This window comes from Strongylocentrotus purpuratus, unplaced genomic scaffold (assembly GCF_000002235.5).
Source record: "Strongylocentrotus purpuratus isolate Spur 01 unplaced genomic scaffold, Spur_5.0 spur5_scaffold_1, whole genome shotgun sequence".
Lineage (NCBI taxonomy): Eukaryota > Metazoa > Echinodermata > Echinoidea > Camarodonta > Strongylocentrotidae > Strongylocentrotus > Strongylocentrotus purpuratus.
In genome coordinates, this window is record NW_022145594.1 from 45,744,506 (window position 1) to 45,816,594 (window position 72,089).

The 72,089-nt window shown below is 39.9% G+C and overlaps 2 protein-coding genes and 1 long non-coding RNA gene across 3 annotated transcripts; 2 read left to right on the forward strand and 1 right to left on the reverse strand.

Moving 5' to 3' along the window:
• Positions 1-17,321: 17,321 nt before the first annotated feature.
• Positions 17,322-18,399, reverse strand: LOC115921389. Its single transcript, XM_030978836.1, has 2 exons — positions 17,537-18,399; positions 17,322-17,334 (listed from the first exon to the last, which is right to left on the reverse strand). Exons 1-2 carry the CDS (start codon positions 18,397-18,399, stop codon positions 17,322-17,324), a joined length of 876 nt encoding a protein of 291 aa, XP_030834696.1.
• Positions 18,400-26,287: 7,888 nt separating this feature from the next.
• LOC115921508 lies at positions 26,288-29,724 on the forward strand. Its single transcript, XR_004062918.1, has 2 exons — positions 26,288-26,383; positions 29,423-29,724. It is a non-coding gene; the product is annotated as an uncharacterized LOC115921508 (long non-coding RNA).
• Positions 29,725-40,276: 10,552 nt separating this feature from the next.
• On the forward strand, positions 40,277-58,415 carry LOC115921159. Its single transcript, XM_030978334.1, has 3 exons — positions 40,277-40,436; positions 53,030-53,313; positions 56,583-58,415. Exons 1-3 carry the CDS (start codon positions 40,300-40,302, stop codon positions 58,343-58,345), a joined length of 2,184 nt encoding a protein of 727 aa, XP_030834194.1. The 5' UTR covers positions 40,277-40,299; the 3' UTR covers positions 58,346-58,415.
• Positions 58,416-72,089: the final 13,674 nt, after the last annotated feature.

Genomic DNA, 72,089 nt, shown 5'->3' on the forward strand with positions numbered 1-72,089 from the left:
AAGAGAGAGAGCTAGAGCAAGAAGGAACAGAAGTGAAGGGGAAAGAGGAGAGAAAGGAAAGAAAGAAGAGGAAAGAAAAGAGGGGGGGGGAAGAGATCAGCGGGGGGGGGGGGGGGCGACTAGAGGGCCTTGCCTCCGAGGCTGTTGCCCCCCTCCCCTCTCCCCCCAAAAAGAGAGAAGGAAGGAAAGGGAAATAAAAAAGAGAAGAGGAGTCAAAGGAAAGGGGGGGGGGGAAGGAATAAGAAAAGTAATGAAGGAGGATTATCAGTTACGATTTTCTCGCCAACAATTTGTTTATCCTCAGGGGGGGGGGGGGACAAAAAAAAGAGAGTAGGAAGGGAAAAGGACAGAGGAGAGCTAAAGGGAACAAAAAAAAGGAAAAAAGAAAAGAAACAGGTGAAAAGAAAAGGAGGGGGGTCAGATGCAATTAATCCAGCCAACAACATGTGGTTCGGGTAGGGGGTGAAAGGCCTTTGCCTCCCTCAGCAAACTTTAAAAAGAGAGAAGGAAGGGAAGGGGAAGGGAAAGAGATGAGAAAGGGAAAGAAAAAAAAAAGAGGAAGAAGAAAGGTAGGGGAGATCAGTTGCGATTTTTCCCGCCATCAAGGTGTGGATCGGGGGCGAAAGGCCCTTGTCTCCCCCTCCCCCCTCAGCAAGAAAGAGAGAGAGAGAAAGAGAGAGAGAGAGAAAGAAAGAAGGGAAGGAGGGAATGGGAAAGAGGAGAGAAAGGGAAAGAAAATAAAGAGTAAGAGGAAAAGAAAAGGGGGAAAAGATAATTATGGTTTCGCGCTCATCTCGCCTCCCCCAAACGAGACCAGGCGCCAGATACGCCACTAGACACCACTGGCGTACTAATTCGAAGGGGGGCAGACTCCCCCTAAAGTGGTTCATTTTTAATTCGATTTCAGTGATTTACAAATGTCGTAAAATGACATGATTTTTTAGTAAATTATACTGTTTTATGAGTTTGTTGGAAAATGACGAATTCCGAAAGTTACAGTCAGGCGAGAAATATGCTTATTTTGAGGTCTGCAAGTCAAGGCTCGCGGAACATAAATTGGTGTGGAGTCTAGGGGCGGAGCCCCCGGAAGTTCAGGGGCAATGGGCATTCATTACGTTCAGATGAGCATATTTTGATACCTTATTAATGACACGGGTAGGTCACTAATTGGCGTGGGGTCCAGGGGCTGAGCCCCCGAGGAAACTCAGGGGCTATCGGGGCATTCATTACGTTCAGATGAGCATATTTTGATACCCCGGAAACTCAGGGATTTTTAGGCATTTTATAACTGTCAGATAAGCATTCAGGGGCACGCCTTAGGGCCCTAGGTGGGGTCAAGAGGGTGAAGCCTCCGAAATTTCATTTAATTACGGTCAGTTGATCATATTTTAAGACTTCATTATTTTGTGACACTGGCAGGTCACAATTTATTTTTCTTACTTCTCCCCACTTCTCTTGAACTTTTTTTCAAAATAGATGGGGGACCCATGCCCCCGAGCCCCGCTGTGCCGCGAGCCTTTACATTTAGACCTCTAAATAAGCATACTTCTCGCCTGACAGTAACTTTGGGAATTCGTCATTTTCCAACAAACAGTAACTAGTAGTAACTAGGCTTGTAGTCCGGTCAGCTCCGTTTGGTATCCTGAGGTTTTGAGAATTCCAGTGTCATGGACAAACGAAAATCTTGAAAATTTTCATTGGCTAAAATTGTATAGTTTCTGGGTGCCTGGAGATGGTAGGTCCATAAGTTCTAATAAAAGCTTCGTTCACATATGCCTTCCGGTCACAAAACCTTATTATCTTATTTAGCTCAAAATCTTGGAAATCTAACTTCCTTACTTATTTGGAAAATAAATCGTGCAATATTGTATATTTACGAAAAGCTTGAATGTGGTATAACCTAAAGGGTAAATCCACTTCAAAATAATTCGCTTTCAATAGATGTAGAAAAACAGGAGGAGCAGAGCAGAAAAAATGAGTAAAATCGGATAACTAATAAGGAAGTTATGGTTTTTTTTTTAATATGAAAAACTATGGAACAATGGAAAGCACTACACAAATTGCCAATTTGGTTATCAGTTTGTGACGCCATTGCCTCACTATTTATCAATTGCTTTATATATTTTTATCCCATTAATTTCCCTCTTTTGACTTGATTTCCCCATGCCTTTGCCCAGGTTATATGATTTGTATCGTTTTGCGGGCATGACATTTCACAAGATTTTTTATAAACTTTGAAAAATTGAAACTATTTTCAGAATATTGTATATTCATAATTATTGACTTTTATATAAATAAATTTTCAGAATTCTCATTTTTCATGATTTAACTGAAAACAATTACTCTACATTAGATTATTAGTGCATCCACACAAAAAACATATTATTGTCAATATGACTTGGATGCTGGTGTTAGGAGATGAGATTCTCAGGGGGAAAGTGAGAAATGTATATTACCAATAGAAAGAAAACAATAAGAGGATAACGAGGCAATGACGTCAGGAGCGGATCCAGGGGGGTCAAGCGGTCCTTGCCCCCCCCCCCCCCCTGCAGAGAGAGAGAGAGAGAGAAGGAAAAGAAGGGAAAGAGGAGAGAAAAGGAAAGAAAGAAGAGGAAGAAGAAGAAAAGAGGGAAACGGGGGCAAAGGGCTTTTGCCTCGTCCCCCCGCCCCCCGCCAAAAAATAAATAAGAGAGAGAGAGAGAAGGAAAGGGAAAGAGAAGAAAGAAAGAGAAAAACGAAAAAGAGGGAGAATAGGAAAGAAAGGAAAAGAAAGAAAAGAAAGGAGGCAAGAGCCCTTCGCCCCTGTTTCCCTCTTTTCTTATTCCTTTTCCTCTTCTTTCTTTCCTTTTATATTTTCTTTCCCTCTCCCTTCTCTTTCCCTTTATGGCGGGAGGGGGGAGGGGGAGGTAAGAGCCCTTCGCCCTTCCCCTGTTTCCCTCTTATTCCTCTTCTTTCTTTCCCTTTCCCTTCTCTCTCTCTCTCTCTCTTATTTATTTTTTTGGCGGGGGGGGGGGGGGGAGGTAAGAGCCTTTCGCCATTCCCCCGTTTCCCTCTTTCCTTCTTCCTCTTCTTTCTTTCCTTTTATATTTTCTTTCCCTTTCCCTTTCCCTTCTCTCTCTCCTTATTTATTTTTTGGCGGGGGGGGGGGGGGGGGAGTGAGGAGGAGGCAAGAGCCCTTTCCCCCCCTCCCGGTTTCCCTCTTTTCTTCTTCTTATTCTTTCTTTCCTTTTATCTTCTCTTTCCCTTTCCCTTTTTTCCTTCTCTCTGTCTCCCCCAGCTAGGGCTGGTTTTGTTTACGAAGCGCCCGTCAGGAGAGTACACGATAGAGTACACGATAGAGTACACGATAAAATTGACGATATCGTGAACTTTATATCGTGAACTTTTCACGATAAAATTCACGATATCGTCAATTTCATCGTGAAAAGTTCACGATAAAGTTCACGATATCGTCAATTTCGTGAATTTCTTCGTGAAAAATATGCGATAAAATTGACGATATCGTGAATTTTATCGCATATTTTTCACGATTTAGTCTATTCGCGATGTCCCTTCAGGGCCACCATATATATCACCTAATTTGCAATTAAAGTAGGTTCTGAATGATAGACTGTAAATTTGGAAACTACCATTCATGATATTAGACTTACCTTTTCTTTATCAACCCTAGACTAGCTTTATAGTATTTAGAAACTCCAATACTAGGTGGAGGATAAACGTTAATCATATAGCAGTTCGGTACCTCGTTTATAATTTGACATACTATTCTTTGCATCAGAAGGTTCCAACCTCATTGGAAGAACTCTTACAATTTATACTTCTTTTCTGACATAGAAATCAAAGTCAATACTTTTAAGAACGGTAAGAGTACCAAGTGCGTCGATCACCACGTGCAAGGCACATTTTTGCTTGTCTGCGCTGCATGCACTCACCGTACACACACATTAAACTCTATATTAAACAAGATATCTGATTGGTCAATCAATTCCAGACGCATGAGCAGTAAACAGCATCCGTCTGGAAAAAGGCACACGTGTGCTAATAAAGTAACAGGCGTGTGCTATCGCACCTTGCACGCGCCTGCTAAATAACAGGCGGTGATTGGTCAATTTAGCAGACGTGTGCCGCGTTCCATACGTCTGGGGCACGTGAATAAAGTCACCAACGGCTTTCCATACGTTGAAAAGTCAAATTGGTCGAGAAGAGCTATTCAACTGCAGATCAATTTGCCTATACAATTTGCGTGTTAAAATATGAATCGCACCGCATGAAAATTATACACAAATACACGTAGAGCGTATGGGAGAGTCGAGTGTATTGGTAGGAAAGACGCTCACTAATTTGTTTTGGTGTTCACCAACTCTCACAGCAATATGAGTAAGGCAGTCTAAAGTCTAGTCTAGACCCCCTGATTTAGATCTAACAGTGGATGACCACCGTTGGCTTTAGATACTTTTCTGCCAAACATCTTCGAAGAGCTAGGCCCAAGGTCCATGAAGTTAGCAGTCGCTAGTCGGACGGCAACGGGGCCCGGCCCCTCCACTCAGGTTTCAAAATGACCGCATGCGTGTTGCCAAAATGTCCTTTTCGTAACAAAAGAAAAAGGTCGAGCCGTATTGACTTTACACACCGGACTTTTGCTGAAAAGGGGGGGGGGGGGTGCGGAAAAAGGCTCGTATACAAAAGAAAAAGGTCGAGCCGTATTGACTTTACACACCGGACTTTTGCTGAAAAGGGGGGGTCGGTTGGAACACGCATATGCGTACCCTAAATAACACTGAGTGGGGGGGGGGGGGGCCGGGCAACGGGGACGGCAAACGCTAGCATAGCACCGTACCACATCGTCATGCCTAGCCTAGGATCTAGCCTAAACTAAATAAAATGGCTCAATTGAGCACTCAGACTAATGATATGAACAATTTGGTCTCACCTTACATTATGCCAATGACACATCAGTCCCTGTTTCCATATTTTAATTCCAAGGATTAAGAGATGCTTTCTTTGTAACAGCTAAGTCATAATTAATACAAATAGTGCTACGTTGTGTAGCCTGTAGGCATAGCCCATGCTAATAACAACTAGAATTTAAATCGTCACGAGGACGATTAAGGTGGTCTGTCTTCAAGTCTTATGATAGATTATAATACTTACTATACTGAGAAAGGGAGAAGTTATATAGACATGTAAACAATGATGATCATCATGATGATCATGATGATGATGATCCTGATAGTAATGGTGATGACGATGTTGATGATGATGATGATCATCATGATGATGTTGATGATGATCATCAACAGACCATGATGACATCTGATTGAAAAAAATGAGGGAACATTTAGATAGCATATAGTCTCAGCTACAACATACTCCAAAATCAACAAAAACCAAACGGAAATAACGGCGATATTGCTCGCAAAAGACAGGAATGTAGAATCCAGATTTGAGAAAAAGTCATCTCCCATAGGGACTACACTCAAAAAGTAATGGATCAAGTGATAATAGGGGAATAATAAAGTAAACATGGTTGTTTATAACATTATTTGTGATTCTACGTGTTTTAATAAGCAAAGGAAAAGGTACAGTGAAAGGTCAAAAAGAAAAAAAAAGTGAAGAAAAAAATTGTTGGAGACGCCCGGACTCGAACCAGGGACTTCGAGGTCGGAAGTCAAGTGCGTTACCGATGTACCAAAATATTTCCCATAGAGATTACACGTAAACGGAAAATGGAATTATCAAATCCCACTTTGTAAGTGAAATATGAGCATGATCCCGGCATCTGATCGAAAATTAAAGGGCACACTTACGATAGCATATTGACTCAGCTACAACATACTCAAAGCTCAGCGTAAACGAAGATAAAACGACGGAGATATTGCTCGCGAAAGACAAGAATGTAGAAACCAGTTTTGAGAAAAAGTCATGTCCCATAGAGAATACACGCAAAATGTGAAAAATTGACATGCCTCCTTTAATCGCAAAAATACGCCATGATGCCATTGTTCAAATGAAATATCGTGTGAAATACATTCGTAGAAAATATTCTCAGCTAAAACATATCAAAATTTGAAAGAAAATTGATCAACATTTACAGAGATACAATCAATTTTCCAAAAATCTGCTAACGTCATAATATGCAAATTGAAATTTTAAGTTCGGAGGCCATTATGATGACGTCATGAGTTAATTGAGGGTCAAATGAGACATGAAATCATATCTCCGACTCATGATCTATCTAAATATGAAAAAAATTGGGGGTATCTATCCATTCTGAAGAGTTAAAATGAATTTTGTATAGGCTTGTTTTTGCACATGTAATGTGGATAGGGATAATGCAGATCCGCGTGTGCTGTAAACTTTGACGGACGCTCATTGCGTTATCACTGGTCAGAAAAAGGTGAACAAGGTATCAAAATGCTTGGAAAAATGTGGTTGATATGATAGAGAAAATTTGGCGTTTCCATGTTGTAAAATGTCAGTACGCGCACTTACGCGCGGAAACGCGCGCAAAAAAGTGCTCTCGCGCAAAATCTTGAAAATGCTTACAATTGCCTGAAACGTGTGCAAAAAAGAATTTGGAACGAATTTGAGCATTTTAAAATTTTAATGCGCGCGTACGTGCGCGTCGAGGTGCGCGCGCAAATTTTGTTGACATTTTTAGTTGAACTTTGACCTGAAGTTGATGTATACCAAATATGGTTTATTTTTGAAGACTCGTTATCGAGATATGATAATGACTTGATTTTTACAAAATGGCGCCTGGATGACGTCACGATGACCCCATGAACTTGAAAAAGGTTTCGGGAACTTGATATTATAGGGCCTAATGACTATCAGAAATTTGAAGGAATTTGACCAAGTCGATTTCGAGTAAACGTATACACAAAAAAAGTGTACGGAAGAAATAAAAATAAACTAGAATTTAAATCGTCACGAGGACGATTAAGGTGGTCTGTCTTCAAGTCTTATGATAGATTATAATACTTACTATATTGAGAAAGGGAGAAGTTATATAGACATGTAAACAATGATGATCATCATGATGATCATGATGATGATGATCTTGATAGTAATGGTGATGACGATGTTGATGATGATGATGATGATCATGATGATGTTGATGATGATCATCAACAGACCATGATGACATCTGATTGAAAAAAATGAGGGAACATTTAGATAGCATATAGTCTCAGCTACAACATACTCCAAAATCAACAAAAACCAAACGGAAATAACGGCGATATTGCTCGCAAAAGACAGGAATGTAGAATCCAGATTTGAGAAAAAGTCATCTCCCATAGGGACTACACTCAAAAAGTAATGGATCAAGTGATAATAGGGGAATAATAAAGTAAACATGGTTGTTTATAACATTATTTGTGATTCTACGTGTTTTAATAAGCAAAGGAAAAGGTACAGTGAAAGGTCAAAAAGAAAAAAAAAGTGAAGAAAAAAATTGTTGGAGACGCCCGGACTCGAACCAGGGACCTCGAGGTCGGAAGTCAAGTGCGTTATACCGATGTACCAAAATATTTCCCATAGAGATTACACGTAAACGGAAAATGAAATTATCAAATCCCACTTTGTAAGTGAAATATGAGCATGATCCCGGCATCTGATCGAAAATTAAAGGGCACACTTACGATAGCATATTGACTCAGCTACAACATACTCAAAGCTCAGCCTAAACGAAGATAAAACGACGGAGATATTGCTCGCGAAAGACAAGAATGTAGAAACCAGTTTTGAGAAAAAGTCATGTCCCATAGAGAATACACGCAAAATGTGAAAAATTGACATGCCTCCTTTAATCGCAAAAATACGCCATGATGCCATTGTTCAAATGAAATATCGTGGAGAATACATTCGTAGAGAATATTCTCAGCTAAAACATATCAAAATTTGAAAGAAAATTGATCAATATTTACAGAGATACAATCAATTTTCCAAAAATCTGCTAACGTCATAATATGCAAATTGAAATTTTAAGTTCGGAGGCCATTATGATGACGTCATGAGTTAATTGAGGGTCAAATGAGACATGAAATCATATCTCCGACTCATGATCTATCTAAATATGAAAAAAATTGGGGGTATCTATCCATTCTGAAGAGTTAAAATGAATTTTGTATAGGCTTGTTTTTGCACATGTAATGTGGATAGGGATAATGCAGATCCGCGTGTGCTGTAAACTTTGACGGACGCTCATTGCGTTATCACTGGTCAGAAAAAGGTGAACAAGGTATCAAAATGCTTGGAAAAATGTGGTTGATATGATAGAGAAAATTTGGCGTTTCCATGTTGTAAAATGTCAGTACGCGCACTTACGCGCGGAAACGCGCGCAAAAAAGTGCTCTCGCGCAAAATCTTGAAAATGCTTACAATGGCCTGAAACGTGTGCAAAAAAAATTTGGAACGAATTTGAGCATTTTAAAATTTTAATGCGCGCGTACGTGCGCGTCGAGGTGCGCGCGCAAATTTTGTTGACATTTTTAGTTGAACTTTGACCTGAAGTTGATGTATACCAAATATGGTTTATTTTTGAAGACTCGTTATCGAGATATGATAATGACTTGATTTTTACAAAATGGCGCCTGGATGACGTCACGATGACCCCATGAACTTGAAAAAGGTTTCGGGAACTTGATATTATAGGGCCTAATGACTATCAGAAATTTGAAGGAAATTGACCAAGTCGATTTCGAGTAAACGTATACACAAAAAAAGTGTACGGAAGAAATAAAAATAAACTAGAATTTAATTCGTCACGAGGACGAATAAGGTGGTCTGCCTTCAAGTTATATAGACATGTAAACAATGATGATCATCATGATGATCATGATGATGATGATCTTGATAGTAATTGTGATGACGAATATGATGATGATGATGATCATGATGATGTTGATGATTATCATCAACAGACCATGATGACATCAGACTGAAAAAAATGAGAGAACATTGAGATAGTATATAGTCTCAGCTACAACATACTCAAAAATCAACAAAAATCAAGCCGAAATAACGGCGATATTGCTCGCAAAAGACAAGAATGTAGAATCCAGATTTGAGAAAAAGTCATCTCCCATAAGGATTACACGCAAAAAGTAATGGATCAAGTGATAATAGGGTAATAATAAAGTAAATATGGTTGTTTATTACATTATTTGCGATTGTATGTGTTTTAATATTCAAAGGAGATGGTACAGTGAAAGGTCAAAAAGAAAAAAAAGTGAAGAAAAAAAATTGTTGGAGACGCCCGGACTCGAACCAGGGACCTCGAGGTCGGAAGTCAAGTGCGTTGCCGATATACCAAAACATTTCCTATAGAGATTACACGTAAACGGAAAATGTAATTCTCAAATCCCACTTTGTAAGTGAAATATGAGCATGATCCCGGCATCTGATCGAAAAATAAAAGGCACACTTGTGATAGCTTATTGTCTCAGCTACAACATACTCAAAGCTCAGCGTAAACAAAGATAAAACGACGGAGATATTGCTCGCGAAAGACGAGAATGTAGAAACCAGTTTTGAGAAAAAGTCATGTCCCATAGAGAATACACGCAAAATGTGAAAAATTGACATGCCTCCTTTAATCGCAAAAATACGCCATGATGCCTTTGTCAAAATGAAATATCGTGGTGACTGCATTTGTAGAGAATATTCTAAGGTAGAACATATCAAAATTTGAAAGAAAATTGATCAATATTTGCAGAGATACAATCAATTTTCCAAAAATCTGCTGACGTCATAATATGAAAATTGAAATTTTGAGTTCGGAGGCCATTATGATGACGTCATGAGTTAATTGAGGGTCAAATGAAACATGAAATCATATCTCCAACTCATAATCTATTTAAATATGAAAGAAATTGGGGGGTATCTATCCATCCTGAAGAGTTACAATGAATTTTGTATAGGCATGTTTTTGCACATGTATGTTATGTATTACAAGAGCTCGCACGCACGGTAATTATCTTAAACGGACGCTCATTCCGTTATTAATGGGCAGAAAAAGTTGAACAAGGTATCAAAATGCTTGAAAAAATGTGCCAAATATGATGACAGAAAAAATTTGGCGATTCTATGTTGGAAGATGCAATTATGCGCGAAAACGCGCGCGCATGTCCGTGCGCGCGTTTTTTTGCAAAATGCTTAAAATGGCCTGAAACGTATGCAAAATTAATTTGGAACGAATTTGACCATTTTAAAATTTTAATGCGCGCGTACGTGCGCGTCGAGGTGCGCGCGCAAATTTTTTTGACATTTTTCGTTGACCTTTGACCTGAAGTTGATGTATACCAAATATGGTTGATTTTTGATGACTCGTTATCGAGATATGATACTGACCTGATTTTTACAAAATGGCGCCTGGATGACGTCACGATGACCCCATGAACTTGAAAAAGGTTTCGGGAACTTCATATCATAGGGCCTGATGACTAGCAGAAATTTGAAGGAAATTGACCAGGTCGAGTTCGAGTAAACGTATACACAAAAAAAGTGTACGGAATAAATAAAAATAAATAAAGAATAAAGAATAAAGAAAGAAAATTCTAACGAAATCAATAGGTGATCTGTCATCGACAGACCACCTGATAAAGAAAGAATAAAGAATAAAGAAAGAAAATTCTAACGAAATCAATAGGTGATCTGTCATCGACAGACCACCTAATAAGCATGCTGGATCTAGATTTTGGATGCACATGGTACGCGAAGCTAGTACGTAGATATCTAGGTCAACTTATGACCTATGCTCGTGCTGCATAAATGAACGGGGGGAGGGGGGTATTGATTTCAGGTGGTAAACTTTTTAAAGAATGGGGAAAATTGTCGTCGGGAGGTAATTGTCCTGATACATTATTTTTTTCAATTCGTCATCAATTGAACATCAATTATATTTAGTATCATCATTATTTGTTATGTTTATTATTTGCTTGTCAAATTGAAAAAATTGACCCCCCCCCCCCCCCACTCCTCCTCCCGATTGGAACAAAGACGGAGTTGAATGGACTCCTGGGATGGGTATGCGATTTAGTTGTGCGTGTGTGTCTGAGTGAAAAGGAATATGAGGCATCTTTCCGTAAATGGATTTAAGGAAGCTTCCCGTGGTCAGTATAATATGTGCATTTTTGTCAGAGTGGAAATCATGAAATATGCTTCTTCTTTTTTTCTTGAAAAAATGTTATTGACAATCATTATGAAATTACTATACAACTACCCCCCCCCCCTCGATATGCAAATAAAACGGAGTTGATATGTATATTATTATAACTGTGGGTATGTGCATGTGATAAGTGTTGATTAAAATCAATCGAGGGATAATTAGACAGGGAGTGGTAGGATTAAAGCCGGGTGATGCCCCAAACAATCGAAATGGATCAAAACAAGCGTGTGATAACGGATATATTTTTTCTGAAGCGTTACACCTAAACCAACGATTTACCTTTCACAAATGAAAACACGTGCCTCTTATCCCCATTTAAAGAAAAAAAAACGGAAGGAGAATGAGATGAAAAAGAGAAAAAAAGAAGTAGACGGGGAGATTATGAAGCAGAGGGAGGGAAAAGAAAAAGAAGAAGAGGAGATGAAGAACCAGAGGGGGTGGGGGAAGAAAAAAAGGAAGGCGAGGAAAAAGAAGAAGGGGGAGAAGAAAAGGAAGGAGAAGAAAAAGAAGAAGGGTAGATGAAGAAGCAGAGGGGGCGGGGAGAAGAAAATGAAGAAGCAGAGGGGATTGGGGAAGAAAAAAAGGAAGGAGAGGAAAAAGAAGGGGATATAAAGAAGAATGGGATATAAAGAAGCAGAGGGGGGGGGGGGGAGGAAGAAGAATAGATGAAGAAGCAAAGGGGGTGAGGGTGAAGAAAAAGATGAAGAGTAGATGAAGAAGCAGAGGGGATTGGGGAAGAAAACAAAGGAAGGAGAGGGAAAAGAAGAAGGAGAGGAAAAAGAAGAAGGGGAGATAAACAAGCAGGGGGGGGGGGGGGTGAGAAGAGTAGGTGAAGAAGCAGAGGGGCGGGGCCGGTGGAGAAAAAGAAGAAGTGGAGACGAAGAAGCAGAGGGTTGGGGGGAAAAAAAAGGAAGGAGAGGAATAAGAAGAAGGGGGAGAAGAAAGGAAGGAGAAGAAAAAGAAGAAGACAATCTAAAAAGAAGAACAAAAATAGACACACGAAACAAGCAGAGAACTTATTAATCATTTCCAAATTTTATTTGTTCACCAATGAATTGAATGTTTGAATTCACGAGAGCTAGCGTAGCGTATATTTCATATTATGTTTCAAGTGTTTCTAAACAAAGAGTTTGGAGACAAGGTGTCTGGGCAACATGCGGTTATCTCAGAAGTTATTTATAAACAGATCATGTTTGCGCGGTAAGATCACATGATCTTAGTAGTGATGATTGAACCAGAAAACACCCCCCTGATTGAACCTTCGAGAGAGAGAGAGAGAGAGAGAGAGAGCAGTTCTGCCCTGAAAACTAAGCGTATGCATTTGTTCGAATCTTTCTCATCATCTTTTCTGTTTTTGCATTTCTTTGTTCCACCCTCTCTCTCTCTCTCTCTCTATGCTTGTATATTCCCTTCTCTTGTTCATTACGGTTCTAGTTCTAGGAGAATTACCCTTGGGCAATTACCCTTGGGCAATTACCCCGACCAATTACTCTCCCCCCCCCCCCCCCCTCCCCCCAAACAATTATCGGGGTGAAAATATTTGCGACTTTTTTTCTTCTTCTTCCAGTCTCTCTCTCTCTCTCTACCCCACCCATTTATCACTTCACCATCTTCCCTCTTTCTTTCATTCTTACTCCCCATATCTCCCTCTCTCTCATTTCGCTATCTACCCCGTCTCCCTCCCTCGCCTTTCTCCTGTTCCTCTCTCTCCCCGGCTTTCCCCCTTTCTTTCACCTTTTCTCATACGGTATTCATTCCTTTCCTGAAAATCTCACAGCATGTGCGTCATTTTCACTGAAATAACGGCCATATTTTTCATATTATAAGAAGTGTAGTTGTTTCAAGAAAATGGACAGGTCAGCTGAAAGTAAGTCCTTATAATTATTTGGATGTTTTGATATTTTCGGTTGATTCAAGATGAAGAAAAGCAAAGGCAAACTGTTCGCCAGATTCCGGTAAAAATCGCCAGTCAATCCCTCTTTGAGTGTGAAGCAAGGGTTACCGGATGCGTGTGGGTCACCTCCCTGGTTTTATCAAAGCATTTATCCTCGTACCAGACGGTTAATTTTGTCTATTTTGTAATTAGCCGCCTGGAGAAGAAAAAAATCTGCGGTAGTCCGCAGTTGACAAAAAGGTTAGGCGACAACTGTACCAAAATAAGGGATAATACTTCAACACTAAATACTTAAGTTGTAAATTGATTTAATTTTTAGCTATGTCCTTCCATCGTGTTTATTTTAACTAGGACAAAATGACATGAGTTCGAGAACGCCGACTCGGCAGACGTTCACCGCATGTTAATTAAATCTGTTTAATGGTTGTTTTCTTGACAAAAACATCGAGTTAGAGTGACTATTGTGACGTTTGGAGATAACCATTATGACATCACAAAGCCGCGTAGCACTAGCATTCCACGCAAATGCGCATTTTTTCACAGACATTGCGCGCAAAGCAACGGCGCATAGCAACAAAGTAAACAAAGCAGCTCGAAGTTCGGGCGGTCCCCCAAATTCCGCGCGTGCGTTCAATTCTCGCTACCCTAAATAGGTACGAAAATCTCGAAATTCGCGAGACGAGGTAATTTTCACTCTCTCGGGTCGTCACTACAACTTCCGGTATAGAGTCCCATCCCGCTGGCGCTAGCGCCTGTGTTCGCTGTGCAGAGTTTTCACGCACGCTAAAATCGATGCCAATCAGTGTAATTTGTACAGATTATAATATGCAATGGAAAGCTTCGGGCAGAATTAGTGACTTTAGCACAAAAGGCCGTTAAACTCTACCGTGAAAGAGAGGGTTGTGATCACGAACGCCTGCACAGGAAGCTGTAATGTCGAAAAGCTATCCCATAATGCAATGCGCGTTTTCAGGATTTTCCACGGATCTCGGCAGAATCGCTATTTGGGGTAGCGAGAATTCAGCTGCCCGAAATCTGCCCGAAATCTGCCCGAAATCTGCCCGAACTTGCTCACATTTTTGGCAATTGACACTCAAAAAAAATACGCGACCCGCGGGTAGCTTGCCCGCGCCCGCAGCCCGCTGCCAAAACCTTTAGGCAGTAGTGTACACATTATTCGCACTTGTAACTTGGGGCACTTTCTCTCACGTCCTCTATCACAATCCTCCTATAAGGTAGCGAGCAATCTAAAGGTACAATGACATGGATAAGTGTCTGAATAGAACCAGACAATGATTTCGTTCTTCAAGTTCTCAATCGCGCTATCTAAAGAAGATGTAAAAGTACCAATCACCATTCACACTTAACTACTGTAACTAATGTGTAACCAGACATGTATTACTGTAAGAATGAATCTGTCAGCCTAATTGTTCAGGTGAACAAATAACAAGTAACACTTTATTAATAGATTCCAATTAACAGTGAGGCTTTCATGCCTAATTCAATGCTGACGTAATTCAACTTGAAAATGTATGCAATGCAATTACTAAATATAAGAGTTCAAATGTACATTATATACAGATGTGTTGTCACTTTTGTCAGACAACCAATAATTTACCTAAGAGATATACTAGCTTACCTAAGAGATATACTAGCTTAATTGTATAGAATATGTATGTATGTGTGTGGTCGCGAGTGGTCGCATCTTTTTGGCGCTCCCGTTTTTAACTTAAATTTTGTGCAGAATCTTACTGCCTTTTTATCTTTATTTAAATGTGGACCTATTTATATACTTATTGAACCTGAGTGATTCATTTTGAACTTTTTAGAGTAGATTTCGATCACTAATTCAGCATTTTAAGCTGGCTTATTTTTCGCGCCATTTCAATTGGAAGGAGTGGAGTTTCGTGCAGTAGCGAATGTACATGATACAGCGTGGAGTAGACTCGCGTACATTGAAGATCGTGCTACATGACTCTGCAAATTTCCAATCCAGCGCCTATCGGGATTTTAAAAGTTTTTAGCTCAACTTTTTACCGTTTTTGTGATTAAAACTTGGTCGTCGTTCCTGTGGAATTGTTTAGTCTTTTTTTCCTTTGGTTATTTTGTGATTTAACTGTATCTTAACTAACGTGCTTTGGACGAGCCTGATTATTAGAATAAAATACCCGGATATCCGCCATCTTGCCTTCATCCCTAACGCAATGGAGATTATTTATAGACGAAATTGGAAAAGTGGTCCAACCACAACAACAGCCTTTGCCCTGTATACATTGGTTTGTATCACACTTATGATCACTGGAATGCGCTTCTCACAACATTTACAACGGGAACTACAGGAGGAGAGCACATACGGTAGTATCTTACCATTTTTTGATACTACTTTCAACCCAAGATTTAGTAAAGAAATCCAATCTCTTACTACCACTACCAGAATCGCTAGAGTAGTTACGTTCACTGTAGGCGTACTAAAAACTACTGACTTTAGCACTGATGAAGCTTACTTGATATCGTTCTCTGATGCAACTAAAATTAATCTAGTAGGGAGATCAAGATTAAACTCAACACCTTTTCTTGGATTGCCACGTGGGAGGCTACCACTCCTCATTTTGATAAACCTCCTGGCTGGAGATATAAGCCTAAACCCAGGCCCAGTCACAAGTAACTCGACTACAGAAATAGACCCTTACACTACCACTAGAAATCGCCTTTTAAACCTGGCCCCTGAGAAGAAGAGACGCAGAGGCCGCAAACCTAAATTTCCATGTGGCCTTTGTGGCTATGCTGCCAAAACTGATTGCATACAGTGCTCGAGCTGTGATGCATGGTTCCATGAAAATTGCTCAGGAATCTCCAACGATACAATGAAATTGCATGCTGACCACCCTAGCCTCATTTGGATATGCCCAGTGTGTGATGACATGAATTTCAATTCAGGTTTTATTGTAAATAAAAACATACTGAATAAAAAGTCCGGAGACTCATACAATTCAGTTTACAAATTATAAATACATACAAGAATAAAGAAATCAATACTTTTGGCAATCTTTTTTTTATATTAATTACTGATTATAATGAACTAAACAACTAATTTCAAACAATCGTGAAATAATACATGTTCTAATTGTGCAATTAAAACGTTTAAAAAGTAAAATAAGTTGTTACCGTTTTCTAAATGTCATATGCAATTTTGTAATACACTTTCAAATTAATAAGTAGTCTTTTTTAAACCTAGTTAACATTTCTTTAAAAGTATAGTTATATATAGATGATTATCCGAGAGATATGATACTCAAAATATACAATTTATGTTTACTTACAGAGTATAGTGTTATCATTTTACAGGTAGTATGAAATTTGATTTAATCTGATTAATTGGCATGACAAGAAATTAATTAATTACATCTTGGTCACATATGGTCATAATATTGAGTGAAAATATCTATAGATTTGAATTCAGGATTCGTGTGAAGTGGGGAATGGGAGACTGTCTGTAACGTTCTGTTCTCATTTTGGGGGTATTGAGCTGGAGAGAGTTGCGGAGAGTGCGTCGTGAGATAGTTTGTCTGGTTTCAGGTAAAAGATGGCGGTGGCGGTCTGAGATCAGAAGGGACTTAGCAAACTTTTCGCAAAGAACAGAGCGTCGTTCAGACAGTCTGACAACACTCAGCGACTGCAGAAGTTGAGCATAAGACATTGTGTCGGGAAATGTACCAGTGATAATACCCAATGCTCTCCTCTGCAGCCGCTCAATGCTGTTTACTTGGACAACAGTTAAACTAGATGACCAAACGGGTACACCAAATTCAAGACACGGACGAATGTACATCATGTACATCAATACCAAGTCCCGAGTGTTGACACCGTTCCTTTTCAGTTTACTCAGTACATATAGTTTGCGTGATGCGTTTTTGACGATGGTTTTGATGTGTAGGTCCCATTTAAGATTATCTTGGATTGTTATACCAAGTAATTTCATATAAGATACCACTTCAAGCTGATTACCATTGATCTCCAAATGGGGGGCAGGTGGGGCATTACGCAAGAATGAGATCAGCATGGTTTTGCACTTCGTTGGATTGGGCCTCATGTCGTTTATTTCACACCAATCAACAAGATAATCAATGTGTGTTTGTAACTGCGGAGGGTCCGATTTGTTGACAACCTCTAGAAGGCTTAGATCATCAACATATTTCCAGCGGTTTTCTGTAGACAACGCGGCATCATTAACCATTATCAGGAAAATAATGGGTCCTAGTTTAGTTCCCTGAGGAACACCACAAGTGAGGTGGGAAAGATTTGATGTTACCCCGCGATAACGAACAGTTTGCGTTCTTTGCGTCAGGAAACTACAGATAGTCGGGAGAATGGAGCGGTCAACTCCTATGTCAATCATTTTTCTGATTGCTGTAACATGGTTGATATGATCGAAAGCTTTACTGAAATCGATCATGCATAAGTTAACATACTTCCCAGGTCGGTCAATTCCCCGATGAGCATTATCCAAGAGACTGATTAAGTAATGGCAAATTGATGTTCCGGGCATGTTCCCAAACTGTTGGGGATCAATAGCATGGTGCACATCTTCAATAATCCAACGGGCAAGGAATCCCTCAAACACTCGTGCTAATACTGACGTGATAGAAATGGGTCTCAGTTGGTCAGGTGTCGTTGCAGGCCGGACCTTAGGCACTGGACACACTGATGCATTTTTCCAGATATGTGGGAAACATCCATTTTTTAAACAGCAGTTGAAAATGTGGGTGAGCGGCTCAGACAGCTCGTACGCAAATTCCTTGATGAGGCGTGTTGGGCAGTCGTTCGGGTGACCAGCCTTGGAGACATTGACTTTTTGTAGGCATTCAAAGACCTTTTGTCGCTCGATGATTGGAGGTGGTGTCGGCGCAGGGAGGTAATCCGGCAATGAAGCCAGGTCGAGAGATGGAAGGGCCGAGCAAATCCGGCTAAAATGAGCGTTTATCTCATTCGCAATCTCCAAATCGGATTTGTCGGCTGGAAAGCTGAGAGACTGTTTCTTAAGTCCTGCTAGGTGGCGAATTTGCTGGTGCCATTTCCCAGGTTCACTGTGTTTCAGATGTTCCACTTTCCTGCTATAGAGACTTTTCTTGGCAGAGCTGATTTCTCTTTGTACCTTATTTCTTACGCTACGAAATGAGTCATCACCTCGCGTATAGCTGATATTGCGCTGAGTAATGGCCCGGCGGATGGCATCATTCATCCATGGTTTATCGTTGGGACGTCGTTTGACTGTGATAAGATCAAAGTATTGCCGATATTTTGTGTCTAGAAGTTGGTGAAGATTTGCAGTCATTTTGTTTCCATCAGTGGATTCCTTATATTCTGACCAGTCCATCTGCGTGATCCATTGCCCAAAGGCGCGGATGGAGGAATCACGAAATGGTCGGAAGGATATTTTTGTAGTGCTACGTGGTGGAATAAGGAGCAGAGGAAAGTAAGTAATAACAGAGTGGTCACTTAAAGCAATGGGTGCTGAAATGACAGGCTCTTCATAACAATCCCCGAGATCTGTCAATAATTTGTCCAGGATGGATGTACCCCTGGTCGGTTCTTTTACTACTTGGGACAAGAATATGTCAAATTCCAGCAGTAACCTGCCAGCAAGTAACTCTTTTAATATTTTGTCTTCCCTTCATGAACTCGAAGTGAAACTTAAAGAAAATTTACCAAAGGACACGCCTCATTCAAGTGAGACTAAAGGAACTAGTCTCCGTGGCGAGAAGCCTGATGTGAAGATTACCCCAATTAAGCTTAGGAAAAAGGGTAATAATTGGCATAGAGTTGACCACCAAACTGTCTCTCCAATAAAGATCTCAAACTGCCTGGGATCATGGATAGTAGTAAAAGGGAAGAATAAATCCACACACAGTGTAGGACACGCATGTAGGAGTACAACTACAAGTACACCGCTAATGAGTGCGGCCAGTCAGCCCTGCATTGGAACCCCACATTCAGTAAAAAAAGAACCTGTTCCACCCAACGAACCATGCTGATCATCAGACATACCCGGCCGGAAAGGAGAAAACGTTAAATCACCACAGAGATCTCAAGGTCATCGTAGTTAATTTCAGAAGCATTAAAGGGAAAGTAGCCGTCCTTGAATCATTATTGGATCAAGAGAAACCAGACGTTGTTATAGGCACAGAAACTTGGCTTGACGCAAGCATTAACTCTGCAGAAATCTTTCCTAGTTCCTTCAACATCTTCAGAAAGGACCGAAATTATATGGGAGGAGGAGTCCTCACAGCTGTAAACAAGAATATACCCTGCTTTGAACGAAAAGATCTTTCACAACCGGACATCGAATCGGTCTGGTGCCAGCTTAATTATCTAACCAAGCTGATGATACTGTCTTGTTCGGAACCTACTATAGACCCCCAAATGATAGGTCCAAGACCATCGAGAATCTAGGAGATGCTCTTACTGAAATCTATAAAAGCAAAAAGTCACCACATATAATCCTAGGAGGTGACTTTAATGTCCATGGGCTCGACTGGACAGAGGATCCTGTGGAGCCGAAGAATGCTCTCCACGAAACACTCATTAATTTTATTCAAGAAAATCATCTTACACAGATAGTGAATTTCCCCACCCGACAAGATGCAAATGGAACTAAAAACACACTTGATCTGATTTTGACCAGCCACCCATCATTAATGTCAAATGTTGAACCTAGCCCTGGAATCAGTGATCACTGTATCATCAAAGCATCGGTATCAACAAAGACTAAAATAGATGCCATGTCTCCACGTAAAATCTATTTGTGGAAAGATGTCCCAGAGGAAGAATTCAAGACGAGGGCTTCCAAGCTCAGTCTGATTACTTTGATTGTAACCCAGAGAATAAAACAGTAGAAGAAAACTGGTCTTGGTTTCGGAATAACCTGTCCAACATCATTGAAGATTTAGTTCCCACCAAGCTAATTAAAGGGCGAATGCGCCCACCATGGTTTACTAGCAAACTTAAAAGACTTTGCAAGAAAAAGGAGAAACACTATATTAAAGCAAAAAGATCAGGAAATGATAAGGACTGGGAACTCTTTGTAAATACTCGGAAAAGTACTGATAAAATAATTAGACGTGCCCACAGAAACTTTGTTGCTTCCATAATGGACTCTGACAATGTAAAATCCTTTTGGCGCTATGTAAAATCTAGAAGGAAGGGAAATTCAGGAATTAAACCACTCAAAGTCCCAGGGAAACTTCTAACAGATGACCTGGACAAAGCACAAGCCCTCGCAAACCAGTTCAACAGTGTCTTCACACGGGAAGATCCTGAGATGACACCCAAGCCATCCATGAAAGCTGATCCTTTCCCTGAAATGCCACCTATCATAGTTACGGAAGAAGGAGTAAGAAAATTACTACAACACATCAAAGTAGCCAAGGCGATTGGTCCGGACAAAATACCCAACCAAGCCCTTAAACTGGCAGCATACGAACTGGCAAGAGTACTGCAACACATCTTCCAGCTTTCATTAGACACGGGGGAACTACCATTAGACTGGAGACGAGCAAACATCACGCCAATCTATAAGAAAGGGCAAACAACTGACCCAGCAAACTATAGGCCGGTGTCCTTAACTTGTACCTCCTGCAAGCTTCTGGAACACATCATCGATAGTAATTTAATGAAACACCTGTCCAAGCATGATATCCTCTCAGATCAACAACATGCTTTCCGTAAAGCAAGATCATGTGAAACACTGTTGATTGTGACCAACCACGACCTAACTAAGAACATGGACGACAAACTCACAACGGATATAGCTATCCTCGATTTTGCCAAGGCTTTCGACGTTATGCCTCACCAGCGTTTGCTCATCAAGTTAGAGCACTATGGCATACGTACTAAAACGAAAGACTGGATCTCATCCTTCCTCTCAAAGAGATTCCAAAGGGTGCTGGTGAATGGAAAGTCATCTGACTGGTCCCCCGTACTCAGTGGAGCACCCCAGGGTACAGTACTCGGCCCCCACCTTTTCCTGCTTCACATTAACAACATACACGATGGAATATCCAGCACCGTCAGACTTTTCGCAGATGACTGTCTTGTTTACAACACCATCAAATCCCAGAGAGATGAAGATACCCTCCAACAAGACCTGCATAAACTGGTGAACTGGGCTGACGAATGGGGCATGAGATTCAACCCGTCTAAATGTACCACAATGCGGATTTCCAGGGGAAGAAACAACTCGCACACCACATATAACATGATGGGAGTAACTCTTGAGAAAACAAAGGAAAGTAAATATCTAGGTGTCTACATTCAAAACGACCTGAGATGGAATGCACAGGTAAACTATGCCAGATCTAAAGCATCGAAAGTACTGAATTTCCTCAAGAGAAACTTTCGCCATACCTCGCAGTCAACCAAGGAGAAACTTTATAAGACACTAGTCCGGCCTCACCTGGACTATGCGACGTCAGCCTGGGACCCGTTCACTGCTAAAAACATCAAAGACCTTGAACGTGTCCAAAACGCCGCAGCCAGGTTCACGACATCAACTTATGGCAGGGACACAAGTGTTACGTCGCTCAAAGAATCCCTTGGATGGCTGCCGCTGCAAGAAAGACGGCGAGCAAACAGATTAACCTGCCTCTACAAAACACTAAATGGGACTATGGATATCGACCATCGGAAATACATCACCCCAAAGACCCACGGCAGAACACGGGGGCATGACCACCAATTCCAGCTTTATCACACGAGAACTGATGTCCATGCAAACTCGTTCTTCCCCAAAACCACAAAGGAATGGAACAACCTACCGTCTTCAGTAATTTCTGCCAAAACTACTTCTGCATTCAAAGCAGAGCTGTTCACTTTCTTAAAACCCACAAGCCAAAAGTAACTGACCACTCAAAGCCACACCTCCAGTTAACATTCCCTAGTGGAATGTTCCGGAGGAATCCAATCCAAGATCCAAGATCCAAGATCCAAGATTATGTATAGTAGATGCAGTATTATGTTAAAGAGTTCTATAGGGACAGGTTTAAGATGTAACAATAATAGATTACTAGCAACTGAATTCTACTCCAAAGTATACCTTTTCTTTCCTACTAAAACATAAAAAGTAATTCTATTCCGGGCTAAACACAACATAGCCACTTCATCTTACAGTCAATCTAGGCTGACTAGCAGCCATCCAATAATCACTCCATTCCAAGTTCAAGTCCAAATGCTTAACTGCCTTGCTTCTTATTGCCTATAGCATAATCAACTTATAGTATTCGTAATCACCGCTCAACGGGAGTTTTACTCTCGGGTCTATCCACTAGCTCACTCTGTCGGCATAACCATGCGATCTTTAATCCTTAGGTCTTTACAACAGGTTATAGCCTCGAATTTCCAATTCCTTTACCTATCGCTAACTTCCAGAATTTACTAATCAGTTTTAAACGTACTTCAATCTTAAGACAACCGGTTTGTCTAGGGATTCATCCCGTTGCTGTCTGTAAATTCAGTGCTAAACCTACACTTAACTGTCCACTTTCGATAATTGTCACAACTTGTTATTAACTGTAATAAACTAAGTAATTGATATTCAATGTTTCTAACTGTACACATTCCAAGTGTCAGAGAGAGAGAGAGTGTGAAAGTGTGATTCACAACATATTTAGAGTAACTACTTACCGGTACATATAGGAGCAAAGGCATTGTTAAATTAAGTAAAGGACTGCAGGCTGCCTTTGTCCTCTGGACAGATACAATAACGAGGCATCTAAAGATAACCTAAGTCATACACTAAGTATCTACAGTATATATTTACAGGTATAAAATAATTAACATGTTTAAATTGTACAAGTGACCTAAGAGTTAAACTTCAACTAAATCCTAATCTTAAACTTAATCTAAAAGATGCCTCATGTCTTATAAGGCTCTGGTGACATATAACTATGTTACAGAGGCCCAAAGCCTCGCTTTCCAAAAGTCATTATTGAAGACGGGTTATACCTATTAAAATATAAAGATGTAACCACTAATGAATAACAACGAATACATCTTACATGTCTATGGTCATACAAATAAACATGCCAAATTGATCAAAGTACAATACTGTCGGCCCAAATACTGCCGGTGTGGTAGGCGATTTGTTCCGGGTTCCGCGGAACAAATCGGCGCGCCGATTTGTTCCTCGGAACGAATCTACTGGATCGACTCGTTCGCAGATACGTTCGAAAGCCGCCGTTCTTATCCGACATTGGCCGAACGTTTCTGCTTATATAATCGCGTATATTTGTATTACTTGTGTCGAATAAACATGGTAAAAATAAATTTTAGCTTTATCTTGATACTTTTGTATTTATTGTTGCAATGAAAACCAATATTATTTTTTTTGAAATATTACTTAATAATAAGGTTTATAACCTCGTACGGAATTACCCGCGCGCGGTACGAAAAATAAATAAATAAATAACCTAGACTACTGACTAAACCCTAACTAGATCTAGGCCGAGCTAGATTCTAGGCCTAAGTCACTGCGTGGCGTACTGATTGGGGGGGGGGGGGGGGGGGGGGAGTTGACCCAAATAACATTCAAAACGTGGTTTATTTCTTATTCGATACCAGTGATTTACAAATGAAGAGCTTGATTCCAAAAGAAGCTAAATCCATATTTTGTTAAAAATTGAGTTAGACCTAGATCTAGATCTAGACCTAGAGTATATCTGTCTTAAAATAATGATTTCCTACTTGGGGACAAAATGCACTAGACCCTAGTCTAGTCTAGACCTAGTAGAAACACATTCGAAAATTTCAGCAGGAATTATGAACAAATTTAGATAGAGTCTACAATAGATCTATCATGTTTCATTCCAAAAGGAGCTAAATCCAAATTGGTTTCATTCCAAAAGGAGCTAGAAGTCTAAATCCACTTTGGGTAATTCTGAGTAGAGTCTAGACTTTAGACCTCTAGGATCTAGATCTAGATCTAAATCACCTTTTTATTTAGGCCTAGATCTATCCACTTTCCCTTAAGCCATGCACCTTCATGTTGTTATTGGTCTAGATCTATATGTTAAAGGTGTCGCCCTGGACCAATAATATAGATCTAGACCTAGGTCTAGATCTAGATCTATGATAAGAAAAATAATTAGGTCTAGGGTCTAAAGTTGTTTCTGATTTTTACTAAATTTTAGATTTTGTGGATTTAGCTCCTTTTGGAATGAAACATGGATGGATGAAACAAATTATGCCAGAGACGGCACTCCCAGTGGGGGGGGGGGGGGGGGGGTGGCAATTTGTCTTTGCCCCCTACTTTTTTAGGTACCCCCAAAGTGTCCTTTTCCTCTCTTTTCATCTCTGATAACAGATGAGTAGATCTAGTCTAGAGAGTCTACCTCTTTTCAGGTGCAAGAATTTCACCTCTGATATTTTTGCCCTTTTTTTATACTGACTCGTGCCCCTTTTCCTTTTTAATAAGTGCAATTTTTCTCTTCTCTTTGTCTTAAATGCCACTTTAACCTCTGATAAGTGCCTCTTTTATTGTGACCCCTTTGCTTTTGACAAGTGCCCCTTTTTTCTTTTTTATATGAGCCCCTCCCCTTTTCAAAATGCCCCTTTTAATCTGATAACTGCCCCTATTAAAATTCTGATAGGTGCCCTTTTCATTCAAAATATTCCCCTTTACTTGAGGAATTTTCTTTCTCTTCTTTTCTTCTTCTTTTTTTTTTATTGGTCCTTCTTAATTATCAGCTCGACCACTCATTTCTTTTTTTGTTGACCCCGCCCCCCCCCACCCCACCCCGCATCTCTTTCATTTAAACTATACATGTACATCATGCATGCAGCCCACATGCATAATTAAATTCTGTGATGAAGCCCGGTAATAGGTGGTTAACGTAACACGATATCATATAAAGCAGCATTCAAACCAAATTAGAAGGCCTGATTAGAAAACACCCCGACATCTGCTTTTACAGGCAAACTAAGCCTATGGCAACAACTGCCCTTTTTGCTAGACCACCCAGTCACCGTCGCTTCGCGACGGCGCTGTCTATAGTTACTGTTTGTGGTCAATCATTGGCCGCAATTATCAACATATTTGAACAACGGGAATCTGCATTTCTATACAAAGTTCTCAAATTGGCAATCGTTGGTGTAGCTAATTTGGAGAAGTTTGATTGGTTGCAAAGGCCGACCAGAATAGTTCATTTTGCTTTAGGGGTGTACCATGGCGTGTATTCAATAATACGTGAGCACGCACGCTCTCCGATGAGATTCGGAACGGATCGCCTGGCCGGAACCGATCGCCTGTGACTAGCGGAACGAATCTACGAATCCGGAACAAATCGGCGGGTACATATCCAGGCGATCGGTTCCGGAGGAACCGATCGCCTGCACGGAACAAATCGCCTATGACACCGGCCCAAATACTGCCGGCCCAAACTACTGCCGGTGTCATAGGCGATTTGTTCCGTGCAGGCGATCGGTTCCTCCGGAACCGATCGCCTGGATATGTACCCGCCGATTTGTTCCGGATTCGTAGATTCGTTCCGCTAGTCACAGGCGATCGGTTCCGGCCAGGCGATTCATTCCGTGGAACCAATCGGCGGGATATTTAGCCGCCGATCCGTTCCGAATCTCATCGGAGAGCGTGCGTGCTCACGTATTATTGAATACACGCCATGGTACACCCCTAAAGCAAAATGAACTATTCTGGTCGGCCTTTGCAACCAATCAAACTTCTCCAAATTAGCTACACCAACGATTGCCAATTTGAGAACTTTGTATAGAAATGCAGATTCCCGTTGTTCAAATATGTGCGGCCAATGATTGACCACAAACAGTAACTATAGACAGCGCCGTCGCGAAGCGACGGGGACTGGGTCGGGTCTAGCAAAAAGGGCAGTTGTTGCCATAGGCTTAGTTTGCCTGTAAAAGCAGATGTCGGGGTGTTTTTTAATCAGGCCTTCTAATTTGGTTTGAATGCTGCTTTATATGATATCGTGTTACGTCAACCACCTATTACCGGGCTTCATCACAGAATCTAATTATGCATGTGGGCTGCATGAATGATGTACATGTAGTTTAAATGAAAGAGATGCGGGGTGGGGTGGGGGGGGGGGGGCGGGGTCAACACAAAAAGAAATGAGTGGTCTAGCTGATAATTAAGAAGGACCAATAAAAAAAAAAAAGAAGAAGAAAAGAAGAGAAAGAAAATTCTTCAAGTAAAAGACGTGTCCGGCAGAATAAAAAAATAAAAAATAAAAGAAAAACCCGACATATTTTGTTGAATTTTCAACCCTTGGTACTAGCCGACAAAAGTTAGTGTTAACTCTTTGTTTGCTTTGTTCGCCGATTTGCACGGACGTAGGCGTGCCAACTTCGCATTTTTGCACAGATGTATACGAGTCAATTAGACATTCATAATACCGCTCGCAGTGTGTAGCCACGCGTTGCGTTTACTATTGTTTACATTGTATACATCGCACACTTTCCGGTAAACTGTTTTTCTTCATAGTGTTACATTCGAAATTACCGTGTATTTAGCGGTTTTCTTTGGATTTTTTTTACTGATGTTACGATGGCACCTGCTGGAAAACGTCAACGTGTGTTTAGTGTAGAGGAGGCTCGAGATCTTGTTACTATGGAAGCATGGAGCATGGACTCTGATTCCGACGAATCGAGCAGTGACGAAGACTCTAGTGATAAAAGTGTTCCCTGAGAGTAGACTGATAGAATAAGAATGAATAAAAATTAATGAAAGAGCTAGAGATGACAGCAAGAAAGAGAGTAGACTGATAGAATAAGAATGAATAAAAAAAATGAAAGAAGGAGATAGAGATGACAGCAAGAAAGAGAGTAGACAGTGATAGAATAAGAATGAATAAAAATAATGAAAGAAAGAGATAGAGATGACAGCAAGAAAGAGAGTAGACTGATAGAATAAGAATGAATAAAAATTAATGAAAGAGCTAGAGATGACAGCAAGAAAGAGAGTAGACAGTGATAGAATAAGAATGAATAAAACTAATGAAAGAAAGATGTATCCTGTCTTGCCGTCATCTTTATATCTTTCTTTTATTATCTTTATTCATTCTTATGCTATCAGTGTTTACTCTCTTTCTTTCCGTCATCTCTATCTTATTATTATTATCATTTTCCTATCTATATGTACCCTATGTCTTGCCGTCATCTGTATATCTTTTTCTTATTATCTTTATTCATTATTATGCTATGAGTGTAATACTCTCTTTCTTGCCGTCATCTCTATCTCATTATTATTATCATTTTCCTATCTATATGTACCCTATGTCTTGCCGTCATCTCTATATCTTTCTCTTATTATCTTTATTCATTCTTATGCTATCAGTGTTTACTCTCTTTCTTTCCGTCATCTCTATCTTATTATTATTATCATTTTCCTATCTATAATTATGTACCCTATGTCTTGCCGTCATCTCTATATCTTTCTCTTATTATCTTTATTCATTCTTATGCTATCAGTGTTTACTCTCTTTCTTGCCGTCATCTCTATCTTATTATTATTATCATTTTCCTATCTATATGTACCCTATGTCTTGCCGTCATCTGTATATCTTTCTCTTATTATCTTTATTCATTCTTATGCTATCAGTGTTTACTCTCTTTCTTGCCGTCATCTCTATCTTATTATTATTATTATTTTCCTATCAATATGTATCCTATGTCTTGCCGTCATCTCTATATATTTCTCTTATTATCTTTATTCATTCTTATGCTATCAGTGTTTACTCTCTTTCTTGCCGTCATCTCTATCTTATTATTATTATCATTTTCCTATCTATATGTACCCTATGTCTTGCCGTCATCTGTATATCTTTCTCTTATTATCTTTATTCATTCTTATTCTATCAGTGTTTACTCTCTTTCTTGCCGTCATCTCTATCTTATTATTATTATTATTTTCCTATCAATATGTATCCTATGTCTTGCCGTCATCTCTATATATTTCTCTTATTATCTTTATTCATTCTTGTGCTATCAGTGTTTACTCTCTTTCTTTCCGTCATCTCTATCTTTTTATTATTATCATTTTCCTATCTATATGTACCCTATGTCTTGCCGTCATCTCTATATCTTTCTCTTATTATCTTTATTCATTCTTATGCTATCAGTGTTTACTCTCTTTCTTTCCGTCATCTCTATCTTATTATTATTATCATTTTCCTATCTATATGTACCCTATGTCTTGCCGTCATCTCTATATCTTTCTCTTATTATCTTTATTCATTCTTATGCTATCAGTGTTTACTCTCTTTCTTTCCGTCATCTCTATCTCATTATTATTGTTATTTTCGTATCAATATGTATCCTGTCTTGCCGTCATCTTTATCTCTTTCTCTTATAATCTTTATTCACAGTAAAGTCCTTTCATTTCATATCACTATTTCTCTCTCATAATGTCTCTCACGTCCGTTCTCCATATTTTATTCATTGCATACTCCACTCGTCAATCATTTCTGATAATAAGCTCTCTCACAATAAAGTAAATGGAAAACAATGCAATATAGTTTATATTTTAAGATTGATTCATTCTTTCTTTGTATATCTATGGCTGTGATAAATGTACTTGAAATCAATTTTATTGAGGGGTAAAGAAGGTGAGAGAACAGATGCGGTGAACATTCATAATGAGACATTTCAATAAGATGCTGATTATGTCATGTATATCACATATAATATATTATGCCTATACCATTTTTACATGCTCATACCAGTGGGCAAAATCAATAACATTCTCTTATTTCTTATTGACTTATCATGGCACAACAAAGAAAAACATCCCCACGACGTCCCTTTTCATGCCCCGCTAAACCGGACATTGACAATAACCTGGGGTAATAGGGATTTCAATGGGCAGATTAGCCCATTGTCAAGGGTGGCTGAGCGGGGTACTTTCAAGTCTCTCCCTATTGAACTTCTTTTCTTCAACAACCTAAATACTAACCTTCTGAATTGTTAGAATACTTGAGCAAGGTATGTAAAGAAAGGTAAGAAGTCCACCTTTCTAATAGATTCGATTTGAAGATGTCTTATCATTGCTAAATAAGAAATTCTAGAGGGATAAAAAACTGCCGTAAATAAGAAAAATTAAACATTATATAATTATGATTATTATAAAAATGATAAATCAAAATATAACAAATGACGGTTCATCGAAAAGCACGTTTTCCGGTCTACAACTTTGCTGCACAATATTTTTCATCATGATCATCCAGTGAAGAGTTATAGCCTCTTGATTCAGCAGAGTCAATAAAGATTCCCTCGAAATGTGTGACCCTAAAAGAATGTGGCACAGGGGGGTTTTTTAAGTGGCGCATAAAGAGTTAAACAGAGCCATAGCATAGTGTGTCTATACCCCCCCCCCATTCCGCTACATACAGTGGCAGATCTGTTGCGCCCCCTTGTTTGGAAACCACTAATTTCACGTACATTTTCACGTACATGTAGGCCTAATATCAGAAAACTATCGCCTGCCCCCCCCCCCCGTGCCGAGTATGCACGTGCGTGCATGCATATGATATACATGTACTCTATGCGCATATACTAGTCAGTAGGTTATTTATTTATTTATTTTTCGTACCGCGCGCGGGTAATTCCGTACGAGGTTATAAACCTTATTATTAAGTAATATTTCAAAAAAATAATATTGGTTTTCATTCCAACAATAAATACAAAAGTATCAAGATAAAGCTAAAATTTATTTTTACCATGTTTATTCGACACAAGTAATAAAAATATACGCGATTATATAAGCAGAAACGTTCGGCCAATGTCGGATAAGAACGGCGGCTTTCGAACGTATCTGCGAACGAGTCGATCCAGTAGATTCGTTCCGAGGAACAAATCGGCGCGCCGATTTGTTCCGCGGAACCCGGAACAAATCGCCTACCACACCGGCCCAAATACTGCCGGCCCAAATACTGCCGGTGACACTTGCACAAATATACTTCCAACTTGACTAACATGACTTTGGCAATTTAAAAGGTACCAAAACTGTACATGTATATCACACACATCAACATCTGAGACAAAGTTACCCAATCCCTTTAACAATAACCTACCCCTTTAACAATAACCAACCCAGCTAGCTGTCCAAAATATTGCCATTAGCGTTGGCACAAATATAGTGCCAGAACAATACACACTGAGTGTGTGTATCCGACAACACGCATCTAAATTGTGCTAGCTTGACTGGCTTGGAGGCGGGACACACAAATTATGACATCACAGCTCTAAACTATGAACGCGTACAGTCAGTGACCCAAATTCTCGGCCTCAATTTCTTGGCTTACGCTTGCAGACCCAAACAATTAACTTTTCCAAGTATGTAATACAAATTTGTCTCAACAACAACAAAGATGAAAATACATTGGTTATAAAATAAGACTAAACATGGTAATTACCTAATGGCTCGGGGAGAAAACTGGCAGAGAGAGCAGAGAGAGCAGAGAGAGCAGAGAGAGCAGAGATGAGAGCAGATGAGAGTGGAGCTAAGGGAGATTAACAGCTCGCCCCTCCTATTTATACTCTGGGTCTGCGTACGTGTAGTCTTAATTACGTGCAGCATAAAACAATGTTGATTGGTAATTAAGCTTACGCGGGTACGGTATGCGCTTCTTACATCTTTCAAATCTTAATACTTCGTACATGTATATTTTATAGAATAAACACTCGGGGAAATAGTCATTTATTGTAGAAGTATCCCAATCAAATGGGTTCTATTTTAAAGGTTGTTTACTGAGGAAACGAGACATATAATTCTTGTCCTACCAGGACATGGTACCCAGGTCGAAAATCCTATAGAAACCAGTAGAAACCAGTAGAGACATTCTAACGGTTTCTACTTGTTTTCCAGAAACCAGTAGAGTCCAATGGTTACAGGAGGAACTGTGGAGTAGATCCAGTATAAACCTTTACAAACCAGTAGACTCTAATGGTTTGAAGACCAGTAGAAACGAATAGAAACCAGTAAGATCTAATGGTTTGAACATGGGTGTAAAAAACCTAAGTCAAACCATTAGAAACCTTAACAAACCAGTGGAGCCTAATGGTTTTGAAGACCCATAGAAACCAATAGAAACCAGTAAGATCTAATGGTTTGAACATGGGTGTAAAAATCCTAAGTCAAGCCATTAGAAACCTTTACAAACCAGTGGAGCCTAATGGTTTTGAAGACCCATAGAAACCAATAGAAACCAGTAAGATCTAATGGTTTGAACATGGGTGTAAAAATCCTAAGTCAAACCATTAGAAACCTTAACAAACCAGTGGAGCCTAATGGTTTTGAAGACCCATAGAAACCAATAGAAACCAGTAAGATTTAATGGTTTGAACAAGGGTGTAAAAATCCTAAGTCAAACCATTAGAAACCTTTACAAACCAGTAGAGCCTAATGGTTTTGAAGACCCATAGAAACCAATAGAAACCAGTAAGATCTAATGGTTTGAACATGGGTGTAAAAATCCTAAGTCAAACCATTAGAAACCTTAACAAACTAGTGGAGCCTAATGGTTTTGAAGACCCATAGAAACCAATAGAAACCAGTAAGATCTAATGGTTTGAACATGGGTGTAAAAATCCTAAGTCAAACCATAACGGAACCTTTACAAACCAGTGGAGCCAAATGGTTTTGAAGACCCATAGAAACCAATAGAAACCAGTAAGATCTAATGGTTTGAACATGGGTGTAAAAATCCTAAGTCAAACCATTAGAAACCTTAACAAACCAGTGGAGCCTAATGGTTTTGAAGACCCATAGAAACCAATTAAGATCTAATGGTTTGAACTGGGTGTAAACATCCTAAGTCAAACCATTATAGAAACCTTTACAAACCAGTAGAGCCTAATGGTTTTGAAGACCAGTAGAATCTAATAAATCTAATGGTTTTAACATGGGTGTAAAAATCCTAAGTCAAACCAATAGAAACCTTTACAAACCAGCAGATCGAGCTCAATGGTTTTGAAAACCAGTTGAAACAAATAGATACCAGTATGATATCTAGCACCGCCTCTGGATCAATCTAACTATATTTATTTAAGCCCCCAAAACAGGGGTGAAAAACTCTCAAATTTCATTAGTCATTATATTAATAGTTTTATTTTACAGATATTGTGCAACATCTTGACATGCCCTATAAGGTCTGCAATATTGATCAAGACTATAAGCTACTCCCGCCTTTTTTGAACGGGTACACAGCATGGCATCCCTCTGGGCTACATTATAGCACTGTGTGTGTGTGCACATGTAATCAAGACTAGACATGCAGTGTGTGCGCCAGGCCCATGTATGCCTTATGAGACTAGACACGTACACACACACAGCGAGACAGCCATTCCTATCAACAGCTACACTACAGGAGCCAGAGCAGAGAGACAAATCCTTTTACTTTATTACTTTGTTTTCCCCTGCTAATCTTCAATATGGGTAAGTCTTAGATTTACCTAATTTATTTGCAATATGTGCAGTAACTGTTTTCTGTTTTGAAACGTAGTAATGTATGATTGTGAACTAGTAGTAGGAGTGCTTCCAACGCCTGCCGCCAAGATGAGAAATGTATTGTATTGTCCCATCTATGTATTTTTATGTTACATCTTGATCAAGTTGATGAGATCATCATTCAAAGCAAAGTTTGTGCATTCACCTACACATGGCTTTAAAGGCATCGTATAACAATGTTAAATCTGAGATGCATGGCCCTACGTATTATCAGTGTCAGTTATATGGTGTAATGTTGAAGCCCTGACAAAATTGCGCTTCAAAATGATCATGAAGTGCCTCAAAAAGTAAAAATATTTGACTTTTGAGTGACCGGTTTTACCATACTCATTTTCCCCAATAGACTGTAGTGTTATAAAACCGTGGGGGAAAACGGTTTTTGAAATTTTGAATTCCAATCATAGATATCTTTATAATCAGACAGGCGATTGGATTGTAAACGTCATGGGATTCCTGACTTACCTAAAGGTAAATAATTATGATTCCAGCATGAGCTCAATCCAGGATTTTGTTTCAGAATCTGAGGCAATGTTACCGAGTCACTTTAACTCTGCTGTAAACCATGTCAATTTTGAGAATTTAGTGCTTTATTCTTTTTTTAATAAATAAAGTGCTGCATGCTAGCTTGAGAAGCATAAACGCCTGATCTGCAAGATTACTTAAAGATAGTTTTATTTTTATCTAATTTTTCTAGTCTTTTTTAATTTTGATTACATGTATTTCAATTTAAACGACTTCAATTTATATTCCTTAAATTCTGTTTTAAACTACTGATTTGAAAGACTAGTCAACGCACCCTTTCGCACCCAACGCACTAGTCAACCCACCCTACAGCTAAGCTATTCAGGTTTGTGGCCATAACTCACTCCCCCCCCCCCCCCCCCCCCCCCCTCGCGCTTATCCCGAAAGATTGTGTTAAGGCGGTACTCCGTTCTCAACGCACCCTAATTTCAAGACAAGCGGGGGAGGGGGCTTTAAATTTAATCCATTTATGGTGTGTTCACACAATATATACAGAAGCCCTTATCTGTAAATAAACGGCTAGACCCGTAAATGGTAAACAAAATACCCACAGGCTGTACGAAGAAGTTTGTAGTAGGCCTACATGCATGTGTGTTGCACATGCATCAACCGTTCAATTTGTTTTAACTTTATTTATTTTCTTATTAATTGTAGGCATCTTTTGACATCTTTCGCCAAACAGTGGATTCGAAGCACGTTGTGGCCACAGTATATTGACGTGAGACCATGCTACTTTCTCTCAACCTTCTGGATCAGCATTCAGCAGCCTCATGACACAGTTGAAGCCTTTATCGGTAATTGTGCAGATGTACTTGTATTATTTCTGTACATATATCTTTCATTCTTCCATGATCATGACACTGATTAATTAGACATCAAGAATTGATCATTTCATTCGAAAGGCTTATTTTTCCTAAGTTTCAAATATATATAATTCAATTAATTTCAGATCACTAAAACCTGCAGGTATGTAGCAATAATCGACCATATTTTGTGAGTTTCGAACAGTGTTCTTTTCCCTCCTCAGCAATAAAGCTTTGATTCTACTAGCTCTCATCAGCAAACTAAAATTGTATTGATAATTATTTACAAAAAAATCCTGAATCACGTTTGCATTGCCAACAAATTTTTAAAATGCAAAGGTATGTTTATATTATGTTTGTAAGCAATGAGAGATTATTTTATTTTGCATTTTCAGACAGAATTCATTATTTAATTCATTGTTTACGTTCTAGTTTTAAAATGTATAAAAGTTTTTCTTAACTTGTATTCCTTTCTTTTTGCTCTATTCATGCATTAGAATTCTTTGCGTGCATGTACCCTGGATCAAGCACTTGCATTATACAGGAGATTCCACCCAAAATCTAAACCATGAGTCCCAGCTGAAGAGGAATATTTCCAAAATGAGGTCTACACACACAGAGGTTACTTTCCCCTTCATTATAGAGATACAGAGAGAGAGAGAGAGATGGGGGGGGGGGTGAGGAGGAGTTATAGTCACGAACCTGAATAGCTTAGCTGTAGAACTGAAATGCCCATTCATGTCACTTGCCAATTTGATGAATTACAGGGTTTACAAACATACATGTATGCCTACATATTAACGCTTTGGGTAAAAGATCTCGGTATTTGTGCATATTTGTTATTACTATTTATGAAGTAGACCTGTTTCATAATGCTTATGTAGTAGATCAGTCTCGTGCTCATCCCCACCCCCTTCGTATCAAAATGTCAATTCCTAAAACCTGTGGCAAATTATATAAGTTGGTAATAGAGAACAATTGATTGAGGTAAATGCAATACAAATCTATTCCAATCTTAAGCACTTAAAACTTATTCAGGTATGGCACGTGAACCGCCAAAAAATTCCAAAAATGCTGCAGTTTTGTTTTATGTGTAAAGTGAACGGCAACAAAGGACCTACATGTATGCTTTTGTATGTTTGGGACTGCGCATATTCAGTGATCTATGTAAAGCATATAGAGCTTTATGTCAACTCCAGCATCATATCTGAACGGGCCCTAAAGGGCAATCTAACCCTTGTAATAAGTTCATCGAAATGGAAGCTGAAAAATAAGAGAAATATAGAAAGGTGAAAGTTTGAAATAAATCGGGCCAATATTAAGGGAGTTATACAAAGTTTAAAATATGAGATCACTAAATCCATGCACATCTCAAATAGGCAATTTGGTCAGTGGATTATGACGTAGTCATGGGACAACTCTCCCTTTTATTACTGAAATATATTTAATTATCTTTTTATTTTAAGTGCCTTCTCCCTTTGAGAACTACTCAAAATATATTATGGATAGCACAATATTACAGGTCCTCTACATAGAGAAGCCCCTCCTGAATCATACATTTTGAAGAAAAAAAATTAAATAATCATTTTGGGTCTTGAAATAAATGGGAAAGTAGTCCTGCAGCTCATCATAGTGACATTACCGATTCAGCCAATTTAAAATGCCCATAGGTTTAGTGATCACAGCTTTCAACAATCCATAACCACCTTATTTTCTGTCAGATTTTATTTGGTATTTTTTTAAATTATAGTTGTCTGTTAAGGTTGGATTTCCCTTTAAAAAGTGTAAAGGGTAAGCCCTATGTAACATAATGTGTTGAGGCAATTTTCGTTATAAAATCAAAGCAAAGTGCCCCGGAACAAATTATTCCGTTCACCCGTTAAGAATAATTGGATTTCGATAGTCAGAATGCGAAATGCAAACATGTGTTGTTAGGTAGGGCAAGTCATAATGTTTCTGGTACCTAGTACTACCAACACATAATGTATTCAATTTGCATTCTGACTATTTAAATACATTTATTCGTAAAAGGTGAATTTAATAATTGGTAATGAGGCACTTAACGAGGACCTATTCATTAAATTTGATTACAATACGAAAATGACCTACATGTATTCATATGGATAGGAAATCTTTGAACTGTTATATGTCGTTTTCTGAGGGTTCATAATTTTATATGTTCTAAAGGGTTCATAATTCTACAAATGAAGTAGGGTTCTTAATTCTGAAAATGAACTAGGATTCGTAATTCCAAAAATGGAATATGGTTCATAATTCAGAAAATTAAATAGGGCTCAATATACTTCCAAAAGTTTATTATTCTTAAAATGCAAATAGAACCCCTTTATCCTTTTAGGAATTACGAACCGTCAATATAATGAATCCTATTTCATATTCAAAATAATACCATTTTATTTGCGGAAATATTAACCCTATTTCAATATCGTTATTAACGCCCCTTTTTCAATTCCAGAATTACGCACCCTATTTATTTTTCGTAATTATGAAATCTATTTCATTTCTAAATTCAAACCTTTTAAAATATGGACCATATTTCATTTGTTTATCAAATGTCAGGAGGAAATTGAAATTTGTCATAATACACTGTACTATCAAGTTACATTTATTGATGAATAGCACACTCTTTAGTTACCATAATATCACATCACTTGTCAAAATAATAAGGCCATAAATGATTTTGTTTTGCTTGTGAATGTAGTAGGATTATAGTATGTAGTACACAATATTTCATTTCCAATCGCTGCAACTTAATATCAATCCTTTACATGTACTTTGACAATTTACAGGTAAAAATCATGCTTTGCGTTATCATTTGTGAATTATTCTCCAAATTTAAATGCATAAATAAAGTACTTAAATTTGTGCAAATGAACTTATTCTCTATGGTGGAAAATTACAAATGAAATTTCTCAGCAAAAATGCATGCTCATTGTTTCTACTCATGATGGCTACCATAAGAAAACTATTGCAAATTGCAAATTGCCAAACCTACTCTTTTAAACATCTACTCCAAATTTTCAAGATTGATTTCTCTTTGTTAAAGCTGGCCTTAACTTTTAGACAATAATTAGCCAATTTAACACTGTTTTGGGGGGTCTTCTTTTTTATCGTTGAAATGTGTAAAAAAAAAAAAAAAAAAAAAAAAAAAATCCTTTTTCATTTAAGCTGTTAACCTTGTTTTTAAACGTTCATGTAATTGTAATCACTATATGATGTATGATATTCTGACAGATAATAAAATGATACACTGTTAAGTGTTAAATATGATAAAGATGAACCAACATGATTGTGATGTCTTTTGTTAACAGATGTTTGCGAGAGAAGTGGCTGAACCTCAAGAAAATGGTTAATTGTGTTGGAAGCAAACTTCATGCCAGCTCCTGTCATTTTCGTGTCTACTCTGCAGACCAGCATGCTCTTTTAAAGTAAAAAAAACAAAACAAGGACTGGCAGATTTTGTGAGGAGTACTGTGTTGGAAGTGCATTGATGTAGTAGAATTTCAACTGATCAAAACAAATTGTTTTCTACCTGTCTCCTAATGGTTCCAGTTGGGGTTTTCTACTGGTATCCTAATGGTTCCAGTTGGGATTCCTACTGGTCTCCTAATGGTTCCAGTTGGGATTCCTACTGGTCTTCTAATGGTTCCATTAGGGTTTTCTACTGGTATCCTAATGGTTCCAGTTGGGATTCCTACTGGTCTCCTAATGGTTCCAGTTGGGATTCCTACTGGTCTTCTAATGGTTCCATTAGGGTTTTCTACTGGTATCCTAACGGTTCCAGTTGGGATTCCTACTGGTCTCCTAATGGTTCCAGTTGGGATTCATACTGGTCTCCTAATGGTTCCAGCTGGGATTCCTACTGGTCTTCTAATGGTTCCATTAGGGTTTTCTACTGGTATCCTAACGGTTCCAGTTGGGATTCCTACTGGTCTCCTAATGGTTCCAGTTGGGATTCCTACTGGTCTTCTAATGGTTCCATTAGGGTTTTCTACTGGTATCCTAATGGTTTCTGTATGGATTCCTACTGGTCTCCTAATGGTTCCAGGACTTCTTTTTTTTACTGGTCTAATGGTTCCAGGACTTCTTTTTTACTGGTCTAATGGTTCCAGCACTTCTTTTCTACTGGTCTCCTAATGGTTTTTGTATCAATTCCTACTGGTCTCCTACTGGTTCCAGTGGGGATTTGTACTTGTTTCCTACTGGTCTTCTAATGGTTCCAGTTGGAATTCCTACTGGTCTCCTAATGGTTCCATTAGGGTTTTCTAATGGTCTTCTACTGGTCTTCTGCTGGTTCCAGTACGATTTTTTTCTACTGGTTTTTAATGGAAAAGCGCCACTTTCCATATTGAAACCAGTAGAGAATTGACCTGTAGAAACCATTAGAAATCTGTACTGGTTTTCTCTACTGGTTTCTATGGGATTTTCGACCTGGGTAAGGATTCCCACAAGTAATTCTACCTCTGTTTGAAAGATTAAATCACTAATGTGACTTCCGTGAAACTGTGAAATAGAAGTCCCACACACAGAATACTATGTTTGTTTAAAGTACTAAAAATGGGGAAAGGACCTTTAGCCCGGCCGCGCATATTTTTTTTACACAACTGTTTAGCCATTTTCGCGAAAAACTTCCAAGAAGTGCTCTGGTGAAAGAGTCTAAGTCGTCAGCGCACATATAAATTATGTGCAAGCACATACACCCAAGGAAGGGAAGATGATAGAAAGGGGGAAACTGACAAGGATAGTTGAGAGGATAGGGAGAAGGAAAAACAAGGAAACACATAAGGAAAGAGAAGAGGATAAGTCAAAGGACTGATCGAGAACATAGAAATGCATAATTGAAGAGCTAAGTTAGATCTATATACTAAGGAAAAGCAGGGAAATTCAAAAAGAAGGTCGAGAAAGGGAAACTATATCAGATTAAAACAAAGAAATAGATGACGAAGGAGAAAAGGATAGATTGAAGGAGAAACAAAGAAATACATAAAACAAAAGAGAAGAGGTTAAAATGAAGGAGAACAAAAGAAATACATAAAGGCGAAGGAGAACTGGGGGATATATTGAAGGAAAAACAACGGAAATATATGACGAAGGAGAAAAAGGATAGATTGAAGAAAAAAAAGAAATTACAAAAGAGATGAGGATAGGTTGAAGGAGAACACAGAAATACATAATGAAAGAGAAGAGAGGATAGATTTAACCCGAAACAAATAACGAGTATGTACACATGTACAGGGTACAGCTCCAGCTAGCAATCCAACAAAACTGCCAAGGATAATGCTAGACTCTGTCTCTAGTCGTTTGCACAGTGTATTTGACTGAAGTGGCTAAACAGTTGTGTAAAAAAAATATGCGCAGCCCGGCCCCCCCACTCAGTGTTATTTAGGGTACGCATATGCGTGTTCCAACCGACCCCCCCTTTTCAGCAAAAGTCCGGTGTGTAAAGTCAATACGGCTCGACCTTTTTCTTTTGTATACGAGCCTTTTTCCGCACCCCCCCCCCCCCCTTTTCAGCAAAAGTCCGGTGTGTAAAGTCAATACGGCTCGACCTTTTTCTTTTGTTACGAAAAGGACATTTTGGCAACACGCATGCGGTCATTTTGAAACCTGAGTGGAGGGGCCGGGACCTTTAGGCTAAATCGCTACAATAGGAAGTGCACTCATATACAAAACATTTTACGGAAGCAGCATATTTTTTCTTCTTATATATGTACATCCTATACACAATCAGAATAATCCTGATGTGATATTTAATTAGCTTTAGTTCATAAACCCTCTGAATATATATTTGTCTCTCTGCATCAGAGATGGGAACCCCAACGGCAACCCCCTCCATCCCTGATTATATGCTAGATCTTCACAATACATTTCAGCCCCTTACATCGTTGAATAAAGTTCAGTATTAAATCGCACAAGTCAAATCAAGTCAACTGGCGAATATTTAGATGAGGAAAAAAGGGGGAAACTGTGTCCCATTCTATGTACATGCCCCGGCCCCCCCACTCAGTGTTATTTAGGGTACGCATATGCGTGTTCCAACCGACCCCCCCCCCCCCTTTTCAGCAAAAGTCCGGTGTGTAAAGTCAATACGGCTCGACCTTTTTCTTTTGTATACGAGCCTTTTTCCGCACCCCCCCCCCCCCTTTTCAGCAAAAGTCCGGTGTGTAAAGTCAATACGGCTCGACCTTTTTCTTTTGTTACGAAAAGGACATTTTGGCAACACGCATGCGGTCATTTTGAAACCTGAGTGGAGGGGCCGGGGTACATGCATTTCACTAGTAGGAGTAATTCACAACTCACATAGTAAACAGAATCCCCCTTTTTTTGTCAAATACAGGATGTCTTGCTGGGGTTATCATTCATGTACCTTTCCAGTGGACTGAGTTTCTGTCGAATGAGAAGACCATCTTGCACCATGGACGGATTCAGCCTTCTGTATCTGCTCATGATTCTTCTGATGAGATCTGGTGATGTTGAAACCAACCCTGGACCAGACAGGTCAGTCTATATATATGTATTTGAAGCTTATTTCCTTTTCTTTATTGCAAAAGTAATAAGCATACCTGCCAACCACCCCGATTTAGGCGGAGTTCCTCCGCATTTTTCATACCAACTCCGAATTCCGATTGCATGCCTCAAAACTCAAAAATATTTTTAAAACAAACGACTGTTGCATAAGACTAAAGCATAACACAGCACTGATATTAAACCAGATCACGCCGACATCCGCGCTCGCGCTCATAGAAAATATACACAGCGCTATGGAAGGCCAACCCCGCCATATATGGAAGGCCATCGCCGCCATATATCGCAAACGAGCTTGCGTTACTGGTTAGTAGCTTACGGTAGTTAGTTGTAGTGCTTGCGTTACTGAGTAGTAGCTTGCGGTAGTTAGTTGTAGTGCTTGCGGTAGTTGATCGGCCAATTACTGTGCAGGATTATCGTTTACGTACACAAAACGGGAAATACAGTACCGCATGTTAAACATGTGTACGTATATTTAACTCTGGCGAATCAGAGCACTTGTTATAGCGGGCCGCCGGGTAGCCTTTTCGGCCGTGTCGCGAATTTTGTTATGCAAAGGTACTACGATCGGGGCGAGTATGTGTTAGTGTTACAGTATAGTTCGTGCTATTTAGTCCTTATAAGACTGGTCTGTATCTTTTAATCATACTTTATCACTTCTCAAATGGGAAAATTCTGGCATTTTACTCTCTGAAAAGTTTACAGTTTGAACACCAAAATAGGGAAACAGATGTGGCGCGGGACGGAGCTAGAATTGTATGGGGCATCTTAGCCCGACTTGGCCTGTCAATTATATATATATTTTTAATACGTCTTGTCGCAAGCAAGGAGGGGGTGGGAGGAGGGGCTCAGGCTGTTTTGCAATTTAGGGCGTGGACTGAAAGGGAACTAATAGGAATTGATTGCGAGTAGGTTTATTTTTAATATTTTTTGTTTTATTTAGGCCGCAGATCTCTGCAGATGAGCACATGGAATGCGCACGAACCAAGCGTAAGCGATGCGCGGATCCAGGGGAAAGGTGGGTCCAGGGGGCCTCCCCCCCCCCCAAAAAAATATATTAAAACAAATTTTTAACAATTTAAAAAAAAAAGGAGAGAGGGGGAGAAGGAAAAGAAGGGAAAGGGAAAGAAGAGAGAAAGGGAAAGAAAGAAGAGGAAGAAGAAAAGAAAAGGGGAAAAGAAGGAGATCGGGGGGGGGGGGGGCCGAAAGGACCTTGCCCATGCTGTTGCCTCCCCCCTCCCCCCCCCCCCCCCCCCAGCAAAAAACAGAGAGCAGGAAGGAAAGAGAAAGGAAAAAAAAGGAAAAGGAGATAAAGGGAAGGAAAAAAAGAGGAAGAAGAAAAAAAGAAGGGGGATATCGCCGACCAGTCGTGGATCGGGGGGGGGGGCAAAATGCCCTTGCCTCCCGCCCCCCCCCCCCACCTCAGCAAAAGAAAGAAAGAAAGAGAGAGAGAGAGAGAGAAAAAGAATGGATAGGAAGGGAAGGGGAAGGAGGAAAGATAGTGAAAGAAAATAAAAAGGAAGCAGACAAGAAAAGGGGGAAAAGAAGGGAAAATAAGTTGCGATTTGTATCGCTTCTTCTTTCGTCATTTAGACCAAGCGCCAAATACGCACCTGATCAACCCTGGCGTACTGCAAGGGGGGGGGGGGGGCTTGGAGCATTTGACCCCAACACAATTTCCAACGTGGTTTATTTCTAAATCAATACCAGTGATTTACAAATTTTGCTTAAATGACATAATTTTTCGGGATTTTTCCTCGCTTTTTAGTTCACTAAATTTGTGAATGCATTTGTTGGAAAATGACAAATTCAAAAATTTACAGTCAGGCAAGAAATATGCTTATTAAGAGGCCAATATGCCAGGATCCGCAGAACGGTGGGGCTCAGGGGACTTGACCTCCCTCCCCCTCTTTGTTTAAAAAGTATATTAAAGAGAAATAGAAAGAAAGACAGAAAGAAAGAAAAAAGAGTGACCTGCATGTGTCACAAATATGGTCAGCTGACCGTAATTAAATGCCTAAAAACCCCTGGTCCCCACCCAGGGCTCTAAGGCGGGCCTCTGGATGCTCATCAGACGGTAATTTAATTCCTTAAACTCCTGAGCTTCTGGGGTCTGCGTCCCCTGGACCTCACGCCAATTAGTGACATGTCAGTGTCATAAATAAGGTATCGAAATATGCTCATTTGACCGTAATTAAATGCCCGTGCCTGCATTTGTTTATGAATATAATGACTGTGATCTGTCCATAACATAAGATACCCTTTTGTAATTTGATGGTTTATTTTTGGTTCTGAAGTTTATAAATGAGAAATAAAGAATATTACGGACTAGCACAACCTCATGCTTTGGGATCTGAACCACCCATCTCATGATGCCATATTAGAAGAAACTGAATTAAACTCAAATGGGAAACTTCCATAGTTCTTACAAAGTCCGTGTTTATTGATTAATGAACCATTGCCCTTTAAGTTTACTAGTTTCATGTATGGAGATAAATATAAGAACATAAATAAATAAAATCATATGAGTTAGAGTACTAATAAGTAGGCCTATTAGACATTGTAACAGTGGCGATATAAATATTTTAAATAGTCGTCAATGAAAGTTGACCACTTCACTTTTCTCTTGAAACTTGAATATGGTCCAATAAACGCTTGTGTCTTTTTTAACTTACCGCCATCAGAGTCATATATTTTGAAGAAACAAACAGTAAAATTAATTGTAGGTGCCCCGCCCTTTTGCAAATAAAGTTAAGACCTAATTTCTTTGACTGCTCGGAAATTGTTGACATCAATTGGCATCTTACGAAAATCCTGACAGAGTTTATGACTTAGTAATGAAAAATTGTATAGAATTAAATTCCCTTGCTGAGAATGGGAACGATTCCGCCATAGAGGTCGGGGCCGCCATAGTATTGTTAAAAGTTGGTTAAAAACTAATTTCCTCTATTTGTGAAGTATGAATATTGTTAATAAATGATCAATTATCTGTTGATACACAATCAAATTGGTATAGCGTCATCTGCCACCAAATTTAATTCAATTTCAACTCAATTCGAATGATTTTTATTTCAAAACTCAATAAAAACAAGAAAGAATGCTTACATGAAATTAACATCTAATGACATTTAGAATATTCGAGAATTTTTTAAAAAAGGAATAGGAAAAAAAGAAAAAAAGGAGAAAAGAACACATGCACTGCTCGAAATGTTGAGCTTTCATATACATAATAAAAAAACACAGTCGAGGAGTACATGACTGTGCAGAGGTGGCGCTCCCGGGATAGGGGGGGGGGGCGGGGGGCACATCCCCCCCAAATTTTGAAGTACCCCAAATTGCCCCTTCCTACAGGAAAAGTGTCCCTTACCGTTGTAAGAAGTGCCCCTTTTTACATAGGAAAAGTACCCCTTTTAATTTGATAAGTGCCACTATTACTTTAAAAAGTGCACCTTCCCCTTTCCGACTCTGATAAGTACCCCTTTTATTTTGACACGTACCAATTTTCCTTCGACAAGTTCCCATGTTCCTTTGCAATAAGTTTCCATTTTTCATTCTCACAAGTGCCCTTTTTAATCTCTAGTAAGTGCCCCTTTTTTACTTTTGATAAGCGCCTCTTCACCTCTGATAATTACCCTATTCAAATCTGAGAGGTGCCCCTTTTTCTTTGACAAGTGCCCCTTTTGCCTTGTAAGAAGTGCCCCTTCCCAGTTTAATAACTAACCCTTTTTAACTCGGATAAGCGCACCTTATATTTTCCCATGCGCCCCCTTTCCTTTCTAATAAGTGCCCCTTTTCCTTATGATAAGTGCCCCCATTAAAAATATCCCCTTCCACTTCTCATAAATGCCCTTTTTCATCTCTTGTAAATGACCCTATATAATTCTGAGAGAAAATCGTTTTACTTTGACAAGTGCCCCTTCCTCTCCTGATAAATGCTCTTTTCATCTCTAATAAATTCCCCTTTTATTTGACACGTCCCCCTTTCCTCCCCAATAAATGCTCATTTTCCTTCTTATAAGTACCCCTTCCTCTTCTCATAATTACCCCCTTTTCATCTCTGACAAGTGCCCCGTTTATTTTAAGATGCGCCTCTTTTTCTTTTTAATGGGAGCCACTTCCCCCTTCTCACTTGTTATAAATGCCCCTTTAAAATCTGATGAGTGCCTTTTTTCCGTCGACAAATGCCCATTTCCCATTGTCATAAGTGCCCTTTTCATCCCTGGTTAGTGCCTCTTTTTTTAGGTGTAAGAAGCGCCCCATGTTCACCTCTGTTAATTAGCCTTTGCACTTTGACACGTGCTCCTTTTCTTTTCTAATAAGTGTATTATCCCTTTCGATAAGTGTTCCCTTTTCCTCTCATCATTAAACGTGCCTCAAGTGACTAAGAGAAATTTCACCCAAAGCACGCTCGCTACGCTCGCTCGCATGTAGTGTTACTAATCAAAGGTCTTTTCAGTCTTCCGTTATGAGAATGTGCTTATAACCCCATCAGGATATTTTGGGTTTTTCCTCTTTATAAGATGTAATTTTTCGCACTGCGACCTCACAAATCTTAAAATTTTTCCTCGCTCGCAAATGAATTTTCAGACCATCACACCCAACTGCAAAGTATGATGCTTTAGCTATATCTTATATGATGTATAATGAGAAACAAATATTGAAATCATCCCTGATAATGTAATCATATATGGGTATATACCAATATCTAAAACTTGTCTATTTTTGCTTTAAAATTCTCTTTGAAGGTGCCCTTTTTTCTCCCGAAAGTGCCCTTTTTTGTTGGTGCCCCCCCCCCCACTTTGGAAGTCGCTCCGCCGCCTCTGTGACTGTGTACATGTCACATGTGTTAATGCTCCAACACTCAAGTGCGGTCGAAGATTCCATAAATTAATACATTTAGTAGTTGCATATTTTCATAGGCTGTTAAGTAGAACATTGAACACGATGACGATAGTCAAGACTCAAGACGAGGTCAGAGACAAGCGCAAGGACACGGATAAAGACACGGAGAAATTAGCTCCCGTCCTTCTCTCTCTCTCTCTCTGTACAATTTATAATATTAACATTCCTTTCTTTTTTACAAAATTTACATACGGGTGTCAACTTGGAGGGGGAGGGGGGGGGGTTATCAGGGAATAAGGTTGGGGGCACACCCCTTTGCATTCTAAGGGATGATGTCGAAATTAAAAATAAATAACAAGTGGGAGAGGAGGGGGTGAAAAATATTTTCTAGCAACGGCGCACTAAATATTGTAATGGGAAGGGGTAAATGCATCAATTTTGAGGACAGCTTAAAATTATTAAAATAGAATATGAACATGTATATACATATTTTTTTTCCAATTAAAATGTATAGACCAGTTTCAAATAATGAAATTGAAGCTCTTTACCAATCATGACTGTGAAAGAATATGTTTTTGACTAAATACGTGACGATACAAATTTTGCGGGGAAACCGCCTATTAATTGATATATATATATTTGGAAAATTATCACACCGATCCGGTCTGGAAAAATATCGTGAATGTACTTCAACATTGAACATTTGGGCAGATATTTCTGCTTTTTTGCAAATTAAGTATTGCCATATAAACCTCTGAAGGCAAAATTTAAACAATATTAAATGGATATTTTGTACCCAAAACCCTTAAACGGCATTTTTACTTCTATCCGTCTATATCTTTAACTTGGTGCCCTCTCTTTGCGTTCCATTTTATTATTATTTTTATTTTTAAAATTTGTTCAGTGTCTATTTTCAGTTGTGCCCTCCCTTTTAATAATTTTATTAATATCATAATTTTAAATTAAACTCAAATTTCAATTTAAGTTGCCCCCTTAAATTTGTTTAAACCTGAAGTTGCCCCCCCCCTTCCCCTAATTTTCAATTAACACCCCTTTCAAGCCCCTTCTAACTCTTTTTGAACTCCTCCCCCTACTCCTATATTAAACATTGAAACGCCCCTAAATACATCCACTCTATTTCCTGAAATTTACAAAGCGTTGTCAACTTTGAGGGAGGGGGGAATCAGGGTACAAGGGTACAAGGGTAGGGGCACAGGAAATTTGGAGGACAGCTTAAAGTTTAAACAAAAGAATATGTATATACGTATTTTATTCAATTAAAATGTCTTCTTTTCCCTCTTTTCCATTTTCTTCCTCTATATTTTCTTTCCCGGCCTTTTTCTCCTTTTTCCCTTTCCCTCTCCCTTCCCTTTCTTCTCTCTCTCTCTCTCTCTCTCTCTCGCTCTTTGCTGAGTGAGGGTGGGGGAGGAAGGGCATTTCGTCCCCCGATCCACACCGTGTTGGCTGGAAAAATCGCAACTAATCTCCCCTACCTTTCTTCTTCCTCTTTTTGTCCTTGTTTCCCTTTCTCTTCTCTTCTCTTTCCATTTCCATTTCCCTTTCCTTCCTTTTCTCTGTCTCTGTTAAGTTTCCTGGGAGGTGGGCAAGGGCGTTTCGGCCCTCCCCCCGATCTACATTTTTTGGCGGGATTAATCGCAACTGATCTCCCCTACGTTTCACCTTTTTCTTTTCTTCCTCTGTTTTGTTCCCTTTAGCTCTTCTTTTTCCCTTACCCCCTTCTCTCTCTTTTGTTGTTGTTGGGGGGGGGGGCAACAGTCTGGGAGGCCCTCCCCCGATCTCCTTCTTTTCTTCTTCCTCTTCTTTCTTTCCCTTTCTCTCCTCTTTCCCTTTCCCTTCTTTTCCTTCTCTCTCTCTCTCTCTCTCTCTTGTTAACGGGGAGGGAGAGGCCCCCCCCCCCCCGCTAGGGACAAGACGTACTAAACGAAGTGAATTGACGGGCCAAGTCAGGCTATCTAAGAAACACCCCAATACACTTTTAGCTCCGTCCCGCGCCGCTGTTTTGCTACATGTATATTGGTATTCAAAATTGTACCTAAAAATTGATTTTCAGAGAGTAAAATGCTAGAATTTTCCCTACCATCGGAGGGAGAAATGAATTCTTGATATCAAGAAATGAATTTTTGATATCAAGAAATGAATTCATGATATCAAAAATCGAATTCGTGATATCAAGAATTGAATTCTTGATATCAAGAAATAATTTTCCGTTGTAAAGCAATGGTAATTCTTGATATCAAGAAATATGTTTAAATGATAAAACGGCTTGCCATACTACCGTGCTGTCCGTCATGAAAATGCATAAGATGGGGCCTTCTTCACGAGTATACAGTATAGTCGTGATACAGGCCCCCATGTCCGTGTTGTGGAACACGCAACGCCGTTGCGCGGCCTGTAGGAGACTCTTATAGTATACTGGTCATACACGCCCCCCAACTGCGGGGCCTGTATCACGAGTATGCCTGGAACATACTCGAGACTAGTAAGTTAAAAACCAAATATTGTAGACGAACACGTGGTGGATATCAATAAATATTATGCATATCTGCCATAGGCTTAGGAAGATTTTCAGGATTGTGGGGGGGGGGGGGGGGGGGGACTCCATCATATGTTTTTGACCCGCTGTTTGAAGATCCCTCCCGACTGTCCCCCCCCCCCCCCCCCGTTGTCACCATTTTAGACAGTCTTCCTTTTTCTTCTCTCTTTGCTCTATCCCCATTTTTAGACCCACTAGGGAGGGGGGGGGGGGGGGTACGGTGATTAATTTGAAACACAGTATTTTTTGCCTTTTCGGTATAAATTATATACCCAATAGGATTTTTTTCTTCTCTCTCTCTATGAGCTGAAATCGCTGCATTCTAAACCCTTGATATTTAAAATAAATCCCCTGAAATAATTGTTTTTAACATGGGTTAAATATATTAAAGAAATATGGCGTCGGAGGTTTAAATCACGTTCGGAATTAAACCATGCGAGCACAAAGCGCGAGCCGAAATGTTTCGATATAATGACTTGATAATGTAGAGTGGGTAGGCAAAGGGCGTGGTTCCATGCGCGTAGCTAGGATTTTATTTTAGGGGGGGGGGGGCGATAATGAGCACCCTTTGCGTGCGAATCATTTAAAGAGCGCGCAAAGCAGGGAGGGGGGTAGTTTCCCCGCGCGAAGCGCCGAAGCTCTGAAAGAAGACGATTCTTTGTACTTTTCTCGACTCTTAATCCTTGTCTGAATTCAGTCTCTCTCCCCCCCCCCCTCCTGCGCAAAGCGCGGAAGCTTTGACGTATTATTAGACAAAGAAGACGATTCGTTGGACCTTTCTCGACTCTTGATCCTTATCTGTAATCAGTTCCCCCCCCCCCCCGCCGCGCGAATCGCGGAAGCTTTGACGTTTCTTTAATTTATTAGAGAAAGAAGACGATTCGATGTACCGTTCTCGAATCTTAATCCTTATCTGATGTCAGTTTCCTCCACCTCCAGCACGAAGCGCGAAAACTTTGAAGTTTCATTAAATTATTAGCGAAAGAAGACGATTCGTTGTACCGTTCTCGACTCAAAATCTTCATCTGAATTTAGTTTTTCCCCCCTCCCGCGCGAAGCGCGGAAGCTTTGACGTTTCATTCAACTATTAAAGAAAGAATACGATTCGTTGTAGGGTTCTCGACTCTTAATCCTCGTCAGAATTCAGGTTCCCCCCCCCCCCCTCCCGCGCAAAGCGCGGAAGTTTTTCATTTAATCATTAGAGAAAGAAGACGATTCGTTGTACCGTTCTCGACTCTTAATCCTCGTCTGAATTCAGGTCCCCCCCCCCCTCCCGCGCGAAGTGCGGAAGCTTTTAAGTTTCATAAGATTATGAGAGAAAGAAGAAGATTGGCTGTACAGTTCTCGAATCTTAATCCTCGTCTGAATTCAGGTTCCCCCCCCCCCCCGCGCAGAAGCTTTTAATTTTCATTAAATCAATAGAGAAAAAAGAAGATTCGTTGTACCGTTCTCGAAAATAATCCTCGTCGATATTTAGTTCCCCTTCCAACCTCGCGCAAAACGCGGAAGCTTTTACGTTTCATTAAAGATTATTATTACCGTTCTCGCCTCTGAATCCTCGTCTGAATTCAGGTTCCCCCCTCCCGCGCAAAAGCTTTGACGTTTCATAAGATTATGAGAGAGAAGAAGACGATTCACTGTACCGTTCTCGATTCTCAATCCTTGTCTGAATTCAGTCCCCCCCCCCCTCCCCTCCTGCGCGAAGCTTTGACGTTTCATTAAATTATTAGAGAAAGAAGACGATACGTTGTACCGTTCTCTATACTCTTAATCCTTGTCTGAATTTCAAAGATTTTCTTTGTCTGCTCCTTTTACTTTCTACGTCCTCTTCCGATTTGGGGGGACCGCCCCCCCCCCCCCCCTGGCTGGCTACGCGCCTGCGGTCAGTTAAACACATTTTGATAACTTGTCCGGCTCCGGAAGCTCAGGGGTTTTAGGCGTTTAATTAAGGTCAGATGATCATTTTTTTTAATACCTATTATTTTGTGACACTGGCAGGTCACTATTTGGCGTGGGGTCCAGGGGGCGGATCCCCCAAAAGCGGGGTTTTAGGCATTAAATTACCGTCAGATGAGCATCTAAGGGCCCGCTGTAGCGCCCTAGGTGGAATCCAGGGGGGCAGAGCCCCGGAAGCTTAAGGGTTTTAGTCATTTAATCACGGTCAGATGAGCATATTTTGATGACTCATTTTTTAACACTGGCAGTTAACTATTTATTCTTTCTTGCGCTCATTCTATTTTTTTTCTCTTTAATATACTTTTTCAAATAAAGTGGGGGGGGGGGGGGGGGGGGGGGGGGGGGGGGGGGGGGAGCTCGAGGCTCCCGATCCCTGCCGTACCTCGGGCCCTGACATGTAGGAATCTCAAGAATCATATTTCGTGCCTGGCTGTAAATTTAGGAATTTGTCATTTTCCAACAAACACATATACAAACGTATAATTTACTAAAAAGTGAGGACAAATCTCGGAAATTATGTCATTTCAGCATTATTTGTAATCCACCGTTGTGGAATTATAAATAAACCACGTTTGAATTTGATTTCCCCAAAGCCCCCCCCCCCCCATTAGTACGCCAGTATCTCCTCTTTTCCTTTTTTCTTTCCCTTTCCTTCCTTCTCTCTTATTTTTTTGATTGGAGGGGGGGGGGGGGGGGGTCAACAGCCTGGGAGGAAAGGCCCTTTCGGTCCCCCCGATCTCCTTCTTCCCCCTTTTCTTTTCTTCTTCTTCTTCTTCTTCTTCTTTCTTTCCCTTTCTCTCCTCTTTCCCTTTCCCTTCTTTTCCTTTCTTCTCTCTCTCTTTTTTTTTTTTTTTTTTTTTGCGGGGGGGGGGGGGGGCCAAGGCCCGCTCGGCCCCCCCTGGATCCGCGCCTGACTTTTGTTGGCAATAGTAACGTTAGACAGTCATAACCAACATCCAATGAATGAATCGCGGTTAATGGAATGATATTTTTTTCTGACCACTATAAAGAACAAATCATACGATATCATTCCGCCTACATCAGATCTGATTAAAAAAGGGCAATGAATTATTTTTTTAAAAATTACTTGATGAAGTCCGGGGAGATTAAGATGTGCCTGTGATGATCTTACTCCAATGCAATGCAAGGCTATAAGCCCCCCTCAATCAATCTCCCAATATTTATAAACTGTCAGTTTTAATAATAATTTGAATACTAAGTCGATCTGTAGATTATAGAAACGCATAAAGCTTCTAGCCCAGAACATAAGTGTGCAAATATATTTGGGGAGGGCGGGATCAATGATAGCCTATCCGAGCCCCTCAAAAATATCAGGGGGCTCCGTGATGTTATCCGAGCCCCACAAAAATATCGGGGGCTCCGTGATATTATCCGAGCCCCACCAACAATAATTGGGGGGGGGGGGGCTGATGATATCTGAGTCCCTCCAAAATATGGGGGGGGGGGGGGCTCAAAGATATCTTAGCCCCACCAAAATATGGGGAGGGGGTGCTCAATGATATCAGAGTCCCGCCAAGAAAATATTTGGGGGTCTCAATTATATCCGAGATATATATATTTTTTTGGGAGTCAATGTTATGCGAGATCCGATGTCTGAGCCCCGCCCCCCCCCCTCCCCAAATAAATATTTATAAAATGTTTATATTTGAATGGTAAGTCTGTAGATTATAGGTATACATGAGTTTCATGCCTAGAATATAATGATAGGGGAGGTGGGGTTAATGATATCCGAGCCCCGCAATAAGTATTGGGTGCGGCTCAATGATATGTGAGCCCCACTTAAAATAGTGGGGGCTCAATGGTATCTGCGCCCCTAAGGACTCAATGATATCTAAGCCCACCACAAAATCGGGGGCTCAATGATATCTATAAGCCCCGCCAAAAATATTGGGCGGGGTTCAATGATATCTGAGCCCCCCCCCCCCCCAAGATTTTTCATTGGGGGGCTGTGCCCCCGCAAGCCCCCCTCCCCGGTTCTTAAGCCTATGTCTACGATCACGACTGAATCACCATGGTATCACCGATCTCTAGCTAGCTCTAGCTCTAGCTATAGAAAAAAAGATCGGTGTGTGTTTCTATGGCATGCAACGATGGGTATGATTGGTCAACATTAAACTAACGGTAGTGTGTTTTACTTACGCTACTGAATTACTTAGGCAGTTGCGTTAATGAAAACTAAAGAGCTTACGTAGGTAAAATAATCCCTAGAATGAGTATACGTAAGCTTTTCATCATTTGACTAACGTAACTGTTTAGTAACGCAAGCACTACTCTGTAAAATCATTGGATACTAAGTGTACGTTAGTGTTTCCTTATTGGTTACGTTACTAGTTAAGTTTATGGCGGGGTTGGCCTTCCATACATAGAAGCACGTGCGCTAGCTATATCGATAAAGTGTGTGCGGACGTTGTACTGACTGCATGCGTATAGCCCACGTGTATTTATACCACATGTGCAGTTGATACACCGTGCATAAACATTGTATACATTGGCGTGTTTTCTTCAATGCTTGTGCGATGACTGCGATCGTGGAAGCTTGTTATTTACCGGACTTCCTCGGATTTATTTTGGATTACTACTACTATATTCTTCTTCTTCTTCGTTGATTTCTCCATTTTTGAAGGACAAAATGGGTAAGACTCGTGCTGTTCATAAAAATAGACCCTAAAGTCCTGTGTACCCCCCCCCCCCCCCAATCTACGGGCTACTACCCCAATCCTTCGGTGGTTTGCGACCTCGTAGTCCATCCAGAAAAATTTACTCTGAATTTCTCTTGTCTCAGGTTGGCAGGTATGAATAAGCAGTAGGGATAATAAAGAACACATATGTACATGCATGCCAAGTTTTCTTCCATATTCAAGTGCACTGCTTAATGAGGTATTTATAAGCCTTGTGTGTCTATATGCCTCAATATACGATACCTTTGAATAAATCTTATCAGTACAGGTAGCTTAATAAAATCAGGTAGGTATTTGCATGAAACTGCAGGTACTGACAGTGTTCAACTGTAGGAGCTAGTGTACATATTTGTAGGCTTAAGTAGTTTTTCTTCCACTAGTTGTACTGTCTGTTTTGCCTGAATGCTCATCAGCAACTGAACTAAACTTACAAGGTATGAATGAATGTACAGTAGGGGTTACAACACTATAAGAGATACTTCAGAGATGCTTGATAAAATATGTTTTTATTACAGGATTGTCAGTGAGGAGGAATTCATAAAGCTGTCCAAGCTAATTGAACCTGGCTACTACAAAGCGTTGGGCGTTCACCTGAATATCTCCATCGCAGAGCTTGGTCAAATCAAGGAAAGTAGCCTAAATACCAGTGATGCATTTATAACATTGTTCACGAAATGGAGAAACAAACAGCCTCCAGACACAGACATCAGGGCTCTTCTTGCAGAGGGATTACAAAAAAGTGACTTGGGGTACCTCTCTGGTGAACTACTCCCTCGCAGTCTAGTCCTGAAGCAGACAGGTGAGAATAAAAGGAAATCATGTCGGCTTCCCGCAAGAAGGCCTTTACTGCTGTTGATAATGTATTCCTCTTGCAGGCAGCCAACAAAGACTGTTTTGCCTCTTTCTTGTTGGTTTATATAGGATTATTAATAGCAGGACATCCCAGTAGACAGTCCACGAGACTGATACTGCTGGTCTTGTGAACCCTCAGAACACTTGGAGTTGTCAGAACACCCAAGAGACTGACATGCCAGTCTTATGGGCTGTCAGTCCATGGGTCGTTGGTCTTGTGCCTCGTGGGCCTCCTGACAACTTTTTCAGAAGATTCGCTAGAAAGATGTTGTCGGTCTTGTGGGCTGTTGGTCGCATGGTCTGTGGCCATTAATACATGGTTACAGACCAACTCACTTTGTGCTGTGTAAGGGAGATGATGAAATTAGTTTTATATAGAGCTGTACAAGGATTGTCATTCAAATTTCTTGGCATTTCAAGCCCATGCAGTCACTTACTGACTTTTTTTTCAAGTCAAGCTCATCTTTCAACACCAAGTTTATGATAGTTGTACCATTAAAAAGTCATTTCATCTTTTGTGACCTTAGGCCTAAAATAAAAACTTGTTGTATTGCCCTTTGCGAATGACCCAAAAATCTGAAAATCTATGGTCGGCATTTTAAAAGAGTTTTTTTTTTTTAACCGTTTTTTTAGAATTTTTTTTTATTAATGAATACAAAAATATGTATTTTATTTGTTTAAATGGGATATAAATGCATAAAATCAAATTCTCACTCGTCTTCTGCCCAAGTTTCAAAATCCTACTAGCGTAAAATGCAATTAGACCCTGGCCTCTTGTACGTGTTTATAGTTTAAACCATGCACTGCACCAGCTAGAAAACTGAAAAAAACCAAAAAAACTAGAAATTTAATTTGTCATGGGGACGAATTAGGTGGTCTGTCTTCAATTCTTATAAAATTGTTGGAGACGCCCGGTCTCGAACCAGGGTACTCGAGGTCGGAAGTCAAGTGCGTTACCGATATACCAAAAGATTTCCCATAGGGAATACACGTAAACGGAAAATGGAATTATCAAATCCCACTTTGCAATTGAAATATGAGCATGATCCCGGCATCTGATTGAGAAATAAATGTCCACTTGTGATAGCTTATTGTCTCAGCTACAACATACTCAAAGTTCAGCGAAAATGAAGCTGAAACGACGAAGATATTGCTCGCAAAAGACAGGATGTAGAATCCAGTTTTGAGAAAATGTCATGTCCCATAGAGAATGCACGCAAAATGTGAAAAATTGACATGCCTCCTTTAAAGGGAAGGTCCACCCCCAAAATAAGTTTGTTTCGATAATGGCAGAATAATATGAAAATCAGGTGAGTGAAAGTTTGAGCAAATTCTGAATGAAAATAAGAAAGTTATGAATTATTGTAGTTGGGATCAATCAAATACAAATTGGCAACTCTGTGACTTATTATACGAGCTCTCCTTCATTTGCTTTGTGCATAATATTCCATAAAATCATGTTTTCTTCGTTATTGATGACGGAATATATATTTGTTCCTTGCAGGGGGTGTATAGAAACATATTTGCCATTATTATATTTAGGGTGCATGTATGGTTGAAATTTTTCTTGAGGGAAAATGAAAATTTTAGATTTTTTTAGTACTGAGCAAATGGAAGTTGAGCTCGCATGATACGTCATAGAGTTGCCAATTTGTGTTTGATTGATCACAACTTCAAAAATCCTAACTTCCTTATTTTTAATCGGAATTTGCTCAAACTTTCACTGACTTGTTTCTCTCATTTTTCTACTCCTATTAAAACTAACTTAATTTCAGGGTGGACTTCCCCTTTAATCGCGAAAATACGCCATGATACCATGGTCAAAATGAAATATCGTGATGACTGCATTTGTAGAGAATATTCTCAGGTAGAACATATCAAAATTTGAAAGAAAATTGATCACTATTTACAGAGATACAATCAATTTTCCAAAAATCTGCTGACGTCATAATATGCAAATTGAAATTTTGAGTTCGGAGGCCATTATGATGACGTCATGAGTTAACTGAGGGTCAAATGAGACATGAAATCATATCTCCAACTCATGCTTTTTCCAACTATGATATAAAAGTTTGGGGTCAATCGACTATCTGAAGAGCTATTTTGATTTTAAAATGGCATGTGTTTGATCAAATTTGCATTATATTTCCCATAGCAGCACGCGCGGATTTTGAACTTTGACGCGCGCTCACGGCCTTATGAAAGGTCAAGAGTGACTGAAATTAATGTAAATTGTCATTTACGGTAAGAGGAATCTAATCATGTAAACATTTTGAATTTTACCTTTTCCGCGCGTTGTGAGCGCGCACAACGCATGCGGGGACACGTACGGACGGAAAATTTTGAAATGCTTAAAATGACCCGATTCATACTCTCGTTTAATAGTTAAGTGATTTTGAGCTTTTTAAAATTTTGACGCACACGTTCGCGCGCGTCATGACCTTTTTGTGAACTTTGATGTCATGACCTGTTGACCCTTGACCTAAAGTATATGTGATATGAATATGAATGACCTTTGCTTATGCATCATAAAGATATGGATAACGTGATTTCACAAAATGGCACCTGGATGACGTCACGATAACCAAATGACCTTGAAAATGTTTCTGTCACGTCTCATGACAATGACCTATAATTGTGCCGAAATTTAATGAAATTAACTAAACCAAACTTGAGTTATCCGGGGCACAAAAAACGGGAAGAAATAAAAATAAAGAATAATAATAAATAAAGAAAGAAAATTCTGACGAAAACAATAGGTGATCTGTCGAAAACGACAGACCACCTAATAAGGCCCAAAAGGGGGACAAAAAAAAAATGTAAACAAATATATATATTTTCCGTCCAACCGACCCATGTTTTGGCACCTAAAGGGCAACACAACAAGTTTTAATTTTAGGTATTATGTCAAAATGGAGAATTTCTCTTTTTTGTGTACAAAGCAAAAGGAAAACTACATTTCTCTCTGTTCTTTCTATATAGCATGAAATTGTTCTTTGAGCTGTAATTCATGAGGTTCATTTTTATTATAATTGAATCTTGATCCAGATTACACCTTCAAACAGAACTAAAAACATGAAAATGTAAAGTTAAAAAAACAATAAAATGATACTTTAGAAATTTGTTTATACGTTCATGTGTATGTTATGAATATCCTCAAAGGAAACATTTTGATATTCAGAAAAAATTGTCATACTTATGTTATTAAATTTAAAGGTGCACCTGTTACAATGCCAGGATCACAGACCCAACCACTTTCTCCTGACCTCATTGAGAGATGTGCAGCTGATTTCAAATTCAAGTACCGGACAACTCTCTGTAAGATCAGAGCTGATCCTCTTGACCCTGATTCCATTGTGCCATTTGAAGACATGTATGTAAACCTTGTCTTGGAAGAGGAATATCGTAAAGACAAGCGACCACTTAAGTACAGGGATCTCTTTAATCTTAAAGTAAATGGAGAGTTCCCCAAGCGGATCATGATTCAGGGAGAGGCAGGGGCTGGAAAGACAACATTCTGTGCTAAGATTGCCTGGGACTGGATAAATGACTGTCCTGATGTCCCAAAGTTTGTGTGGGTCCTTGTTGTCCCTTTTCGTGAAGCCAAGCAATACACGATCGGTGAGATTGCCAAGTCATATCTCTCCAAGGACAACCCAACAACAGCCTGCCAGATCACCGAGTACATCCGTTCAAATCCAAAAGATGTATTCATTGCATTTGATGGATTAGACGAGTTTGGTGGCAAGGTTGTACAGCAAAGGAAATCTGGTTCAAAGTCAAAATGTCACCAGCAAAAGTCTGCTGATCAAACCAAGGCAAGATCAAAATCAAAGATGAACAAGAGGAAGCGGCCAAAGTCAACAAGTGCCACTTCGCAGCCAAGAGTCAACAGTGCAGAGGCAAGTGGAAGTTCTTCAGAGAGAAGTGACATTGCAATTAGAGACATTCTTCGTTCAGATGAACTTGCTGCTTGCCCAGTGTTTGTGACAAGTCGCCCATGGAAGGTCACAGGGATTCGATGGGATGATCGTCTAAGGAAACAGTACACTTTCATGCATTTGAAAGGTTTTAGCAAGGAGAATGTGGCGGTTTACATTCACAAGTACTTTCAAGATGATGGGGCCACAGCAGATCAGCTTATCCAATTAACCATAGACAATGACATCATATCTGAGAATATGGCCCCGTATCCTATCTACATAGCTATGCTCTGTCTTATGTGGAGAGAACTCAGTGACGAAAAACGAGAAAAGTTTAAGTCTTTTCAAACCTTTTCTCAAATATTTGATGAAATGTTTGAATTCTTGAAGGTGCATTATGCTCAGAAAATGATCACAGATTTAGGCAGCACATCATTCAAAGCCTATCTCTCTCAAATTGAGAAGCTCATGGAACCAGTTGCCAAAGTTGCTTTCATTGGGCTAAAAGAAAAAACTCTCATTTTCAAAGAAGATGATTTTGAACAGTGCTCAGACTCTATGGAAATAGCTTGCAAAGTAGGGGTGTTGTCTCAGGAGAAAAAAATGTCATCTTTATATGATGAGAGCGGTCTTTACCTGAAGTCTACAGTCTTCTTTCCACACAAACTCTTTCAGGAGTACATGGCTGGGGTCCATCTTGCTTCCCTGTATGAATCAGATCACAATGAATTCAACAGGCTGATTGAGCAAGTAGTGCTGCCTAGGAAGGAAGAGTTTAGGTATCTCCTGTACTTCACTGTATCACGGGATAAAACCATTGCAAACCATGTCATGAAATGCATGGTACAAGGTAGCACCACAAGCAAAGAGGAGATGAAGTTCTTGGTTGATGTGTCCTTTGAGAGTCAGGATCTAGATACTGCAGCCTTGCTGAGGGGTAGAGTGCTATCTCTGACAATATGCCTATTAATGACAGCACACACTATAGCAGGTTATGTATTCACTGGAGTATATAAAGATGTGGTAAGTTTGATATCTTACATAATTAACAAGTAAAGTGTCATCTCTGGTCGTAAACAGAGATATGAAAGCACACAATTTTGCAGTGTGCATAATATGGGGTCCCTCTTGCCAAGCGTGTAGCCCCCCCCCCCACAAAAAGAACAACAACAAAAAAGAGATGGAAAAAAGGGGGAAAGGAGAAAGGAAACAAAATGAAAGAGCATTAAACAACGATAGAAGAGAGGTGCAAAAGCATGAGGAATTGCATTTCTTTTAAAAGAATAATGGGATAGAAACCAGGGGAATCGCTAAAGGGGGGGGGGGGTTCCTCTTTCTCTTCTTTTTTTCCTTTTCTCCTTTTCTTTCTTTTCTCCTTTTCTTTTCTTTCTTTTTGTTTCCTTTTCTTTTTTCTTTTCTTTCCCTCTCATTTTCCCCTCCCCTTTTCTCATTTTTCCCGACAGCAGCGCAACTTTACCGACAATATCCCGACAGGTGAGGGGGGGGGGAGGGGATGTTGCACCCCCACACCCCCCTTTAGTGATGCCCCTGGTTGTTATCCCATTATTCTTTAAAAAGAAATACAATTCCTCTTGCTTTTGCACCTTTCTTCTATGGTTGTTTAATTCTCTTTCTTTTTTCCCTTTCTCCTTTAAAAGTACTATGACCCATTTGCAGCCCCAAAAAATTAAGAGGTTAAATTCCAACGGCATTTGAAAGATATTGCTAATTTAGAACTTCCCTAAAAGTTCTACAGAATTTGATGTTGGCTGCAAAAGGGACATAGTATCTTTAACTCACAAAAATTCTCTCTTTCCCCCTTTTTTCCATCTCTTTTTTTTGTTGGTTCTTCTTGTACTTTTTTTTTTTTTTTTGGTGGGGGGTACACGCCTGGCAAGAGGGACCCCATATTATGCATACTGCAAAATTGCGTCTCCCCCCCCCCCGCCCTTTCCCGGTAAAAAAAAAAACCTTCTTATAATTTCACCCCCCTTTCTTTTTTTCCCCTTCTCATTATTCTCCTTCTCCTTTTCCTCTTTCTTCTTTTTCTCCTCCTTTTTATCCTCTTTCCTTTTCTTCTTCTTTCCCTCTTCCCTTTTCTTCTTCTTTCTCTCTTCCCTTTTCTTTCTTTTTCCCCTCCTTTTTCTTTCCCCTTCCTTTTTCTCCTTCCCCTTTCCCCCCTTTTTTTGGACACATGCCCCCTGAATCCGCCACTGGTATAGTTTTATAGAGGTACAGTTTCCTGCATTCTGATTGGTCGGCTGGATAGACGTATAGTTGTATAGTACTGCATGATAGTGGCATGCTTGGCCCGCCATATTTACACGGCACCTCGACTAGCTCTTAACACAACCTTTACCCTAGAGTAACTTTTGTCCGTCTGAACAAGACTACTAACACACCTATAACTTTTGGTAATGCTGCCCCCAGTATTCCGCCTTCTTTAGGGTTAAATACCACATTTTTGTGGATGGTTTGTGTGCGCTTTATAGGCCACATTTTTCAAGGGATTTCGTTCAAATTTTGAACAAAGGTGTTTCTTGGTATAATCTACAAGCCTATAGATTTTGGTGATGCTGCCACCAGTGTTCTGTCTTTTATAGGATCAAAGGTCATATTTTGATAGTTTTCTTGAGTGCACTCTATAGTGTGCGATCTTAACTGCATCATTCCTTGACGGATTTCTTTCAAATTGAGTATGGAGGTGTATCTTGGTATTATCTACGCACATATAACTTTTAGTGATTCTGCCCCAGTGTTCCATCTTCTATAGGGTAAAAGACCATATTTTTGTGGATGGTTTGTGTGCGCTCTATATAGGCCCCATTTTTCAAGGGATTTGGTTCAAATTTTGAACGAAGATGTATCTTGGTACAATCTACACATCTACACTTTTGGGTGATGCTGCCCTCATTGTTCCATCTTTTATATGGTCAAAGGTCGTATGTCTTTTATGCGCTCTAACTGCCACCTTTCATGACAAATTTCTTTCAAATGTTGTATGGAGGTCTATCTTAGTATAACCTACACACCTATAACTTTTGGTGATGCTGCTCCCAGTATTCCGTCTTCTATAGGGTGAAAGACCATATTTTTGTGGATAGTTTGTGTGCGCTCTATAGGCCCCATTTTTCAAGGGATTTGGTGCAAATTTTGAATAAAGGTGTATCTTGGTATAATCTACAAGCCTATAGATTCTAGTGTTGCTGCCCCAGTGTTCCATCTTTTATAGGGTCAAAGGTCATATTTTGATAGTTTTCTTGTGTGCACTCTAGTGTGCGGTCTAACTGCATCATTCCTTGAAGGATTTCTTTCAAATTGAGTATGGAGGTGTGTATTGGGATTATCTACGCACATATAACTTTTAGTGATTCTGCCCCTAGTGTTGCGTCTTCTATAGGGTACAAGACCATATTTTTGTGGATGGTTTGTGTGCGCTCTATAGGCCCCATTTTTCAAGGGATTTCTTTCAAATTTTGAATGGAGATGTATCTTGGTACAATCTATACATCTACACTTTTGGGCGATGCTGCCCTCATTGTTCCATCTTCTATATGGTCAGAGGTCATATGTATTTGATGTGCTCTAACTGCCGCAATTATTGACGTTTTTTTTCAAATGTTGTATGGATTGTATGATCAGGCGCGAATCCAGGGGGGGGGCCGAGCGGGCCTTGGCCCCCCCCCCCCCCCCCCGCAAAAAAAAAAAAAAAAAAAAAAAAAGGGAAGAAGGAAAAGAAGGGAGAAAGGGAAAAAGGAGAAAAAGGGAAAGAAAGAAGAGGAAGAAGAAAAGTAAAGGGGGAAGAAAGAGATCGGGGGGGGCCGAAAGGGCCTTGCCTCCCAGGCTGTTAACCCCCCCCCCCCCCCCCCCCCCCCCCCATCCAAAAAAAATAAGAGAGAAGGAAGGAAAGGGAAAGAAAAAAAAGGAAAAGAGGAGATACTGGCGTACTGATAGAGGGGGGGGGGGGGCTAGGGGGAAATCAAATTCAAACGTGGTTTATTTCTGATTCCACAACGGTGTATTACAAATAATGCTGAATGACATAATTTCCGAAATTTTTCCGAAATTTTTAGTAAATTATACGTTTGAATGTGTTTGTTGGAAAATAAAAAAATTCCTAAATTTACAACCAGGCAAAAAATATGATTCTTGAGATTCCTACATGTCAGGGCCCGAGGTACGGCGGGGATTGAGAGCCTCAAGGCATCAAAATATGCTCATCTGACCGTGATTAAATGCCTAAAACCCCTAAGCTTCCGGGGGCTTTGCCCCCTGGATTCCATCTAGGGCCCTACGGCGGGCCCTTAGATGATCATCTGACGGTAATTTAATGCCTAAAATCCCTGATTTTTGGGGCTCCGCCCCCTGGACCCCACGCTAAATAGTGACTTGCCAGTGTCACAAAATAAGGTATACACAAAAATATGCTCACCTTAATTAAACGCCTAAAGCCCCTGAGCTTCCGGAGCCGGCTCCGCCGCCTCGACCCCACCAGGGGCCCTTAGGCAGGCCCCTGAATGCTTATCTGACCGTAATTTATTGCCTTAAACCCCTGAGCTTGCGGGGTCGGACAAGGTATCAAGATGTGTTTATCTGACCGCAGGCGCGTAGCCAGGGGGGGGGGGGGCGGTCCCCCCCCCCAATCGGAAGAGGACGTAGGAAGAAAAAGGAGCAGACAAAGAACATCTTTGAAATTCAGACAAGGATTAAGAGTATAGAGAACGGTACAACGCATCGTTTTCTTTCTCTAATAATAAAACGTCAAAGCCTCGCGCAAGAGGGGAGGAGGGAGGGGGGGGGGGGGGACTGAATTGAGACGAGGATTCAGAGGCGAGAACGGTAATACGAATCTTTAATTATTTAATGAAACGTAAAAGCTTATGCGCTTCGCGCGGGATGGAGGGGGAACTAAATTCCGATGAGGATTATTTTCGAGTACGGTAGACTGAATCGTCTTCTTCTCTAATGATTAAATGAAGATTAAAAGCTTCCGCGCTTTGCGCGGGAGGGGGGAACCTGAATTCAGACGAGGATTAAGAGTCGAGAACTGTACAACGAATCGTCTTCTTTCTCTAATGATTAAATGAAACGTAGAAGCTTCCGCGCTTCGCGCAGGAGGGGGAAGGGGAGGAACTGAATTTAGACAAGGATTAAGAGTCGAGAACTGTACAACGAATCGTCTTCTTTCTCTAATAATTTAATAAATCGTAAAATTTTCCGCGCTTTGCGCGGGAGGGGAAAAACTAAATTCAGACGAGAATTATTTTCGAGAACGGTACAACGAATCGTCTTCTTTCTTTAATAGTTTAGTAAAACGTCAAAGCTTCCGCGCTTCGCGCAGGAGGGGGAGGGGGGGAAACTGATTTTAGACAAGGATTAAGAGTCGAGAACTGTACAACAAATCGTTTTCTTCCTCTAATGATTTAATGAAACGTAAAAGCTTCTGCGCTTCGCGCAGGAGGGGGAGGGGAGGAACTGAATTTAGACAAGGATTAAGAGTCGAGAATTGTACAACGAATCGTTTTCTTTCTCTAATAGTTTAATGAAATGTAAAAGCTTCCGCGCGTCGCGCGGGTGGGGGGAAAAACTAAATTCAGACGAGAATTATTTTTGAGAACGGTGCAACGAATCGTCTTCTTTCTTTAATAGTTTAGTAAAACGTCAAAGCTTCCGCGCTTCGCGCAGGAGGGGGAGGGGGGGGGAGACTGAATTTAGACAAGGATTAAGAGTCCAGACTGTACAACGAATCGTCTTCTTTCTCTAATAATTTAATAAATCGTAAAATTTTCCGCGCTTTGCGCGGGAGGAGAAAAACTAAATTCAAACGAAAATTATTTTCGAGAACGGTAGAAAGGATCGTTTTCTTTCTCTAATAATATAATGAAACGTCAAAGCCTGGGAGGGGAAACTCGCCCCCCCCCCCGCATTACGTCACTGTTGGTCACCATAACGTACCAATATTTGGCTCGCATAATTTCAAATTTGGGCCCCCCCCCCTAAGAAATCCTGGATCCGCGCCTGTGTATGATTGGAATTCCTTACCTTATAATTTAAAAAGTAGTTCAACCCTAATAAAGTTTAAATATTCATGTAAACAGTTCTTGTTTAAACAAATGAAGTGCACTGAGTAGATTTTCTGTACAATGTTCTGCCTGCGGTGTGTGTTGGTGTGTCTGTGTGCATGTGAACGAATGAGGGTGGGTGTATGTTTGTTTAGATAAGTTTTACAATATTTGTTATAATAATTTGCTTGTATGATTACTTTTGTAGAGGGCCCCATTCTCACAAGCTTTGCTCTTCTTGGGGTCCTTCCGATTTTGCTGCTAATTTGTTATGTATTTTATTTTGAACTTTAATGGAAAATAAATGAAATGAAATGAAATGAGGTGTGTCTTAGTACATCTACAGTACACACATATTGTTTTGGTGATGCTGCTCCTAGTCTTGACAATAGTCCAAGCCACTAGTGGTGATCTCTACGTCATCCTTTCGTTTCAGGGAGGGGAGAGGGGATCTTTGTCCCTCCTTCAAACATAATGATGACACAAAATCGCTGCCACTGCCTGGGGGATACATTCGCATTGCGTGGCAATACAGATTGCGATACTTCTAGTTAATACTAATGATCTTTTAAAGTGGCTAAATACTAATGATGATATTGACTGGCTTTTTTTTTGTTGGGGGGGGGGGGGGTTGACATGAAACCACATTGCCCCCTCATCTCCAGATCAGGCAATGTGATAATACATGGGCAATATAGTTTCATATACCCGTCACTGGTAAAAGCATCTACTTTTATTATTTATATCAGTTTTATTGGACTACCAACCTTTAAGGTCAGAAAATAAGCCATTTTGAACAGCAGTTTTGCAGCAACCAGTCCTCTTGTCAATTTATTCTCAGACAGTAACCCTTTTGTAGGAGGGTCAATTTGGGGGCCTTTTGAAAATGGCCTTTCTTGCTATGCTACATTACAGACAAAATGTTAAACAAGACCTTCCTTTGCAAAAAAAAAAGGTTCATAGCACTACTCTGATGATGTTTCTCATATATCATTTTGTTTTCCTTTTTAAAGATCACCCTTGTTGTGAATACTAGACCATTTGGACCAACTACATCGCATGATGTGGCGGAGATTATATGCTCTGCTCCCTCTCTAGAGGATGTTACGCTAACCATGGCCTTCTTCCACAGTGACTTCTATGTATTTCTTGCTAAAGAAGGAAACAAGTCCAATGTGAGTGAAAATGCATATTGCAATGTCGTAGTCTAGCCTATTGGGGGGGGGGGGACGCTTTGTCAAGAGGTAGAACATCAATTGCTTGAAAATCGTGAGAAATCACTGTGATTACAGTCAGAAAATGAAGTAAGGTTTGGTCTGGAGTTTATGGTGTCCTCTAGTCGGCAAATAAATATAAAGAGGAAATGAGGAGTATAAGTGGTTTTCTCAAATTAACAAACAAAATTAAAGTGGAATTAAGGAGTGTGTGTAAAGATGAAGAACAAGGACGAGGGAAAGGCCTGGACGCGATGGGTTCTTTCATGTGTCTTTTATTATACAGTGTAGATATATTAAAAATTATATTTTATATTTACACTTCATTTGTTATTCTTAATTTGTACTGGTTGGAAAAGGAAATATTTATACATGTTCTTTATTAACTTTAAATTCTATTAATTTCATTCTTTAAATGTTTCTAGAACATCTTGTGATTATATTTCAACAAATGTAGGTGGTTTTACCTTTGGATTATTATACTGCGTGGATTTTCTCATATGAAATGTAGGCCTATACATGCACTCATAATGAGCGTTTTTGTGATATTATATTTCTTGTGTTATTTAAATGCCGTAATTAACGTTGTATAAACCGCCCTTGTGTATTAACCACACCCCTCTTTTTCGCCGACTCTGTCTGCAGCAAGCCAGGTCCGTGTTAAAAAACTCATGCGGGAAGGCCTTTCATTTAACTGCAAGGTGTAGTTGAATGTGTAAGATCATTACCCAATGAACAAAATCACGTCAATATCAAGGTATCGACTTGAGGAGAGTTACGTTCTTCAAACACCTGACATTTACGTAAATGTGTTAATACGTTTATTGCACTAGGTCACTTAAAACACACGTACACTAAATCACGCAATTGTCACTGCAATATCACCATTGTAATAACGTGATTATCCCTACTTTGGAGACCATGGTTTGTAAATCTAATACTCCCGTGTTTGTTTGGTTATGAAATTACATCTTCATAAACGAAATTATAACATTCTTTAGAAGTTTTAGAATCGCGTCACAGAAACACGTGAAGCTTTAGTGATAGTTTTAGTCAAAATATCTGCATGAAATTCACGTGAATATTACGAGGCTGACTTGAGATGAATCGTGTTCTTCATTCACGTGAAATTTACGTCAAAGAGGAAATGTGTTACTGTAACCCGCGTTCAACCCAATAATTACGCAAATGTTACACAATAAATGAACTAAAATAATGACGTTCTCATCCCATATCTGAACATCGTGTTTTGGATCTTCCATAATTACGTCCAGGCGCGCCGGAAGCAGTTTGGGATTACAGGGGGTGGGGGTGGGGGTGGTGGTGCAAACATCCCAGAAGAGAAAGCTAGTTGCAACTGGTCCAGTTGATGAACCAGTTAATGCCAACTGGTAACCCTGGAAATTGAAATGTGCTAAATGATCCAGTTGATCCAGGCCAGTTAGAATTCAACTGGTCTAGCTGAGCCATTTGGTAAAACTTCCAACCAGTTGAACGGCAACAACACTTCAATACTGGTACCTCTGTATTTCCAATGTAAAGGCATTGGTAATAAGTAGACTTACATAATTTAATTAATCAAAAATTTTTCATATACTTGTATTTTATTGAAATTATTTTAGTTCATGGTTAATGTTTCCCTTATTCATGTTTAATTAAATGCAATTTATACGAAGTAGCGAAATGTCCTAATAACTGGTAATTTATATATGTAGTATTATCGAAATGAATTGCATATAACTAAATCATCAGTATTTACGAAATATGCTGTAAATTCAGATAAATTGTTTAAAAAAAACATAGTTCCGTGCGCACCCCATATTCAATATGCAAATTAATTGGTGTCAGCTGGTTCAACTGGAAATATGTCAACAGTCAGTCATCAACTGGTGCAACTGGAAATATGCACACAGACCAGTTATCAACTGATGCAATGAAAATATGCCAACAGTCAGTTACCAACTGTTGCAAAAAGAAATATGCCAACAGTCAGGGGATTATCACCACGGAACTTAAATGGTGACTGTGAAACCATCAAGACACCCAAGAATAACTCATTGTTCACACCTGGAAATCACGGATGCCCAGCTTATATTAATAATCATCACCGCGGAACCTATGGCATTTTTTGACTACCATTTAAAAAGGTGTTTTAAGACACCTAATAATGACTGATTTTTTCGCACCTAAAAATCACGGATTCACAGCTTAGATTAGTAATCAGTTTTAGCCACGTGATCATCACCAAGAAAGTTATGGTAACTTTTAAACCATTTAAAATGGTTTTTTAAGACACCTAATAAGGACTGATTTTTTACACCTAATATAAAAATCATGGATGCCCAGCTTAGATTAATAATCAGTTTTAGCCACGTAATCATCACTAAGAAAGTTATGGTAACTTTGAAATCATTTAAAAAGGTGTTTTAAGACACCTAATAAGGACTGATTTTTCACACCTAAAAATCATGGATGCCCAGCTTAGATAAATAATCAGTTTTAGCCACGTGATCATCACCAAGAAAGTTATGGTAACTTTGAAACCATTTTAAAAGGTGTTTTAAGACACCTAATATTTATGACTAATTTTTCACACCTAAAAATCATGGATGCCCAGCTTAGATTAATAATCAGTTTTAGCCACATGATCATCACCAAGAAAGTTATGGTAACTTTGAAACCATTCAAAAGAGGTGTGTAAGACACCTCAAAATTTCTAATTTAATACAACCAGAGATTCACGGACAGAACAATAAGATGATTAGCCGGTGTAAGTAACATGATTATTACCATCAACCTTGGATAACGGGTGAAACCAATCGATAAAGGTGCTTAAAAGACCAAATAATTACTTATTTATCACCACCCATCGGTTAACGGATAAAAAACTTGTTGCTTGGTCAAGTGGTTATTTGGTCATAAACACTTGGTTTACAGAGGTAAGTGGAATCACGTTTCTCCAGTCGCGTGATAAAATGGTGGTTTTTAGGTTAGATGAAAACGTGAACAAGAGTACTGTGAGGGTATCGACTCGAAGTCATAAATCAGACGAAGCAGTTGTTGCGGTTCTATTGGGTATGAGGCCAATCTTTATTTCATGCTTCAACTAACAAAAGAGGGTAGAAGACCCTTGACTGCACGAAGTCACTTCAGTTGCTGTAGAAAATTAAAAGACACAAAAAAAATACAGTAAGTATTGCATCATTATGATCACAAATAATTACTTGCTAAGGCTGTTTCAAAGCAGAAAAACTAGAGATCCATAATTACAAATATATCATCTTCCATATACAGTGTATGCAATTTAGTTCATACATGTACATTGTATATATTGAGTTTACCTCAGCCAATGAAATGCATGTAGTAAATAAATCTGCCATGAAGGCCACTCCCTATTTATTACTTTCACATACATATATTTATAATACAATTCTGCAAATGAGTGAGCTATCCTTATCATTCTATCAGTCTTACGCAATATAGAAACATACTCAAACTAATCACGATACAAATGCAGTGGGACATGGCATCTACCAATATTTAGGTCACCTCATCTCTAGAGAAGATTGCAATATTTGCTATCTGTAATTAGTTATTAAAACATTTGCATACCAATGTGAATTCCACAAGAAAACCAACAGAACCTATCTTTATGGATACAAGGCTTACCAAAAAGCAGTTATATACTAATAATGTCTTACTGACACGCCTTTCTAGCATTAATAGGCGTGACTCAATTACTACCAGCATGCATCCTTCATGTAAATTAAAGTTAAATCTTCCTCTTCACACAAATCATAATCTATCCAATTAAACTCAGCAAATCTTAACATCAAAGAGTTAATTATATACTGTACTCACATATTAAGGTGTCCAAAACCAACTATAGACATCAAGAATATCAGGATGAGACATCAATTACAGCTTCATGTACATGTAGGCACAGCTACAACCAGTCTCATCTCTGCTCACTGCATGTATGAGCTTTAACCTGCACGCAGTGAGTGTATGTCCACTGGGGCATATCACTCCTCTTTAGTTAGGTACATTCCTTTTACCCCTGACTAATTTGCATTATAAAGAAAGAACTATTTCTCATTCCCTCACAATCTCCCCTGCTAAAATTAAAGTTTGTCCTCAAACTTGACATAAGTATAATAATAATATATAACTTAAACAAAACTCATGAGCACTAATTTAGCTTTCCATATAGTTGCATACTAGGTACCAAGATACATGTACAGTATAAATTTGTCCTTGTCTCAAAATAAACATACAGTATATACTTCTCCAGATATACATACAAAATTATTCTCCTCCCCAAATCCCAACTTTAAATACATTTCTTTCCTATACTTGTATGAAAAGAGCAAAAACTATAATTAATGTGTGTGTGTTCACAAACACATATCATCAATCAATATTCCCAATGTTTTTTTCAATAATATCGATTAAAGTTTTATGTTCACAAACGCTGATATCGTCCACAAGATTCCAACTTCTTTCTCCAATAATAGTTCTATATCCGGTAGTAAGAGTTGCTATTAATATGACGTAGAGGTTTCATCCCAATGTAACTCACGATTAATACCACTTTGGAGTCTGTCAATCAAAACTCCACTATGTTCGTTCTGTGCACTTGGCTTTACTCTGGCATTACCACAGCTGTCGCTGCAGACCGAGGTAGACGGAGAGGATTGCTGTGTTTCCCTTTAGTCGGCCTCAGGCTTCGACGTGGAAGTGGGGAAAGGGGGTCATCATCATCACTAATTTCTGGTGTAGACGGGGAGGGGGAATCGTCCTCATCACTGGACTCTGGTTCAGGGGTCCAGACATGTACTTCAGGCTGTTCATTAGTGGACTCCGCTGGTAGATCCCTTACCACTCTTGCAATGGCTGAGCTGGAATCATCAGAAATGCTATCAGTCTGCTCTTGGGGGGAATCGCGTGTTCTCCCTTGTCTGGTTTTGGGAATGACAGGGTCAGATTGTTCCCTGACTGGGCACACCTTTAGCTCCCTTCGGTTGACAGTCCGTGGACCACCACTTCCATCTGCTTTCTCAATAGCATAGACTGCTCCCTCTCCTGGTCGGGATACAACCTTGTATACTGTTGATTGCCACCCATCAGCAATTTTATGTCTACCTTGAGGATGGCTCTTAAGGTATACTCTGGTGCCAACTGTCACTAGCTTGGCGTCGCTAGCTTGGCGATGTGGTTACTTCGCTTCTAACTGTTCTTGCCGATTGGTCTGTCAATGATTATACAATGGGGGTCGTTCCCATGTAAGATCCACTCGCGCTACCTAGCACCCATTTGGTCTCTCTTTGGCAGATTTGTCGTAGTGTGCCTTGCGATAAGATGCATCATGTTCAAGTCTCTCCCCTGCTTTTTGGTAAGCCCATTGTAGAACCTTGGTGTGGTTAGTCAGCCAGTCATTCGCAGAAGTGTCGTGTTGCGACTCTTTACCCAGTAGAAAGTCAACTGGAAGTTTGGGATCCCTCCCAAACATGATGTAGAAGGGGGTGAAACCAGTTGAGGCATGCTGGGTTGCATTGTAGGCATAGAGTACTTCTGGAAGAAATTCTGACCATCGACGTTTCTTTTCGGGAGGGAGTGTCTTTAGCAAATCATGTAATGTTCTGTTGAACCTCTCGGCTTGCCCGTTACCCTCTGGGTGGTAGGGTGTGGTATGCGATTTGTGGACTCCGTACTGTCGACACAAGGATTGAATAAGCGACGACTCAAAATTACGCCCCTGGTCTGAATGGAGTCGATGTGGCACACCAAACTTGCTAAACCATTCTCTTACCAGCACCTTTGCAGTAGTTTCAGCTGTTTGATTCCTAGTTGCGACTGCCAATGAATATTTAGAAAAAGCATCCGTCATGACGAGAACATTTTCCTTGCCTGTTGAGTCCGGTTCAAGCATAGTAAAGTCGACAGCCAGCAATTCATTTGGGCGAGTTGCTTTCAATCCCCTCATGGGTTCTCGGATCTTTGGTGGATTTTTCGCCTTTGCACATCTATCACATTGATGACACCAATCTTTGATGTGTATCGTCATCCTTGGCCAGTAACAACGACTCCTTACTATGCTTGTAGTCCTCTTCACAGCTTGATGTCCTGTCTGGTCATGGCAAGCCTTCAGAACATCCTTGATCAGCACTCTGGGTAAAAGTAGCTGCCAAACATTTTCCATGTCACAGACTCTGTACAAGAGACCATCCCTTTCTCTTATCTTCTCCATTTGACGCAAGAGAAGTATGACACTTTCATCCTCTCTAGCCCTCTGTTCTCTGTTTGGCTTTTCTTTTGTCTCCCAGTAGTATCTGAATTTGCTGATGGTTGGGTCTCGAAGCTGAAATTCCTCTAACTGTTCCCTTGAATAATTTGGAAATGGGGCAGGCGTACGAGAAGGTTCCTCATTATCCTGCATTTCCCCCTCATCTTGGATAGATTGGGAATAGGCATGAGTGTGCTGGAGTTCCTCCGGCAACCGAGTAGCTCCCACTACCATACAGCATCCATCAGAAGTATATGTCGCCTCTTCTGCAGTGTCAGGTGACGCATAGGGACGACGAGATAATCCATCAGCTACCTTGTTTGCTGCTCCAGGTTTGTATTGTACATCAAAGTTGAATGCAGAGAGGGCGCCAACCCATCGCTGTTCTACAGCCCCAAGTTTTGCCGTGTTAAGATGAGCCAGAGGGTTATTGTCTGTGAACACCGTAAACGTACTCCCAATAAGATAGTCTCTGAATTTCTCTGAGATTGCCCATTTCATCCCCAGTAGTTCAAGCTTCATACTGGAGTACCTTTCCATGTTCTTCTCTGCACCTCTGAGCGTTCGACTGGCATAAGCAATTACCAGACGCTTACCACCTTGTCTCTGGAAAAGAACAGCTCCTAGTCCCTGTAGACTTGCATCAACCTCGAGCTCAAATGGTTCTGCGAAGTCTGCATAGCCAAGCACTGGCGGTTGACATAGCTTCTCTTTGAGTTCCTCAAATGCCGCCTGATGCTCTGGTTCCCATGTAAAGGGTGTTGTTTTTCCTTCCTTCCTCTTCTCACCTCGGATGGCAACCAGACTGTGCAAGGGGCCAGCAGTCTGTGAAAATCCCTTCACAAATCGTCGATAGAAAGAGCAGAACCCTAGAAAAGAGCGTAGCTCTTTCAGATTTCTTGGTGTTGGCCAGCTCCTTACCACCTCTATCTTGCCCGGATCTGTCTGCACGCCCTCTCTGGAAACTTTATGGCCCAAATACCTCACTTCTGGACGGAAAAGTTCACATTTTGAGGGCTTGATCTTTAGTCCGTGCTCACGAAGCCTGTCAAATACACGGTCTAGTCTCTCAAGCTGTTCTTCAAAAGTAGACGAATATACTAAAATGTCGTCCAAATAGCACAAGACAGACGAGAAGAACTGGTCCCCTAGGCAAATTTGCATAAGACGCTGGAACGTTCCTGGCGCATTGCACAATCCAAAAGGCATCCGTACATATTCGTATAAGCCGAAGGGTG

Excerpts from the sequence above, each read along its gene's own strand:
- LOC115921389 (XM_030978836.1), bottom strand. The coding sequence starts at position 18,399 with ATGACTGCAAATCTTCACCAACTTCTAGACACAAAATATCGGCAATAC.
- LOC115921159 (XM_030978334.1), top strand. The coding sequence starts at position 40,300 with ATGTACCTTTCCAGTGGACTGAGTTTCTGTCGAATGAGAAGACCATCT. Across the intron at positions 40,437-53,029 it reads ACCAACCCTGGACCAGACAG|GATTGTCAGTGAGGAGGAAT; the intron begins GTCAGTCTATAT and ends TTTTTATTACAG. Across the intron at positions 53,314-56,582 it reads TCTAGTCCTGAAGCAGACAG|GTGCACCTGTTACAATGCCA; the intron begins GTGAGAATAAAA and ends TTAAATTTAAAG.